Source organism: Xenopus laevis, chromosome 1S (assembly GCF_017654675.1).
Source record: "Xenopus laevis strain J_2021 chromosome 1S, Xenopus_laevis_v10.1, whole genome shotgun sequence".
NCBI lineage: Eukaryota > Metazoa > Chordata > Amphibia > Anura > Pipidae > Xenopus > Xenopus laevis.
In genome coordinates, this window is record NC_054372.1 from 101993411 (window position 1) to 102065499 (window position 72089).

Sequence of the window (72089 nt, forward strand, 5' to 3'; positions counted from 1 at the left end):
GGGACATGGACCCCACAGCACTACTTAAGATGTTGGACCTGCCACCAGCCCAACTCAGTTATTTATATTCTCCAGAAAGGTGAAAACTAATGACAGCATAGCTTGGTCCTGTTGGTAAGAAGGTGTACACTCTACAGAAGAGTGCAAAGGTAGAGGGACCATTACACAATCCTGCACAAGGATCTGATATATTTTTGAATAAAAGAGATCAATATAATTATAGGTTATTGGGGAAGGGGGGTTCAGACATGAAGGGGCAATCATTTTGCCCTGGGACATCTAATTAGACTACTGTAATGAAGTCCATTAACCTTTGGCTTGACTTATTTTTGCACCAAATTGGATTTCTGGGCTTCTGTAGAATACACTTTCACTGGGTGTTTGTGTGAGGCTGCATTTATTTCCCAGTGACTATTGTTTACAACATACAGTACATGCTTGGTGTGGTGAAGTTCATCAGTAAATAAAGATACACAAGCCATATTCTCTTGAACAGTATTTATTTTATTTTCCTAGATCTGTGGCATTCAGACATTTTCTAGAAAACCGATTATAGGTTCTACGTGTCAGTTTATTTATTTATTTTTTAGTTTGTTTAAAATAAAAATCTAGAAATGAGATATTACTAATGAGGGCCAAACACCAAACGGTGCCAGCCGTCTCTAAGAGGCAGGGCTGCCTTACCCCCTCCCATGCAACAGGGCCCCAAGCACACTGCACAGCACAGAAGGGGTAGATGTTTTGCAATTTGAGTCCCAGCATTGGAGTGAAACTGGAAGCTGACTAGATTCTGGAAGGGATCTCATGCCCCCAATGAGATACTTTCTAAACATGAAATACCAACTCACTCTTTAAATAGCAGGGCTACCCTTTTAGTAACATGCTTGCTTAATACTATTGCCTTTGTGTAGCTATTAAAACCAGCCCCAATCTGGTACCTTTTGGTTACAGTCACTGGCAGTAGCAAATCTGTTCTCTCTTTTCTAGTATTATCTTTTGTTATTCCACTAAGAACTCCAGCCTTACTGGTAAAGTTGAAACCCATGTTTTCCTTCCTTGTCCTTGTAAGGAATAGGTATTATAGCACTTTTTATTGTCCCAAGATTTGATTGAATTTACAAGCTTGATAACTTCTGAAGGTACGTTATCGATCACAACATAAATGTCTCCTTGTAAAAATAACTTTTGGCTCTTCAAGGTTGTACCGGTAAATTAAATTAAATGTGAACTGTTTTTACATTCTTTTTATGTCCATTAACATCTGTTATAATACTCGTACATCATGAGAGTAAAAAATGTTGCATGGCAATTATTACCACAATGCAGGACACAGCAGATTCCCTACTAGTGATAACATATACATTGATCCAATAAAAGGCGTTATATTTACCTATTTGATAAAATGAACATATTACATTGAAAAAGTCATCAAATTACAATCCATTGTGTTTACCTTGTAAGCATAGTCTTCTACTTTATATTAGCTGTGTCCCATAATAGAATGTCAACATCTCTTGTACAATGACACTTTCCTCTGCCACCAAGGTGCCCCTACATATTCAGTATTTTTAAAAACACTCTCCTTATTTGGCAGTGAGGGTATTTTCCATGCATCACCAGCACCCTGACTCCATTCATGCTAATTTAAAAAAAAGAAACTACCATCCCCAACACTTCCTCCAGTAACATTAGAAGTTCATTGCATGATAAAACGTCTCTCATGGGAGTATAGCTGCTAGTAACATCTGCCTGGTTCTTATGCCAAAAGTTTTCTCCCCCTGTCAATTATTTGCCACTGGAATGTATTGTACCAATTAGGCAGACATTGTATTATAACTATTTAAACCTTATAACAGTGACATTTAGCATTCTTCTTTTGCACTTCATTCTTCCTTTAAATAGTATATTTCAACAGTTTAAAGTGCTGTCCCAGTATAGGACTAGACCATTATTTTAGCCAAACATGTCCTTTGGAAGACCTTAGCTTTCCAAAGGGGGCATCACAGAGCCCTACACTGCCCTATGGGTGCAATAGGGAATCCATGGGCAGGGTGGGTGCTAGATTAAGAACCAGTCTCTAGAAGAAAATGTCAGCCAAATAAAAATGCCACCTGTAGCCTTTTTTCAAACTCATGCTAATTGCAATAGTATTTCTGAGTAACATCTGCCTGGCTGCCAAGTGTGCACACTGCAATTAGTTAGGTGCAATTTTGAGTATTTTGTCACCCACCAAAATGTGCACTGTGTGCCATTTTAAGGCCCACAGTAAAACATTTTACATAGGCTCACAAAGTCATTTTGGGATGGAACACTTTAAAATACAAGCTGGCTTTGAAATGTAAGTATGGCGGACTTCTTCAAATTAGAGTTATTAGTATTTAATAGAGTAGGTAGTAGACTATTAGGTCTATTGTTATTGGTAAAAAGGTTCTGTTGCATACATTTCGAAACCTACCCTTTTCTGAAATATGACCAAAAATTATTGTTAAGCTCACAGTATAGTTCTTATTTATTAACAGTACTGAATATTGTATACTCAGCAAGCCCAGTTTTTTATATTGATCAATCAAGGCTAGAGTTTGATATTCTTCAGTAGAGGGACCACATGTGCACTGGCAATCATTTACATGTATGTAAGCAGCCTGAAACCCAACATACCACATTGTTCAGCATAAACAAGGGACCTTAAATGTTCCTGATGCATAGATCCTTTGAGGGAAAGTGGGATTTTGAAGGTGGATTTAGGTTAACTTAAAAGAAAAGCACATGGTGGATTTGGAAGATTAATTTGTGCTCATCTATTAAATAGATAAGCTTTAACCAACCCCTCCCACTTCCATTTTGGCTGAATAAAATTGATAACATTGCGGTCCATGTTTTATAACAATTGGCAAGAAATTTTCTATGGCCAGAAATATGATGAAGACATGGACACACACACACATTACATTCAGAAACCCACTCTTCCTTTGGGGAGCCCATGACATTCAGGAAAGAATTAAATATTGTTTTGTAGAGCTCCTGCAATGCTGAGGTACCCTACACATATGCCAGCTATACTTACCTGATGGCTTCCCTAGCACAGGTTTATGCTTGATGTTTTGGGCCTGAACTTTCAGAAGCACCAGGAAATTACCCAATGTCCTTTTGAAGAAGATGTGTATACGTGCCAGTTTTTTTAAGCCTCCCATATTAAATTGGCAGGTTTTTTTTTAAATAAATTAGAAACAGATTCTAATAACAAAAGCCACCCACCCTTGCCTCTCTACATAAATACATGCCATCCAGTGGGGCAGTACACTTGTATATGTCATATTACACCACTCCAGGCCGTTAGATTAAAAAAATACAGTTCTGATCTTTTTTAATAGCTAAATTATCTATATATAAATATATGCATGTATATTTATATATACATATTTATGTATGTAAACACACACACGTACAGTCCAAAACCTTACTTAAGGACCATATTCACCATAACCCCTTACTACCAGGTGGGCATTCCAGGCTTTTCTGGTAGCAATGGGGCTAAAAAGGACCCTGCCTTCTAGGCGTTTATTAAAATATATGTGAAAACATTCTTTCTTCTTTATAATGGGAGTTATGAAAAATATGGCCAATAACTTACCAATGGAAGGCTCCTGAAAAGGAAATAGGCATTGAAGACATCCTTAAAAATCAGACTTTAAGAAAATAAACAATTTTTTTTTCCTTTAAAGATTTGGGGAGATTAATAAATCTCAAATTACTGTTCATGGTAAGCCCTGAAGCAAGGAGGAGGTTAATCGCGCCACTGCGCGTACACACGTGTGCGTGTTTACACAAACATTTTGTTGTTGTTGTTTTTAATAGAACTTTCACTCCAGCATTTTCAAAGAACCCGCAGGGGTTAACAAATATCCAAGGCTTTTAAGAAAAAAAGCTGACATAATCAAACCACACAGTGGCTATGAATAATTAGTAATAATAAGTGAACTCATTAAGTCTTCACTCCACTACTCCCACTCACACTGTTTTCTCTTCCCTGGCACTCATTCAGCCGCTGTCTGAAGAGGTGTGGGGAGCGGTGGAAGGAGAAGTACGTCGACGTGGTGGACTCCATGAATTGTCTGAGCTGTTTGAAGGGGGAAATGGGCGATGGGAGCGTAGAAGGAAGAGCTCTCCCTGCTCTCGGAGCAGGGTGTGAGCAATCAGCCCAGGCAGAGACTGAAGGGAGCTGTTTAAGGAGTCTACCTTTGTCTCCAAGGTTATAATCCTCTTCTCAAGGTCTTCATTGCGTTCTTGTAGCTCAGACATGAGGTCATACATTACATTTTGGGTCTGAACAGGAATACATAAACAACTGTTAACATTCATGACACTATGGGAACAGATTGATCACATTTTTTTTTTCACTTTTTTGTCAACAGTGAAAAGTCAGATTTTCTCAAATGTATAGTTATTATGCTCAGAATGAAAAGATATGGAAAAAAAAATATAGATTGAATTGCTTAAGTCACCTATAGACATGTAACAAAAACATTCTTCGCCTTGTCCATAACATTTTGCAGGCTTCCACACTTTTGTCCCATAGGATAAAATAATGTTTACATGCTGTAAATAAAGTTGGGGAGGTAACTTTATAGAAAAGTCGTGAAAAGCTTTCACAAATTAAAAAAAATTGGACCTGTGGGAAAAAAATTTTGGTCTGTTCCCCATTTGTTTCAGAATGAACTCTATTGATATCTAATAATTTAAGAGAGAAGTCAATGTCAAACAGTTACTGTGATAGCTAATTATTAATTACTATCTTTATGTTGTGTTAGAGTTTCACAGATCTTTTGAAGTCTGAGTTCCTGGGTTGACTGGAGGAGAGTCAAACTACATTCAAAGGGATGCTTAAAGGATCCTAAAAATGGATATGGCTAGAAATGCTAGATTTTATTGAACCAGCCTAAGGGTTCAGCATCTCTATAGTAGGAATGATCCAGGCTTTCAACGTCATCACGTGACAAACACATACTCAGTGTGCTTTGAGCAGCTGAACAACTTGAGCTTTGAGGTCGTCACAAATCTCAGAAAATGAGATTGGCATGTCATATAAGCGGATGCTACAGGTTGATGATTCAATTCTGATGCTAAGTGTGCTGGTCTCTGTGCTGCCATGTAGTAATTATCTGTATTAATTACTAATCAGCCTTATAATGTGATATTTATATTATAGATGTGCAGTATATTGTGAGTTAATTCCTAAGCTCAGTAACTGACAGCAGCACAAAGCATGTGCAGTAAACAGCAGATAAGAAGATGTGGGCCACAGATTTTCCCTGCTAAAGGACTGTGGTTGACTCGGGCTGGTACAGAAGCCCAAAACACAGTGCCCTACTTTAGTCAAGCTTTAGTTCTCCTTTAAAATGAAAGTTCTTAAATCTGCAGTATGTTTATTGCTGCAGCCCAAGCAATATGTTTCAGTCTAACATTTGGAAAATTGTGGTGACCCCAAAACATGATCTGCATTCACTTTGTCATTACCCTTCAGTAATAACTTTATTGACTCTATTTTTCTAGTTACATCCCTAATGAGCTGCAGTCCTCTTAACAAGAACACTGTATTTGAGCTGTAAAGTTGGTCAAGTAGTACGGGGCAATTCATTCCAGAGCAGGTTAAAGAATTCACTCAAGTTATTTTCTGATTTTGGATCTCCCAAACCAGAAAGGTAATAAAGGTACCCCTAAGAGTTATTTAACGTCCGGATGCACTGATTCCTGTGTTTTAAATTTGAAGTTGAATTTACAAATTACGAGTTTAGATTTGGAAAAATTTTTGTGAAAAAGTCTGTATTATTCTGAATCCAAAATAACGAATGACCAAAATATTGGGCAGTGACATGGGGGGGAGGCGGGTGACAACTAATGACATGGCAATCAGCGATTGTCTAATCGCCATGTCATTCACATCAATGTCCTGTCTGGATTTCCAAATTAGGACCCTGCCAACCCTACTGCAGCTTACTTTCCAGTCTGGCCATTGCAAAGATATTTGCTTATCCATTTAGATGGTTACATTGGATGGTTGTGTACAATCAGTTTGGTTGGGAATTACAATTTGGAGATGCAGAATCCAGAACAGGGGATTTAAAAAGTATATCCTTTTTGGGCACATTTTGTTAGGTGTGTACCTTGTGTAACAGCACCCAAATACTTGGTAACAGCAAAGATCAGGGCTGGTCCCAGTCAACTGGGCAGCTTGGCAATTCAGCTGGCCACCATGCTACCCCCGTGCAGACATGCACCTGCGCTGTAGCAGATGGGAGGGGAGAGAGAGCAGCTGAGGTTAGGGTTGCCTCCTGTTCGGTTTTGACCCAAACAGTTCGGTTTTTGTAAGGTCTGTTCGGGTCTGAACTTTCTGTTTGGTTTTCAGCCGTATGAAACCCGAACAATAATCTGGCCAATGCATAAAAAGCATTTAAATACCAAGATACTCACCTCAACATGGCTTAGTTACCATCAAGTACAGTTCATTTCTTCTTAATACAGATACAAAAAAAAAAGCAAATCAATCAAAAATAAGAATGTTTTTTTCTAAATTAGCATTGCTGTATTTCAAAGCTTTCTGGATAACTGATTTCTGTATAATAGATCTCATACTTGTAATTAAAGGATTGGGCTTAATCATCAAGCAGAATATATCTAGAGATAGGGTTGCCTCGTGAGTGGTTTTGAACTGGGCATCAACACTTAAATATTGAGAATACTGGATAGAAATCCAGCCAGTTGCATCTAAGTGATGCAATAACTTTGCCCTGGTGTCATAACTCCACCAACATCATTGTGCCCACCTCTGATGTCATCATGCCTTTTCCTACATCACTGCCCCACCCCCAATGTTATCTGCCTTGCCCCCCATGTTCGTGTTTAGCCATAAACAAAGGTGGCAACTCTAGCTAAGGTAAAGGGCAGGTAGGGGCGAGCATGACAACTAGGACTAGGGGTAGGCAGAAGACCCTTTAACAGGTATCTGTCCAGTGTCCCCCCCCCCCACACTGCATCATTTCACCCAAGACAAGTGCCTCTTCTGTCTATCCATAGTTCCGGTCCTAGCGAAGATGTAGCTAATATTTGGGTTACAGAAAACCTCATCAGTGAAGATAATTAACAATCAGCTTGTGATAAAGATAGCTAAAGGGCTAAAACTACCACCATGGTGACACCAATGTTATAGTATCCTTTTTTAAAGAGATACTGACACTAAAAAACTACTTTTTAAAATATGGATGTACATTAAACGTTACCTATAGGCCATGCTGATTGTTGTTTGCTGAGAGGTTTGTTTTTGTAAGTAATTGTTAGTTGAAGTTCCTAAACCTGACTGTCCCATCTCAGCCTCTCAGTTATGCTAATGGACTCCTGCTGCACAAATATGGCAGCCCCCTCATAGGCGCTCACATGGAGTCAGATAGGTACTGTAAAATCATTGGGCAAATACTTTATCTCAAAATTATAAGAAGCATGCAAGGTAAATTTTATGGGACATGTAAAAAAAGGTTACATTTCTGGTGTCAGTATCTCTTTAAACCAAAGCTATTTACATGTTCCTTGCTAAGGTCAATGACACATAAACAGCATTGCATCACAAACTAAACAGCAGATGCCTTCTCATTCACAGATATAGAAAATATATTTTGCACATCCAACACTGGGCCAAGATAATATTTGTGATCATGTACAGTATATACAATCCACAATTTTTTACTGCTCTGATGAATTTCCCCAGTAGAGAAATGCCTGAGACCACCCATGCCACTCCCGATTGACCTTAATGGAAAAGGTGCTTATTGACCTGAAAATGCTCTAATGCATGTCTTTGGATGAGAACAGTTTGTACCTTCCGCATCAGAAGGTTTCCAATAGAGTCAATGAGAAGTGGCACAAGCAGTTTAAGAGAAAGCCTGAATAAACCTACATTTCTCTTGAAAATATACTTGGAGGTAAGAGAGGGGAGGTAGGGGGGTATAAAGTGGAAGCACTGTACTACTGCATCAAATGCAGAAGGGTACTGGTCCAACAATGGACACATGATGGATTGGTAGGTGTGACCAATATTTGGTGATATTTGGAGCTCTTTAAAACCTTTGGTTGAACTTTTCTCTTCTCCAATAACTGCTGGCTACATAGATACATTATTCAATAAAATATACATTGGTGAGTATATAGATTACCCACCCTGGGTATAGGCAGAATCAAGTGTTCAACTGTAACAGCCTGTGGTCCAGATCCTAAGAAGCACCATATATGGTATTTGCAAGAACTAAATCAATGCCCACTGGTGCATGAAAATGCATTTTAGGGCCCCCCAAAGCTTTTTAGCCCAGCCCAGGTAATTTCCATTTCATGGCACAGACTTGTTTTACCTATACAATATGCTCTGTGCTATTCACAATTTGAATTATGCACTGATGCCATAACATCTCATATTGTACAGCTGGAGAGATATTGTCAGAAGTAAAAGATAAGGCAACAGTATGAGGGGTTTGACGGCTTAGCAGACTAAAAATCCTAAAATGTGGACGAAGAATGAATGGGGCCATGGATTATGCATTGATTAGTGCTTGTTTTGTAGTTGCACTGAGGGATTGAGTTATGAAAGAGAATAAGCAAGGCAAAAAGAATATTACTGCCTCTTTGATTAGCTATTTGTTTAGTTCTACAGAACCCCCAGAAATGTATTTATTAATGAATCCATTTATAAAATAGAGGAGAAAATGCAGTTGTCCAATCTGCAGTCCTTTAGCTTTATTATAGCTAGCAACCTCCCCCAACAGGTAATGGCTATAAGATGTGCAGTTCAGCAAAGCAAAAGGGCCACAGTTGGACATCATTAGACTAAAAGGTTTCCTTGAAAAAATGTTCATATAAATAGCCCAAACCCCTGCTCCTCCCATCTGTGGGTCTAGTAGCAACATCCTCTGCAAAGGGCACAGCCACCCATGTCTCTCATATTAGCAGGGCTGTCAGCTGGCTGACTCTCGCCAATAAGCGAATCACAGAGGGGGGGTCCAAGCATCACAAGTGCCTTGTTACTATGGAGCAGCTGCTGTACATTCATGAAAACTGTCAGCTGTGTTTGAGTTGAGTGAGCTGGATGTGGGATCTGCAGTGCGTGCTGCTATAAATACACAGAAAAAGCAGAGACCTTGCTGTGCATTTCTCCTACCATTATATTTTCCCTTCCAGCTAAATATTAGATTCAGCTAACAAAATTATATTTAATAACAGAAGATTGTAGCATGTGGTAAGGCCCCAGGACATTCTGGGGCCCTGGATTGGTTAAGCAAGGAGGTGATGCATTGAGCCAAGTCTTGTCAAACCTCGTTTAGCTTTAACTGAATCGACAGTGCCACAATTGAACTGCTGCCTTCCCCTTCAAGATGGGATTGTGCTAGCATTTTCTGCAGGTAACATAGTGAAGTCAAATAAAGGGCCACTTTAAGAAACACTGCAAGGACACATTTTTCATTGTCTTTACCTCTGTTGAACAGTAACACCTATATATCCACACCAAACACCAAAAAACAAAATGTTGCCCACTCTATTTGGGACCCAGCACCAAGACCAAACCCAATCACATATCGAGTTGGCAACCAGAAATTTTAAAACACTTGCTCAGTGGCAGTGGTCAATTCCTGGAAGTGGGAGCTAGTTTCTTACCTCACTGAACGGGGCATTTAGCCTCTCCTCTAATTGATCTCACTTCCATCGGTGGCCAAGGAGTCACCTAGACGAGCTCCCAGTTGGAGGGCTTCTATCCACACTGCAGGAATTGTATAGGTGTTCCAGATATTTCACTCTTGCTGCTCCAACACAACCCACTTTAATTTGGAGTAAATGGCAGGTGGTCTGCCCCACTTACACTATTACAATTTATAGGATGCTTAAGTGGCTCAAAGGTCACCTGTTTCTTTCCCCCCAAAACTACTGCACTCCAGTCTTCCCACCATGCACCTGCTTTTCAAGAGCAGTTGATCAACAGGAGCTGCTACCTTTACAAATTTAATTGCAGTGAAGGGCTCGGGCCACTGTTAAACTGCTTTCACCTTGCAAGAATCATGAGCTAACCTTTGCTCATTGAACACATGGACCATGTAGGTCTGTTATTTCACAGCAGGCATCACTTTCCCTGTTTTATCTTAGGCCCAGACTGCCCCAACTTGTGAAACAGTGTGTCCATGTAATGAAGATATTTCTCATATGTCAAACTACTCCTTGATGGCAACTGCCATAAAGAAGGCGTGCCCCAAAGCAGCCAATGATTCTTCCATCCAAAGGAGTGGGCATTTCAATGCATGCAAGCATTTGCTTATCCAACACCTTCCTTGTTTATGGATATCATAGTAATTAATCAAAAATTGCTTATAATTAAAGGGGTGAGTCACCTTTTCCATTAGAACGCACAAGTTTATTTGCCATCGCTTTATAAAAAATTTTTTATTTGCATCTACCTTTCTCTTCCTTTTGCCTTCCAGTGTTGCATCATATAAAAAAGAACTTGCTACTCCACGAATTATTTGATGCCTCCCTGACTTAAGACCTACCTGACTACATTTCTTATGGAGCTTTCAGAGCTGTGCTGTGCTCCAAGCAATTTCTTGGATCGAAAAGCCATTTGTACTGAAGCTGATACTTCTGAGATGAGACAAATGCTTAAATTTATCAAATGTTTAAATATACAGCATATGTCAAAAGTAATCATGCAAGCCTGGCACTTAAACAAGTAGCTTCAAATAAGGCACTATTTGGTTTAAAGCATAATAATATCAGAGATGGCAACCTTCCAGAGGTGGTTGCCAGAAAGTTTTGGATTACGCCTCTGGAATGCTGACCATGCCCAGCCACAACTCTGGCTCCAATCCCATACAAAGACAAAGTGTCAATTCAGATCTGCTATCAGTTGGCCCTTGTAAATATCTGGCAGCACTCCCCCCCCTACTGAATGCTAATGTTAAATAGTGATGTATATAAAAAGTCCTGGGGGCAGATTTACTAAAGGGGCGAAGTGACTAACGCTGGCGATGATTCCCAGCGTTACTGCTTTCAGGCACCAAATTTAATAATGGGTACAGGGATAACTTCGCTAGTGAAAGAGACAGATGCTAGTGGTCATTCGCACTCTATCGCCAGGCGAATTTTCACTCTGGCAAATGGACTTTACTCTGCAAATTCACTAATATGCGTATTTTACTGAACGTTACCTCTTTCGCCAGACTTGCCTTTGCCAGTTCAGACCAGTGGAAGTGCATTGGAGTGCATAGATCTTCCTCAATCTTCTGTTACTTACATCATATTTGTAGTGGAAAAAGTCCCAAAAACCACTGATAGGCTGCAAAAGTCCTTAAAACTGTTTTTGGGTAACCGGGTTCCTCCATACATTTTCTAACATATGGAACATAAACTAAACACTGGGCTCATGTGTAGGGTATTATAACCACTTTATTTTAATTATTAAGGCTCCCTGGACTTAGATGTAATGTATTTTCTGCAACATATAAGTCCATTCAACTTATAATATAATTAATGAAGTTGTGCTAGGCATAATCATTGCTTTGATTGCCGAAATAATGCTAGTGAATATTCGCCAGTGTTTCGGCGCCCTGGTCGCAACTTCACATTTTAGTAAATAAGAGTCGTCTGAGCAAATTTTTGCCTGGCGAAGTGCTGCAATGGCTGTGAAGCCATCGCTGGCGAATTTTCACCGCTTAGTAAATTTACCCCCTGGTGTCTTAAGAAATTACCTGACTCAATTCCTTTTGCATATGCAATTTAATAAGGATTTGCCAATTACATTGCTGCCTAATTATTCAATATGTACTTTAGTGAGATAAAGCAACTAACAGACCCTTTTAACTTGTGCCCAGTGCTGGAAAACAAGCAAGCAGAAACTCACACTCTTACATGTGACTCCACAAGTAAACTGCTTAGCTAAAAATGGTAAATGCTATTAAGCTATTTTTTTTTTTTTTTATAAGAAACATCCCTTAGGAATATTAGTTCCAATAAAAGTTTGAGTGTGGTGACAGTAACATGCAGGTCATGCAGCTCTGTGGCTCTTACAGCCACTGGCAGTTTGTACAACTATAGGTCCCAAAGCTTTTTTCTCAGCTCAGTAGTAAAAAATTGGATGTTTGCTTTGTTTATTATGACTGCACTATACCAATATATGAGACTGATTTATTGGATAAGTGCAAACTTTGCCATCCAGCCCATCCTTAATACACAACATGGATTGTTTATAAAAATCCCCTGCCATAAGCTCTCACTTAGATCTCATTAACAGAGGTAAGGGATTTCAGCTCAGCCTGCACCACATGCTGAATGCAGCTTAAGGTGCAAGACACAGCACTACAGGAAAAAGAAGCCATGTACTTATCACCTGCAATAGAGAGCTTTATAGCACTTGGCAAATGTTTACACTTCCTATCTACCTGTGTTGAAATAAGGCTTAGATAAATATGGTGCTGCCAAACTGTCAACCCTCTCTGCATATTATTTAAAATTACCATACTGATTCCCCCAGTGTGGGTGTAGTAAAGGGCATGGCCAGGATATAGAGGATAGGCTGAAACTAAAACCATAGATTTATTTCTTGAGAGGCTGACATTTCTAAGACATTCAGTCCTGGATTCCTACTCTCAGGCTAGGAGGATTTCATATCTCAGTCAAAAACCTGACTCCTCTAGCAGGGAATCTTTGACTGGAAATCTAGCTGTTCCCAAGTCCTGCTTGTCTCTTGGGAAAAATAGGTTGAAGGCACTGGGCATGGGGAAGGAAGCAAGGCATAGCAACATCATAGCAAGCCCTTGGGCAGTTGTTTTTGAATACTCAAAAATGTTTAAGGGATCAGTAAAATCAAAAAATGAAAATGTTATAAGTATTAATGGTAAATCAGGTGTGTTTGCATCAGATACATTACTATAGTTGCTGTGTGACTATAGGGGCAGAAGTCACACATTCATCTGTAACCCCCTTACATTGATTGACATCAGTAGAATTTTTTCGTACCCATAAGTATAGACAGGTCAGACCATCTGCCTATAGTATCAGCTGGATGTGATTGGTCGGATTATCAAGAGCAAACACATCCAGTGGTTTCTCAGAAGTTATATACACATCCCCAATGTGTGAAACAGCAGAATCCAATATGACTGGTTCTACCAAAGCTCAGACATAAAGTCTGGTGTTTCCCACTAAAGCAGATCCCACTGCAGGATCACACAAATGGGACTCACATCTGAAATCTGTACAGCTATGGAATCCGTTATAGAGAAACCTGTTATACAGAAATCTCAGTTTTAATGAAATAATTCACATTTTTTCCCCTTTTTATCTCTAATAAATTCTAATAAGTTCCCTTAATATCTATAATAATAAAGTACCTTGTACCTGATCTCAATTCAGATACAAGTAATCCTTATGCAGAGTTAAGGTATGGTGATCCAAATTACAGAGAGATCCCTTATCTTGAAAATCCCAGATCCTCAGCATTTTGGATAACAGACCTCATAACTGTAGCATGAAGAAGGCAGTACAGAAAAACATCTGCTTTAGCGTGTGGCGAAGTACCACAAAGTTACCAGCAGGGGGAAACCTTTACATGTTGATATGTGTGTGTGAAGCTACTGAGGATGTAATTAGAGATGTAATTAGGATTACACACTGAGGGGAATCCTAGTGATATCATTGCCAGCGAGAGATGCCTTTTAAATTATTGAAACCATGAAAAATGCAAAAGGCAACTTTAAACACAGACAGACAGAGTTTCTCCTGAATATTATACAATGTAAACAGAGACCGTGGCTTTATCATCCGCCACATTGACGTTTCTCCTGCCACACGGATAATGACAGAGCATTGGAGCTGTAATTTGCTCACCTTTGCTAGATCCACCAAGGTGTTAGCCTGATCATTGAGCTTCCTCTGCTCCATTTTCATGCTGCGTAGCCTGGGGGGGGACAGGACAATGAGAATGACTTGGCAGAGCCACATCCCGGTTGGCCAATCACATGACACATGCAAAGCCACTGCCAACTTCCCTTCACTCACAAAAAATATCTTATACATATTAACCCCTCCAGAATTCATGAGATTATTCCTGTAGACATCACCGGCACTGGCAGGGTTAATAATCCGCTCGATGTATTGTATGCATTTGGTCATGCGATATTAATTGTTAAAAATAAGCGAGCAACTGTCTGCATAGCACTGATATGGAGAAGGGCCACATTCTTGCAAGAGAGGCCTGCCGAGCATTGCAACCCTAGTGTAAGGACAGAAACTGCAAATACATTAAACATCTTTGCATGCGTCGTTATGCATTGTTTTGTTCATGAGCACTGCTACTGGCATTGTGCAGTGGAAATTAAATGTCTGTAAGAAGCCCAAGCAGCCACTGCAACCCTTCCTAATAATGAGCATGCTGCTTTATGCAATGATGCATTCATCTCATGCACTGACATGGGATTGCCAAGGGAGAGCTCTGGGAGTTAGTGCTTTGAGGCCTACAGGCTTGAAATCAGTTCCTGTGTCTATCCTATGTAGTTAGAATGGGCAAATTCATCTAGTATATATATATATATATATATATATATATATATATATATATATATATATATATATATATATATATATATATATATATATATATATATATATATAGATACATACAGGAGAGCACACCTATACAAATCAAATGCCCCGCACTCAGGTCCACAAACATATGCGGTTTTATTGAAAATCCATTTTGGTCACCTTCCTCTGGGACAAAAAAGATTACATTATGTGACCAACAGTTGACTTTTCAATAAAAAACACTTTTGTTTTGTTGTTAAGACAAAACAAACAACTCTTAAAACATGTTTTATAAAACACAAGAGCCCTGAAAGTCCTGTAAATTATATTCTCATAAATGGTGTTTAGTGATGTCATCAGTAATAATCCGTGCTAAGTGATGTCATTTCTATCACATGACTTGCTGAAACTATTGTATTATAATAAATAAAGTACCCCTTGTTGAAAAAAAATATATGAGGGAATTCAAAAAGTTATCTCTCAGTTCCAAGACCTGCGTCTTGTATAGTTTACAATAGGGGATACTTTTTTCACTAGTAAATACATGTTAATAATAATATATAAAGGTAATTTGTAATAAAATCAATTCTAATCAGTGCTTAGTGATGTCACTTTGTCTCGTTTTATTTAAACTTGTGTAATATAAAGTCTACCCCCTGTTATAAAATATGAAGATATTAGATTAGTTAATTTATGGTTCACCAACCTATGTTTAAAAGAAAATAAATATATATATAAGCTTGCAACCATGTGCCTTTATAAGATCATAAAACTCCTCAGAAGGGCTTATTTATGTCTGCAAGCACAGTGAGTACAGTGCAATTTCAAGCACCATGTTTTTCCCTATAATGCAGTGTTTTTTCCCAGAATTCCAGCATTGTTGTGGTCGCTTGAGCTGCGCGGAAAATTTTTGAAGTTCGGTTGTCATTATTTCTGGTGTACAGTGTGCAAGTGATACATGCACCTATTTTTTAGACTCAAGTGAGCTGCAGGGAATCCTTAAGCTGAAGGTGGAGGTAACTCCAGGTTTTCTCTGTGTCAATAGGTACAGCAGTGCTCAATTCAGAACAAAAAGTGTGCAGCTGTGAGCACAACTATACCGAGCTACAATGAGAGTATTTTGACATAAGTACCTTGGTGTGAATGTGAACTGTGTTTGCAATCATAAATTCGCCCTAGTGACATAATATCCTTTTAATTTACAATAGGGGGTTATTATTTAATAAGTTAAATAATAAGAAAAGGCTATATTCTGTGCAACACACAACACTGTACTATAAAGGTGCACGATATAGTCCAGCACTAGAGTCCTCCACTGCAATTCTGGCTACTTTCTTGCTGCACAAATACAAAGATAAAGTAAGTTACTCATATTATTACAGTGACAACTGTTAAAGTCACCTGTGTCATGTGTGAACTGCTACACGAGGAATAATGAAAGCTAAGTTTGGCAACCAAAATACAGGCATTTTACTATTTTACAAGTTATGACACTTTTCAAAGTGTTGTAACTTTGTCTAGACACGATCACATAGTTTTGTGTATCTGCCTGATATGAGCTGTTATGTAGTTTCATGTGAAGCTATTTAGTGAAGGCCAGAACTAGCTTTAGAACTATTGTAGGGTGATGTTGGTTTTAGCCTTATGATGTACAGTGAATAATTTTGTTCATCAGTCCTCCTTGGCAGTCTGGACTCTAAAACCAGTCAGCATTACTATATAAAGCAGCATACTCTTCATAAAGAAAGCAGGAACACCATAAAGAAAGATAACAGGATTTCTCATTCATCGTTGAATGAAAAACCACAGAATGATCTTAGAGATGAAAACCAGAATTATACAGTTAGTTGAAGTCCCATGCAGGCAAGCACTGATACATACACCTGAGGAGGGTATTTGTAGAGGATGAGAGGGTGTTAGAGGGAGAGAGGAACTTACTTCTGAGCCCTGGTGGGGAGGATTTAGCAAAACAAAGACAAAACACAATAGAATTCTATTTTTGTTGCTGTTAACAAACAGGACAAAAAACACACAATATAACACAGCTATTAAAGGACTTGGGGTTACACAATTCATTCCAAGGATTTACAGCAATAGTTGTCAAGCCTCCCTTGCTAGTCCAGTTTTTGGAAATGGACCCCCTGCAGATCCAACCTTTGGTCATGGCCTCACAGATATGATAAAATGATAGTGTCAGTCATTTGGCCATAATTACAAGAATAGCTAGGACAGTAAATACAGTCACCTCAAATCTCAACCTAAATCTCCTTCATACTAAGCTTTCAGGTGTATCTACATGAGCAAATGGCCATGCTTGCCAGTTTTAACTGGCCTTCAGTCTAAATCTAACCTAGCTCCAAGCTTCCTAGGAAGGCCAACTCCACAGTTTGGGAACCACTGCTTTAGAGAAGTCGGGTATTCTCAACCAAATACTATAAATTCTTTAAAAAATTTGAAATAGTCATTTCACCCTTGTAAGTGCTCAAAATAGCTACTGTTCTGATCTTTATCTGATTAGTTGTGGTTCAGATATTGGGGGTATTGAGAGCATCCTTAGGAAATCATTGTATTGGGTCCTTTGGAGCAGTTTGTCAGTTCTCATTCATTTTTAGATTGGGCAGGTCCCTCTGTTGCATTAGTGATTGGGGTCTGATGGTCTATATACAATCTGGTGTGGGTCTAATGGCTGATGTGTAGTCTGGAGAGGGCAAGTCTTATGACTTATGTGCAATCTGTAGTGGGTAGGTCTAATGTGTGATGAGTGATGGAGGAAGAATTACAACTAATGGTTTAGGGTTGACAGAAAAGGGCTGTCAGTTGTCTATTGCCTTTCTATTTATTATGATGATCCCCTCATCCAATTATAATAATACTTTGTGAGTAATAACAGATGTTTTCAATATCTTCTTTTTCTCATACAGGTATGGGATCCATTAACCGTTTATTCAGAAAGCTCTAGGGAAAGCTATGGGATGGCCGTCTCCCATAGACTTCATTTTATCCAAATAATCCAAATTTTTAAAAATGATTTCCATTTTCTCTGTAATAATAAAACAGTATCTTGTATTTCATCCAAACTAAGATCTAACTAACCCTTACTGGAAGCAAAACCAGCCTCATGGGTTTATTTAATGTTAATATTTGATTGAAAGATCAATTATCTGGAATGACCCAAGTCCCGGGCATTCTGGATAACAGATCCCATACCTGTATTTTGCTTTCCTCTCCCCCATTGCCCCCATTTAAAGCAAAACTTTCTGTGTTTGCCTCTGTCTCTCTTTTTTTCTTCCTCAACTCGTCATTCGTTTGGTTATTATGATTTTTGCCTGCATTGCTGCTGTATTTTAGTGCTGTCATGGCAACCATTTAAAGCGTTAGCTAAGTAATAAAGATCAGGGACATAGTACTAGAAGTTTTAAGGTAGACAGCAAAAATCTGCAGAAGTATGTAAGCCTTAAACATTTTGCATATGTGTATTAAACAGATGGATGTTTAAGTCTCACCTTATCATATAAGGTTGTCTTACCAAAGGCCATGGTCCCAAGGCCATTTCAGCCATAGTTTGCACACCAATATGGTGAATGTGGATTGTCAAGTGGGTTTATTCCAATACAAACTAGACAGGCTGTTTTTTATTATCTTTGGTGTTTGTAGGTAAAAGTCTGATCCTATTGATCTAGTAGGCACTGGCCATGTGTGCATGGATATCAATCGTCAGATTACTATTCAGCCCCTATTGTATCTGTGAGACTGTGTGGTTTCTATGGACAGAGGAGCACCTAAGTTGCTGGATGTTTCCACAGTGCTCAGATGTGTCTCATCTGTCCATAGAAACCACACAGTCTCACAGATACAATAAGGGCTGAATAGTAATCTCCCAAACTGGCAAGGCAGGGGTTAAGGGTGACTCACAGTTCAGAAGCAACTCTGCTCCTCCTCTCACTGTCCTTCTTCCTTATCAAAATGGCTGGAAGGCTGCAACCCATGATCACACAGGCAACAACTCAACTCCCAGCAAACTGCAGCGTCTCCCTCTGCAGATTAGTAGCAGTCTCTCTCTCACTGGCTGGTCACTAAACTGGTTGCAACTCAGCACTTCCAACACAACCAACTCTGCTGGCTGGGCCCCCCCTTCCTCTTTCCTTCTGGTTCTCTTGGCCTGGACTGCTATTGGCCTTCACAGTCCGCAAACATGGTAGGGTTCTACACACACACACACATTAGTAATGCCCTAATATGCTGCCCTTATAATCCATTAAAGCGCAGGTGCAGGACAGGGAAGAAAAAATGGTTTGAACCAACCAGCACCTTTATTCTATCCTTAAATCATCAAAGTTCAGACACCCCTAACTGCATTCATCCTTTGGTTAAATTTAGGACCTAGGGGCCCATTCACTAAGTTCGAGTGAAGGAATAGAAGTAAAAATACTCGAATTTCGAGTAGTTTTTTGTGCTCCTCGACTATCGAATTGGCGTAAATTCGCCTGAGTAGAATCATTCGAATAGATCGAGCGCAAAAACGCTGCGACTATTCGCCCATTCGATAGTCGAAGTACTGTCTCTTTTAAAAATACTTCGACTGCCTACTTCGCCACCTAAAACCTACCGAATTGCTTTAAAAGCCTATTCGAAAGCCCCATGAGCTTGTTTTCTAAGTTTTTGATCGAATAAAATGGCATTCGATCGAATATTTGATCGTGCGACTATTCGCGACTATTCGACTATTCCCCAGTCGAATTTCGAGGGATTTAACCCCTCGAAATTCAACCCTTGATACATCTGCCCCTTAGTGTGCAATAGAAAGAATGGAGCTGCATTTTAATGATAATCATAGATGAGAGAATTAGTTATGCTGTAATGCAGGAAGATATGTGACTAAATAAAAACCAAGCAACATATTGGTATGCTGTCCACTAGGGTGAGCAGCAATGTCACTTTTCCTTGTGAAAGAAGGCAGGGCTTAAGTATCTGCAGTATACAGGGTCAGTAAATAATGAAGATAAATCAGTAATTAATGAAGATGAATTTACTGCATGCAGGCCCAGATTAAATAAAATACTGATTACACGGTTCCATAGTACAGACCTGGAATTGTGTATTTTTTTAGCAGATGCTTATTATAGGCCCACTTTCATTTTCCCCTGCATACTTGTTAGGTTATAAACACAACTCTTTTTCAGTTCATTAGTACTGTTTAAATTAAATTATTACAGCTGGAATGTATATGACATGAACTAGCTACTAGACTGTTGGCTTTTCCTTTTTGCTAAGACAGATATGACTGCAACACACCTGCCACCTTGGTGTTTCAGTGATATTTTATGGATTCTCATAGAAACCCTAATTATTTATCCAATTATATCTAGCTCTATGTCTAAAGTAGCTAATTAGATTTCTTAACAAGACAACAGCTTATTAAAATAAAAACAATAAGACAAAAACATTTACAGTCCTATAGAGCAGGCTGTTTGGCTTCTTGAATTTCCTAACATAGGTACCAGTACAACAGCAGATAGTCAAAGCAATCAGTCACACCTTTATAGAATTTTGTAGCTTGTGGTCAGTCTCATTGCTGGTTGCTATAGGGAACTGCAGTTGTGCTGTTGCATTGCTGTTGCATTGTGTTTGTACATGAGACATATGGTGTTAATAGATTTGAAAAGAGGGTATGAAGTTTGTTCATGTTCATAGCAACATACTGTATGTACATCAATTCACACAGCTATATAATATTAAATTACTGATAATCCTACCAAGCAGTGTCACATTACTTTAAACCCTGCTTACCTTTTACTTATCTTAATCTTACCAATACATTAGAAATTATACCCCATAACAGATAAAGGGAAAAACAAAGTGAAATGAAGAATTGATGGATGGATGAAATGTGACTTATCTTTGTATAATGGTGCAAAGTTTGCTACTAGACTAGTAACCACTAGCAACCAAATCAGCAGATAACATATACTGGTCTCCTGTTTGATAACAAACATCTGATTACGTTATTCGATCTGACACTCTGTGAACCTTTTATTACATTACTATAATGAAAGGGTACTGGGGAGAGAGGGAAGAGAGAGAGACATGGAACATATGTAGAAAGGAACGTAGATTTGAAACTTGCCAAGGAACTTGAGTTAAATTGGAGGAGAATTAATAAGTTTGAGGATAAACAGCCAGGGCAAAGAAGGAGATAGTTATGTATGAGGTTATAGGTCGTACACAACAACAAACACATACTGTAAGTGCAATCAAAGCATGCTGGTTAAGGGTAGATACTCAAAGGACACAGACAGCAGTTACCAGGCACTCGCCAAAGTGTACTATCCATTGTAGTAATTAAGGCTAAGAAGAACCAAAAGGTAAATAAACATGGCTAGAACCACTGCTGGTTGAAGGGATCCTGTCATCGGAAAACATGTTTTTCTCAAAATGCATCAGTTAATAGCGCTACTCCAGCAGAATTCTGCACTGAAATCCATTTCTCAAAAGAGCAAACAGATTTTTTCATATTCAATTTTGAAATCTGACATGGGGCTAGACATTTTGTCAATTTCCCAGCTGCCCCCAGTCATGTGACTTGTGCCTGCACTTTAGGAGAGAAATGCTTTCTGGCAGGCTGCTGTTTTTCCTTCTCAATGTAACTGAATGTGTCTCAGTGAGACATGGGTTTTTACTATTGAGTGTTGTTCTTAGATCTACCAGGCAGTTGTTATCTTGTGTTAGGGAGCTGCTATCTGGTTACCTTCCCATTGTTCTTTTGTAGGGATGTAGCGAACCGCCGCCGATGTGTTCGCGAACGCCGTTCGCGAACACCGGCATAATTTGCGAACTGTTCGCGAACTGTTCGCGAACTTCGATCATCCGAAAATCGTTCGATTCGAACGATCGAAGGATTTTAATCGTGCGATCGAACGATTTTCGTTCGAATCGAACGAAAATCGTTCGATTTTAGCGATCGAATGGTCGAATGGGCGACCGATTTTGACGCGAACGCCTATTGGCGAACGTCGCGCGACGTTCGCGAACTTGCGGCGGACGCGAACAGTCGAAGTTCGCGCGAACTAGTTCGCCGGCGAACAGTTCGCTACATCCCTATTCTTTTGTTGGGCTGCTGCTGGGGGGGGGGAAAGGGAGGGGGTGATATCACTCCAACTTGCAGTACAGCAGTAAAGAGTGATTGAAGTTTATCAGAGCACAAGTCACATGACTTGGGGCAGCTGGGAAATTGACAATATGTCTAGCCCCATGTCAGATTTTAAAATTGAATATAAAAAAATCTGTTTTCTCTTTTGAGAAATGGATTTCAGTGCAGAATTCTGCTGGAACAGCACTATTAACTGATTCATTTTGAAAAAAAAATGTTTTTCCCCATGACAGTATCCCTTTAAATAGGTGAACATGACCTGGGATCTGGATACATGTAGGGAACCACCATGTCCTAGAAGTGGAAGCATTCATTGATTTATGCATGAATGTTCTTTTAAATCCCTGAACCAGGGTCTAAAAATGATCACTGTACAACAGAAAATCATTGCCTGTTGCACTCTTGGACTGGGTTCCCAATAAATAAATAAACAGCATATGTTGAAGTAGTATTGGCAAGGCATAACTCCTCTCTCTTTTCCAAAAACCCACCAAGTTCAAAGATCAGCAATGCAGTATAAAGTGTCGACCCTGTCAAGGGACATTTACAAAATTTATCTTGAAGAAGCCCATAGAGGCAATATAAAAAGTTAAAGGAATAGTTCAGTGTGAAAATAAAAACTGTGTAAACAGATAGAATAAAAAATGTTTCTAATATAGTTAGTTAGCCAAAAATGTAATGTATAAAGGCTGGAGTGAACAGATGTCTAATAAAACAGCCAGAATCCAACTTCCTGCTTTTCAGCTCTATAACTCTGAGCTAGTCAGCGACTTGAAGGGGGGCCACATGGTACATTTCTGTTCAGTGAGTTTGTAATTGATCCTCAGCATTCAGCTCAGATTCAAAAGCAACAGATATGACCCATGTGCCCCCCCCTCAAGTCTCTGATTGGTTACTGCCTGGTAACCAGGGTAACCAGTCAGTGTAAACCAAGAGAGCTGAAAAGCAGAAGTGAGTAGTGTCTGACTGACATGTTATACATCAAATCACTCCAGCCTTTATACATTACATTTTTGGCTAATTAACTATATTAGAAACATTCTTTATTTCGCGCAGCCTATCTATTTACCCAGTTTTTATTTTTACACTGAACAATTCCTTTAAAGGCCTGGAACCAGCTGTGCTCACAGTCAATTGTTTGGCACATTCACCATTATCCATATAGTTACAGTTTCGATGTTTGATGGAGAAATCGAGATGGAGAAATTACAAAGTATCCATTTTAAGTGTAGAAATGTTTAGTTAAGTTTGAGTCATCATTAGACATGACATTTACAGTTAAATTGCTTTTTTAAGTGTAGAATTTCATCTCTCAGTCTTGTAGGAGCAGTTGCTATTTAAATGTTTATCCCTGGATTGGAACTGTAAAGGAACCTGTAGCCTTAAGAAATAATTCCAGACCCTTTCCAATCATGTTAATTGCAGTGGAAAGCATGAAAGAGCCACCACACTGGAACACATGAAGAAACACTCATCTGTAAGAGTCCTTTGAATGGCCACACCGCATAGCCCCAGCACCCATACCTCACCATGGAATTCAATCACATGGGCTATCTGCTCAGTAGTCAGACTTATAAAACTTGTTCCTAACAAAAAAGGTGTCCTCCCTTTGGAAGCTGCTTTTAGCCAGCACTAGCTGCATGTTGCCTGTTGTATCTGTCCAGTATAACGTGGCTTGAAGCCTTTGTGCTTACAAGTCTCACAGCCACGACTATGGAATTAATCATTCAATTAGGAAGCAGACAATCCTAGTAAGATTGTCAGGGAGAATATAACCTTGGCTGGGAAAAATGGAAAAACAGAACAATGTGAAAAAGAAGGATGAACAAATGCAAGGGGCAAACAGGATGGATAAAGAATTTGATAGAAAGGATAAAGGAGATGTGGAACATAAGCCATGACAACCAAGATCCATTATGATAACTAAAGAGAAATAACAAATTCAACATAAAAATGAACAGTATTATATTAAACAAGCATGGCAAGCTTCTGCGCTCACTTGCATGTTCCTGGTGAATATGCAACCTAAATAACCCAGTATTCTGAGAAACAAAATGTGGCAAGCACCAGCTTTTTCTATATGGATACATGCTTTTGCCTTGCTGATATGTTATTTGACATAGCTAAGGTAAACAATAATAAAACTCACACCGACCCTTATTCAACAGTTAAGAACACAGGTGGTCTCTACTCAGTACTTGTTTCATTCTTTTTCAGTAAGCAACATTTATAGTTTTTAGCCACTGCCTCCTGCAGCTACTACCCTTCACTGTCACAGCTATTAACACAAACAACACAAAGAAGGTAAATTTTCACTCCTATTCTGTTAAGAAAAGCAAGTGGTATACAGTATAAACTGCTAAATCTTACTCTTTTGGCAGCTACTGACCTCCAGGCAAAAACATATCCTTGAAAGAGGAAAGACACAGGTATACACAGGTTAACTTGAGCAAAATTTCCCTTTATCTTTATGTACAGACTCATACACTGTACGGTATATTATTCTGTATCCATGCACACACACATTGGATGTCTCTCTGTATCTATGGACTCAAACAGCAGGTTTTCTGTATCCAAGCATGCACACCAACTACATAATTCTGTATCTATGCACAATTTCTATTAGCATTATACTTTATCAATGCAGGCTCAAACTTCCTCTATCACCATGCAGACACATAGGCTAGGCCTAATGTTATATCTGCAAACACAGATTTTATTTTCCTTTACTGTGCACACACATATTGCGTGGCTGTTTATGTCTACAAATGCATTAGCTCAACACTATTTCATATCTGTATTGCTTCACTCAAAGAAAACTTTAATCTTAATTCTATATTTATAGATACAAGCACATACATACCCACAGGCATCATTCTCTAAGTATAGCCACATGCGCACAGACTGAGCATTATTCCTTATTCCTAGAACAAAAGCCCAGTGGATGTAGACACAAACTCACTGACCATTATTTTATATGTGTTTTCCTGCAACTGCTATACATTTGTGACTTTTATCTGCAATAATGCTATTGTATGCCACATACTAGCTGTAATTATAATATGCCAAAATGCTGTCATGCTACCATGTTTCTTGTAGCCTGCACATTTTAACAGATCAGGGTATGGGATCCCTTACTTGGAAATCTGTTATCCAGAAATTCCAAATAGTAGAAAGCCATTCTTCTCTATTATATATACAACTTGTACTTGATGGTGGCAAAAGAATCCTCTTGGGTTTATATATTTTTTTATTAAATGGTAATCTAACAGATCCCCTAATCCAGAAAACGTCAGGTCCCAAGCATGCTTGGATACTAGATGTAATACCTGTACTTTAATTTATCGATTACACAGCGTTTATATGAGGCTGTTGGCCATCATTTAGTGATCGTCCCTAAGAGCTGGTATGTGCAGTCAAGTGACATCAATACTGCAGCTTGGAGGGTTGTGTTACCACTTGCGTTAATTGTAGTTATTGGATCATACTGTATCATTGTACCGTACATGGATTAATCATTACTGATGGGCTTTAAATGAAGCCTATTATCTCACAAAGTACAAGACTAAAATGTAGTCTCCTATCATGTCATGCCATTACCGCTATAACCTATTAATAATAGCCTTACAATTCCCTCAGGTACATTAGCCTTATGAACTGTACTCTACTACTCCTAATGGTTCCCCAGTGTCCTATAATTGGTGTTTTTTAAAACCTTAAACAAGTCTGCTGCTCATTGTATCTGCTTTTTTTTACTTTTCTAGTCTTTTCCTATAGCTCACCGCCATCTCTATTGTTATATTATAACCATCTTGGATTTCTAGGTTTGACTATATTTGAATTTCATATTATACCTCCCTCCTAGTTAATATTTTACTTAACAACACAATAAACAATATTTCTAAAACTTCTCACATCTCACACACTAATCTGTACCTGTAAATAATCTTTCCAGGTCTCAGCACAGTCACATCCCTTCCTTTTCAGAGCCTTCTGGCATGCACAAGCAGCACTCTTCACACACAGCTCAGTACAATAAGCATATCCAACTGCAAAACACAACTAGTTTCTCATTCTTTTTTTCTACAAATTGTACAGCCTAACTGCATCTCTCTGTTAATTAAACTACACTCCCAGTGTCCTCCACCCAACCATTATGCTGCTTCCTTTCTCTTCCCTTTTAATTTCACACAGTCATTGCTGCAAGATGTTTAACAAATCTTTCTTTTCCTCTTGGAGCTTACCCTTTTAGACGAAATTCCAAAACCTAACTACATCCAGTTAAAACTCTTTCCTCTTTTTTGCAATCTCAGTATTTTCTCAATAGTCACACTTGTTCCATCGTGTAAGCACAACTGTCCACTGTGCTATCCTTATCAGAGCTATAATATGGCAGGAACCAAACTCCCCCCACCAAACCAACCCTGGTTTATACTATTTTGCTAGGTCTCACACACTTACAGGTGAATGGCTTGCAGGAACTTGCGCTGATGTTTGCGTACTTTAGCATGGTCGATCTTTCTCACGAGCTTGGTGTGTTTGTAAATTAGCCAAGTTTCCCTGAGCACGTTGGCAGCTGCATTTTTCACCTGTAAAAACAACAAACAAAAGCAAAAGACACAAACAAATATAAAGAGTGAATAAGGAGCTGCTGTGCAGGTTCAATAAGCAGGAAGACATGGGGTAAAGATCAGGAAAATGTCAGTTGTGATGGGAGATGTTTGGGCATGTTTGAAAGCAACGGGGAGGAAGGCAATGATAAGAAAGGAGAAGCAAGAAGTAGAGAAATGAGAAAACAGCTGGTAGAGAGAGCATCTACAGAAGTCGAGGTAATCCTATGAGGGATATTGCCCCATGAGCTGAAAGGTCTGTAGCTACTCTTACTTTTCTTGCCTGGAGATGCCTCATCTACATTGGACTGCTAGCAAGCTAAATGGGATATTCTGCCCTGCCAGACCAACAGAAATGTAATGGTTTTAAAAGGTAATTTCCCCCATACGGCTAATTGAACCATACCAAAGTGTGGGGAAGCACAGGAAGGTGCATCCTGCCAGAATTCTTCCCAGTGTTTCAGATTAATGTGGGATAATACCAAATTGCTTAAGGAAGTAGGTAGTATTTTGGTTGAATGTGGGGGCATGCTTTGGTTTCAACCAAGGTGAATCGGGGGGGGGCGACCTAAAATATTTTAAAAATACTTAGATATTGTGAGATCACTGCCTGACTGCCTGACCGTAAAATGATAGACTGTATTGATTGATTTTGGTGCCTGAAAAATGTCAGGAGAACTTTTTGCAAAAGATGAAGTTGGTGTCTTTTAAAATTCAACTACAATGTAACTTTTCTATCATCATTTATTCTTTGCTAGGCAACTGCTGGTGAGGTTCCTTTAAGTTATAGTTTTCACCACCTGAAGGTCACTAGTCCAACAAAATATATGAGATGTCTTTATTATTTAACTGACTGGCTTTTGATATATTGTGTCTATACTATTTGCACAAGAGATAGTACAACTTCCCCCACATGTATGTTTGCCCAGGAGCAGTTAAATCATAGCAACCAATACGATGTTTGTTTTTACAGGTGACCTGTACATGCTACCTGCTATTTGGTTGCTATAGGCTACTGCTCCTGGGCAAATTTAGTGACTTTTATTACATGTGCATTCTTAGCAGCTTTTTTTTATTCCAGCCATTTTCTAGCTTCATCAACCCCCTACACACCATTAGTTCTTCAATTTGTCTCCTTTAATTTATCTCCTGTAAAACATTTATTGGTTGTTTCTGTGGAATGTCACTGTGATGTTAAAGTAAATAAAAGAAAAAGAAGGAAGAAGTCTGTATGGAAAAGATATAAGCTTGAATCGAAAGAGGAAATGCTAGAGTGGCTAATGGGTAAAGAAAGAGGAAATGTGCAATGCTTCAACATTCTCAGTGACACATACTCTCTGCCCCTTTGCCACTACTCTGACTCCCTTTCCCTCATCCCTTCCAGCAAATTTGTACCCGCTTTGATAGTTGTGTGTCCATCATAAAGTTGTGTACATGTTTCTCAGCTTTGGTAAGTTCCAGTTTTCTTGCAACAACAGCGACAACCAGAGCTGTGCAGCCTGCCCCCTGCAGAAGGAAGTCAAGCAGAGTAGAAAAACATGCTCTTATTAGCCAACAAAATACCAACCAACCTTGAAAGATATCATTTAAGTAGGAATAAATGGCAAATTATGACTAACAAATAAACACTTTGGTCTGCGGTCAGGGCTGAGGAGAAGAAGTCATTAAAAATTAAATAATGTAATAATTTTTCCCTGTTGCCACCTGTGAATTTTCTTCTAGTATGCATGTTTAGAATTTTTAGTATTTGGTGAATACACATTATTTTGTTGTTAGCATGAAATAGGTAAGCAAAGAAAACCAGCTGGTATAGTGTGCAAATAATGTGCCTTTAGCCATTCAGTTCTGTAGACCATACAGGGGAATAGGTACAAATGTTGCTCCAGGTTCAGTTACCCCATGCAGTCAATTTACCTTTACTACTGCCACTCCAGTAGAATAGGTTATCTTAGCTACTGATTGATGCAATAGGTTTATAACACTTTGTCTTTATTGTTACATTTCAGTCCTAACCATAGTATTGAAACATGATCCAGTCTAAAGGCAAACTGCATTTCTTTGACTCGTTAAGTAGTTCATATGTATAATAGATATATTAAAACAATAGAAAAGCTGGCAAATGTGAAAAACAGAGAGAGAGATTCCATTCCAATGCCATTCTTACCATAATGCCAGTTAGTAGACAGACTCCCTTGCCACAGTAAGTGTTGGGCACCATATCTCCATAACCAATGGAAAGGAATGTTATAGAAATAAGCCACATGGCACCCAGGAAGTTACTGGTGATCTCCTGCTTGTCATGGTACCTGCCAGAGAAAAAGTAATAGAAAGAAACCAGAAAAAGGTGAGCTTGGTAAAGGGGTGATTTCACTGTAGTAAATGCATGCCAACCTATGGTATTGAGAAAAACCCTGATTAATCCAGCTCCATGCCAAGTAATTCATTCCTCACAGTTTTTTTCTAGGACCTAAGTGCACTAAGGGTAAAAACTTGACTAAATGATAGTACTACAATAAAAATATACGAATAACAAAGAAAATTGCTTTGCCTCTGATCTGTAGTGTTAAATATTTATACAATCTATAAACCTAATTTATCTGATCATATGAGTTCTGTGTCCATTGGTCCACAATTTGAGTATTTAATTTGAAATTTAAATCATCTATGATATTGTTTACAGGGTTCTATAAAAAGAACAGAGGCGCCAAAAGAATAAAAGGATATAAACGAGTTTAAAAACCAAAACTTGGTAATCAGAGGAGGCAGTAGTGGACTTACCTCCTCCAAGCAGACACAAAACGACTGTAATTAAGCAGTCAAAATTTATTAACGAACTCCAATCAGTGCAATGCGTTTCACGGGCTCAGACCCGCTTCTTCAGGCAATAAACTTAGGAGTTACAGCTGTGAATTTCAGAGACCAAAGTGACAAATAGTATGCTGTATGCTTATTCATCAAAACAAAAGCTTTTTTAGTATTACAAAAATATGTATGGTAGTCATTATTCTGGGATAAAGGTATGGTGCAGGGATTGGTTAGCTATTAAAAAAATGGTGGGGTTTTGGGATATACCAACGTAAAGGTTGATAGGTATTAGAGGATACAACAATTATACAGGTGAAGTGCAGTAAATAGGGTAAAAAGGAAGTGCAGTGAGCAAAAACATAGTGGGGCTGCAAAGTTAATATAAAGTCATAACTAACAAAACAGATAAGGCATAGAGTGGTGTGTGGTAATAAATAACAAGACTCACCATCTGGCAGTAGTATACACACTTAGCGCCTCTGTGCCGGCGAAGGACGCCTGAGTGTCGTTTATAGTGAGAGTTTGGAGGGGAACCAGCATCTTACAAACAGGAAGTGCATCATAGGGGGGCGGGGTTAAGGCAAAAGGTTCAATACTATAGTATAGGAAGTAAATAGTCACCATGTTGGGAGCGGCAGTGTGGGGGTTACTTAGTCGCCATGTTGGATGGGACAGAGTAGTGAAATAGGTACATAAAAGTGCGTGAGGGTACACATATAAGAAATAGGGGAGTGTTGATCATATTGATGTGGGCAAGCGGCTATAAAATCAGGGCAGGTTATTAAAATGGAGTGTCATAGTGCATGATGCCTGAATAATAACCATATGGAGCAAAAACAGGTTGCTTATACAGAATAATAAAAACATTATCTAAAACATATATTAAAAATTGTAATCAAAAACATCCATCCATAAAGTATCAGATACTGTGATCAAATATAATACATTGATATATAGAATATACGATATGCCACCTTATTTATTATTCCAATGTTCTAAAACATTGGAAGTTTGAATCAAAAATAAAATATATGTTGTTTATTCACAGTAAAAACATGAGACTGTAGGTCGTAAATACGTAAAAAATTTGTTAAAAAAATATATAAAAGAACCATAAAAGAGAGGACTGACTAAAAGTGTTAACGGAACAGAACGGATATGATTATGGGGGTTGATATTTAATAAATTTTCTCTAAGACCTCGTTGAGTCCTTCAGGAACGAGTGTCTTTAGGGTTTGGATCCAATACATCTCAAGTTTTTTAAGTTTTTCAAATGCCGCCGGTTCTGTCTCATTGATATTATCTATAAGGGTGATGGAGAAAGTGTCGGGATTGCTCTGGTGTGCTGAGTGAAAGTGACGTGAAACACTGTGCATGGGGAATTTGTTCAAAATATTCCTTTTATGTTGACCTATCCGGCTCCGGGCCTCTTGTGTGGTTCTGCCAACATATTGGAGATGACAGGCACAGGTGATGACGTAAATTACAAATTTAGACTGACAGGATATGTGTTTTTTTATGGAGTACTGGATATTGGTAACCGTGGACATGAAATTGGAGGTATTGGAAACAAAAGAACAGGCTAAGCAGCGGGGGCGGTGGCAGGACCAGGAGCCCAATGTCAGTGGTACTTGATCAGGTGTGTTGTTTTTGGTCTTGGGATTGCGGAGCCTGCTGGGAGCTAATAAATTCCTAAGGTTTGGTGCTCTCCTGTATGTGATTAATGGTTTGTCGGGTAGTAGGGGTCTTAAGTATGGGTCCTGAAGTAGAATTTCCCATCTTTTGTTAAGTATGGATCTGATTCCCTGGTGTTCTTTACTGTATTGAGTAATGAACCGGGGGGGGGTGGATTGAATTGGGTATTGATTATGGTAGGTATTGGGATCAAGGGGTTGTTGTTTTGCTTGATGACAGGCGTCTTTGATTAATTCTTAGCAAGAAAATACCCGAGAAAATTAATCAAAGACGCCTGTCGTCAAGCAAAACAACAACCCCTTGATCCCAATACCACTACCATAATCAATACCCAATTCAATCCACCCCCCCGGTTCATTAATCAATACAGTAAAGAACACCAGGGAATCAGATCCATACTTAACAAAAGATGGGAAATTCTACTTCAGGACCCATACTTAAGACCCCTACTACCCGACAAACCATTAATCACATACAGGAGAGCACCAAACCTTAGGAATTTATTAGCTCCCAGCAGGCTCCGCAATCCCAAGACAACAACAACACACACCTGATCAAGTACCACTGACATTGGGCTCCTGGTCCTGCCACCGCCCCCGCTGCTTAGCCTGTTCTTTTGTTTCCAATACCTCCAATTTCATGTCCATGGTTACCAATATCCAGTACTCCATAAAAAAACACATATCCTGTCAGTCTAAATTTGTAATTTACGTCATCACCTGTGCCTGTCATCTCCAATATGTTGGCAGAACCACACAAGAGGCCCGGAGCCGGATAGGTCAACATAAAAGGAATATTTTGAACAAATTCCCCATGCACAGTGTTTCACGTCACTTTCACTCAGCACACCAGAGCAATCCCGACACTTTCTCCATCACCCTTATAGATAATATCAATGAGACAGAACCGGCGGCATTTGAAAAACTTAAAAAACTTGAGATGTATTGGATCCAAACCCTAAAGACACTCGTTCCAGAAGGACTCAACGAGGTCTTAGAGAAAATTTATTAAATATCAACCCCCATAATCATATCCGTTCTGTTCCGTTAACACTTTTAGTCAGTCCTCTCTTTTATGGTTCTTTTATATATTTTTTTAACGAATTTTTTACGTATTTACGACCTACAGTCTCATGTTTTTACTGTGAATAAACAACATATATTTTATTTTTGATTCAAACTTCCAATGTTTTAGAACATTGGAATAATAAATAAGGTGGCATATCGTATATTCTATATATCAATGTATTATATTTGATCACAGTATCTGATACTTTATGGATGTATGTTTTTGATTACAATTTTTAATATATGTCTTAGATAATGTTTTTATTATTCTGTATAAGCAACCTGTTTTTGCTCCATATGGTTATTATTCAGGCATCATGCACTATGGCACTCCATTTTAATAACCTGCCCTGATTTTATAGCCGCTTGCCCACATCAATATGATCAACACTCCCCTATTTCTTATATGTGTACCCTCACGCACTTTTATGTACCTATTTCACTACTCTGTCCCATCCAACATGGCGGCTAAGTAACCCCCACACTGCCCCTCCCAACATGGTGACTATTTACTTCCTATACTATAGTATTGAACCTTTTGCCTTAACCCCGCCCCCCTATGATGCACTTCTTGTTTGTAAGATGCTGGTTCCCCTCCAAACTCTAACTATAAAAGACACTCAGGCGTCCTTCGCTGGCACAGAGGCGCTAAGTGTGTATACTACTGCCAGATGGTGAGTCTAGTTATTTATTACCACACACCACTCTATGCCTTATCTGTTTTGTTAGTTATGACTTTATATTAACTTTGCAGCCCCACTATGTTTTTGCTCACTGCACTTCCTTTTTACCCTATTTACTGCACTTCACCTGTATAATTGTTGTATCCTCTAATACCTATCAACCTTTACGTTGGTATATCCCAAAACCCCCCCATTTTTTTAATAGCTAACCAATCCCTGCACCATACCTTTATCCCAGAATAATGACTACCATACATATTTTTGTAATACTAAAAAAGCTTTTGTTTTGATGAATAAGCATACAGCATACTATTTGTCACTTTGGTCTCTGAAATTCACAGCTGTAACTCCTATGTTTATTGCCTGTAGAAGTGGGTCTGAGCCCGTGAAACGCGTTGCACTGATTGGAGTTCATTAATAAATTTTGACTGCTTAATTACAGTTGTTTTGTGTCTGCTTGGAGGAGGTAAGTCCACTACTGCCTCCTCTGATTACCAAGTTTTGGTTTTTAAACTCGTTTATATCCTTATAATACACAAAAGCCATGAATATCTTGTAAATTATATCCTTATAAACGGTGAGTAGTGATGTCATCAGTTATAAACGGTGAGTAGTGATGTAATTTCTGTCACATGACTCACTAAAATTTGTGTATTATAATTAATAAAGTACCCCCAGTTGTAAAATATGAGGATATTATAAGTTACCTCGGAGTTCCATGACCTGTATAAAAACACTCGGCCTTCGGCCTCGTGTTTTTATATGGTCATGAAACTCCTCGGTAACTTATAATATCCTTATATTTTACAACTGGGGGTACTTTATTAATTATAATACACAAATTTTAGTGAGTCATGTGACAGAAATTACATCACTACTCATCCTGAGTGGGGTCAGGACAATCTCCCCACCTGCCTTTACAGTGGTTGCCTATTGGTAACCTTGGTTTGTGAGTATATGTTATCTACTCTTATTTCATTATCCCTTACCAATACATATTACACTATTGGGGCTCTTGGTGTTCCTTTTGTTTATTTCATTGTTTACAGGGTGGTCATAATAACCAATCACTTTTCCAGCTGGAAAAATTTTTTCTAGCTCAGAGATGATTTGTCTACATCCTTAATCCCAATTTTCAAGCTCTGCCTCTGAACTCTATTGCCCCATAGTAAAAAAAAACATTCTGCCTAACTGTCAGAAGTCTCAGTTTGTTGAATACTTTCTTAGCAAATGTGCTCAAGTTCATGACACTGGGAATCCTTCAGGACTTTCTAAGTGTTATAAACTTGAGCACATTTGCTATACATTTTTCATGCTAAGAAAGTTAAGGAAGTTTGAGTAAATCTGCCCCGAAGTGTTTTAGGAAAACAATTGCCCAGTGCAACCAGCTCTTTGATCAGTGCAAGAAATGCTAAATATGTCCAATAGTAATGTCTGCAGAACCATTCCCAGACATCTGGAATGTGAATGGAAGTATCAGGGACCACTTAGTAATACAACAGAAGCAAATATCTAAGGGGCTAATAAGGTTTATTGCATTGGAGCAAGTCTGCACCATTGTTAGCAAATGAGCCATACAGTTACAAACTGAATTTTAAATGGGCTATATGTGGCTGATGTTGTTGACACAGTCATGGATCTTCTACATTGGAACCCTTAAACCTTATTGCCATTAGCATGTGTTGGTTCAATAAAAGACGTATCGTTCTAGACATTAAGACCTAAACATGCCCCAGTCAGTAATAATACACTTAAGTCCTAAACATGCCCCAGTCAGTAATATTGTTTGCAGCTTGTATAACTGACATCATGAACATATGCCTGTCATTAGATATTCTTTATTCATCTGTGTAATTGGGGGCCTAAATGAAAATCAGCACACAAATGTCTTTGTAGGTTTAGCCGGGATCTGTTTGTTTGAGGCAAAGAAGATCTGTACAGGTATGGGACCTATTCTCCAAAATGCTTGGGACCTGGGGTTTTCCATATAACAGCTCATCAGAGACACTATGTTATCTACTGATATGACGTATTAAGTAACCTGGTTTTAAAACCTCATTTTACATTTTGTATGTATTATTCAGACAGGTCTAGGACTAATAAAGCCACCATTATGATGGCAGAGAAGAGTTTACTTTATTTAGAGAGACATGGAGTTAGTGTAAAATTTAGAAGGGATTACCAGTTACACAGGCATTTGTCGGAAATCATTCAAAATGTAATAGAGTGAAAAGTGTATGAGGTGTGAGATTCTATTGTGGGTGCTCAGCGGGTCTCATGTGTCAAGTTTGCTCAATAAACATTTTCAATCAAGGGAGGTGGAGTGATGCTACAAAAGGGTCAATACAGTTTACAGTCAATGTGACAGTATGTAGAAACATACATGAAACATACCTGCAATGCATGAACACACCATTATTTCAGTATTAGACATTACAGAGAGTCATGTGACACAAATTACATCACTAAACACAAGGAGAAAGGCCCTAATGTGGGGCGAAACTTTGGATATGCATTAATAATAAACACGAATAACGGAGGGTCCTTCTGCTAAATTATTTATATATATATATATATATATATATATATATATATATATATATATATATATATATATATATATAGAGCAGAGCAAAGAACCGGCACTCACGAAATGGAGGTCAAGCGTGCCTGGGTGCAGTCCTAGATCGGTAACATCAATTAGAAGTAGTGAAGATCGCACTCGCAGGTATTAATGTAGAAAAGGAAATATATATATATATATAGTCCCACAGTACCCACACTCAAATCTTGGCGATTCCAGTGGTGCCAGATCAAATAACTTGTATAGTAGAAAGGAGGATCGCCACTCACTGTAATTGTAGTGAAGAAAGTTGCTATTATTTTTCAAACAAGTTTACATCTTAATCCGACGTTTCGGACCCGCACGGGGCCCTTTCCCAAGAATCGTGTGGGTCCGAAACGTCGGATTGAGATGTAAACTGTGAGTGTCGATCCTCCTCTCTACTATATATATATATAGAATGGACCAGCACACCGTTTTCTTCAATCAAACGTGTTTATTCAATACACACTGTGCATCCAACGTTTCGGGCCCGCATCCCGGGCCTTTATCATCCTTGATAAAGGCCCGGATGCGGGCCGAAACGTTGGATGCACAGTGTGTATTGAATAAACACGTTTGATTGAAGAAAACGGTGTGCTGGTCCATTCTATGCATATATAAAGACTTTGACCGAGCACCCGGACTGGAGAAAAAAGAGGACAGAGTGCAGGTGTTTGTATTATAATATATATATATATATATATATATATATATATATATATATATATATATCCAGAGATCAATGGTGCACACCGATTAACCATGTCTAAACCAGGGTGCCCCCAATAATGGTATATAGAATATGAAGAAAGTTGCGGCACTCACGGGAGCTTTGTGTAATCAGAAACAAAAATGATTTATCTAGCTTAACGTTTCGAACCCTCACAGGGTTCTTCGTCAGGAGAATACAACAAAAAAATATGAAGAACCCTGTGGGTTTGAAACGTTGAGTTAAATAAATAATTTTTGTTTCTGATTACACAAAGATCCCGTGAGTGCCGCACCTTTCTTCATAATATATATATATATATATATATATATATATATATATATATATATATATATATATATATTCCTGCCAGACTGGTGCACTCAAAACAATCCACAGCTGCCTGGGTGCTGGTCAAATCATTGATACATAATAATCAAACAAACCGCACTCCAAGGTCTTGTAAAGTGATCAAAAAAGACAGTGCTTTATTCTGAGAATAAATCTTGGAGTGCGGTTTGTTTGTTTATTTTATATTTTATATATATAATAATTTTTTTTTTTTTATTACAAAAAAATCCAATGTTTTGAGCACAAGCAGTGCTCTTCCTCAGGACAAACCAAAAGACTGAAAAGCAGCACAAACATTCAAACCCTAACCAAACAAATGTGGTAACCAGTGAAACCAATGTAAAACAGGTGCAGTGATCAGTTGGTGGAAGGAAAAGAGAATAGTGAAATGTACACAATTAGGTGACCATTAACATTATTTGACGCGCAAAATGTGAAATGTCAATGTAAATTATCAGTAACAAAACATAAACAGTGTTGTAATCTTATTAAGCGGGGGGAAAAAAGGCAACAGTGTTCACTGTACGTAAACTGATACTAAATAGGCAAAAGTGAGCAGAGCTCCGAATCATTGGGTGAACAAACCCAGAGGTGTCCCTGTATAAGACCACAGTCCCACATGGGCGCCCCAGCACCCGACCTTCAGTATGAATCATCAGTTGGAGTAAAAGCTACTATAACTCCCACCAGGATGATATGGCATAAGTTATAATGTATATGTTATGACATGCCGACCTGTTGAGACTTATAGTTATACTACTCCGACGTGTCTTCGGTGGCACATACTGGACGCTGCTTCCACTATAAATGCCTTTGCATGCCAGCTGATTGGCTTTATCGGCTGAAAAGGTGACAGTGATTATCACCTGTGCCCAGGTTCAGAGTACATCTGACCTTATACTGAGCTCACTTGCCAGCTCTCGTTTGATCATGCATTGATAATAAATGCTTTCTGTCTTCTGTCTTTGACTGTCCCTGTTTTTACTCATTTGAACTTAGCTGTGCCCCCTTTGCTTTTGAGGAACATTTGTCTATTCTACAACCTTTAGACTTTACGTTTTATGCCACTTATGCCATGTACCACGAACCACTTATGGTTTTTGTTTTTTTGTTATTTAGTATTTCATTTTGTCTTCTTTTGAGGAACATTTGTCTATTCTACAACCTTTAGACTTTACGTTTTATGCCACTTATGCCATGTACCACGAACCACTTATGGTTTTTGTTTTTTTGTTATTTAGTATTTCATTTTGTCTTCTTTTATTTTCCTTTGTCTTTTCTTTTCTTATGCACCAAACAGACTGGATACTGTTTGGGTTGATACGTGCTTTGAGTATGTTCACTCAAGTTGATTGTGTGTATTTGAACTTGTTTTCTCTCACATAATAAACATACAAGTTTCAAATTATGATTCATACTTAAGATTCTGCATTGGATGGGTGCTGGGGTGGCCATGTGGGACTGTGGTCTTATACAGGGACACCATGGGCTTCCACAAAATGGGGCAAGGGAGGGCACTTGCCCTGCCTTGGAGTCTCTGATCTGAACTCAGGGTTGTCAGGTAATTTTCAAAACCAGCCAAAGTCAGCTATAAAACCAGCCCAAAACTGAAAAAATCTAAAAAGATAAATGAATATATGTGAAAATTCGCCTTTTTCAAATTTTCACTGATTTGCCCGTCAGCAGGGGTGTAACTACAGAGGGGGGCCCAGGAGGTATAGGTGCCCCATAAGGCCCTAATACATATACACACCGCGGGTTGGGCAGGTTCGGGTCGACTTCGCACTGCTCCTCGCGGTTGGTGGGCAGGTTGAGCTCTTCTCCTGCTCTCCCTGCCACCTTCAAATGCCGGCATCCGACTTCCGGTTTTATAGGCTCGCGTCTGCTCGCCCCGCCCCTTTTTTGATGTCATTGTGACATCATCGGCGGGGCGGTGCGGGTCTATAAAAGTACCCCCGGAAGTGCGGGTGCGGGCAGGCATGGGTTGCAGCAGGGCGGGTTAGGGTCGGGTGCGGGTCAGGAAAACCCTGACCCGCACATCACTACTACTCGTGTAACTGGGCCTGTTACATCTCCCTATATATGTGTGTGGGTGTGTGTATGTATGAGTGTGTATATGTGGGTGTATATATGTTCCCAATGTTAATTGGGAAAAGTTTCCGTGCACAGAGCTGCAGTGTCCTACTGGCAGCACGCTGAGCTGAAATCAAGTAAGTGAGCATGGTCGGGCCCCCCCCCTTAGACAGAAAATCCTGCGGGCCCAGGACATCTGTCCCCTCCTGTGACCCCCTGATGCCGGCCCTGTATGTGTCCATCTCAGGCTAGTGCCACAGGTGATGTTTATTGGCTTAACACCACTTACTTATGTCTCTGCAATGAGAGGGCACTGTTTCAGCCTGGGTAAATATACACAGAATGAGTTTCTGCACAAATGCATGTTTTCAATCCAAAATCTGCTCAGTGTGTATGCACCCAGGAGACATTGACTGTGTTAATGAAGAGGCAAAAGTGAGTTCGTTTCAGCAGATTAGTTGTTTCTTACTAGTCTAAAAGTGGCCATACATGGGCAGATCTTGGCTTCCAATTCAGCACTTTCAGTCCAACATGCCTAACTGAACTCGCCGAATAATGTCTGTCTGTGTATGGCCAGCTTTATGTAAGTGCAAGTGTGTGAATCAATGCAAATGTGTAAGTAAGTAAAAAACTACGGTTACTGACCATTGCATCTTATGCACTGATTCACCTGCTAATATGTGTGTGCCCAAGGCATGATTTGCTTGCAAAGTAGATAAAGATGGCAACATTGGCTCAGAATTATGACTCATGTTTTATTATATCATTATAATGCATTTTTTTTCACCATCAGGCTATTTAAAAATTTAGCTGACTAATAGTTCTGTCTTAAGTGTAGTAACAATTCCATTCCTAGATATCTGTCTTTGCCATAAAAATATTTGTAGACATTTTGCTTGTGATGTTTTTACCTACTTGCCCCCACACCTTTGGGTTTGTTCACCTAATGATTCGGAGCGCTGCTTACTTAGCCTAGTTAGTATTAGTTTACTTATACTGAACGCTGTTTCCTTATTTTTTCCACCTAATAAGTTTACAACACTGTATAAGTTTTGCTACTGATGATTTACATTTCACGTTCTGCGTTGGGTTGTCCCTGAAAAGCACTGTTTGTGCTCAAAACGTTGGATTTTTTGTAATAAAACATTTTTCGTTATAAGTCCCAGTGTGTGCGCTCTCTCTCTCTCTCTCTCTCTCACTCTCACTCTCTCTCTCTCTCTCTCTCTCTCTCTCTCTCTCTCTCTCTCTCTCTCTCTCTCTCTCTCTCTCTCTCTCTCTCTCTCTCTCTCTCTCTCTCTCTCTCTCTCTCTCTCTCTCTCTCTCTCTATTAGTATGTATGTATTTTTATACATGTGAGTCAGTCCCTAAGCTCAGGTATGTGAGAGCAGCCCACAGCCTGTGCTATGAATCGGCAAAAACGAATGTGATGAAATTTATGGAGGAGCAGATCTTCATTTACAGTATAAAGGTCTGTGGTTGCCTTAGATGGGTACAGAAGCCCAAATTATAATGTGTGGTATTTCTAGCCTAATTCTTTGTGAGCTTTTGTGCTCCTTTATGAAAACAGTAAATCAAGAGACCATAGTATGGTATGAGACTATATTTGATTGATAAGTATTCCTTTAAGTCTGGGATTCAGGCCTGTGACCTATCCCTACATAACTCATTTTAATTACTTGACTATAAAAGCAGGAAATTAATGCATTAACCCTTTCTGGTTGATTGGGGGCTACACAATCTGGACAACAATTTTTATACCCATTGGATTAACCTGTAACAGAAGCTTTGTATTATATTGAGCCGTACATATATTTATGCTGTACATAGAATTGTTGCACAACAGAGGTCTATGTTCCTTGAACGTACAATTTTTTGAAGCTATGTGCTAGATGAAATTAAAACATTTTGCATCTTACAATTAAAATTTACAATTACAATTTTTTATTTCCCCTTAAAGAAGAAATAAAGTCTAAAAGAGAACATGGCTATAAGGTTTATTTCATATACTAATGTGTACCAGTTCAGAGTAACAGCAATGATCACTGCCTTTAACATTGTCTATAGCAGCTCTCCAACTTGAATCTTGTTCAGCCATCTTTTTCATGTCAGTGACACTGCACATGCTCAGTGTGCTCTTGCCTCTATGGAGAAGCTACACTTAAGGGTCCTTGGCAATCTTCAAATTGATATTTTATAAAATAAAATAAAACCAACATTTGTGGACACATGCATTTTGCATTTACAGTAAATAGATATCCCGGTGAATGTCAAAATATGAACTTTCATATAAGGAATACTACGTTTTCTCTTTACTTTATAGAGTATCAACAATACATAGACATACATAAGTATCATTCTTTTTCCTTTTGGTTATAATTAAAGTATATACAACACACGAACCAGGAATAGAGGCATCAGAATCTACATGCTTACATGCAAATAAGCCTAAGATATTTTCGATTATACATACATCCTAAACTGTGTTTTATAAACTTTGGTCTGAAAGAGAAAGGGCCACAGTAATAATGAGCATGCCAGTTACGGCAGAATGAGTTTTTATGGCTGAGTGAGTTCCCATCTTACTGCTCAGTGAGTAGGGCTGAGCCTTTAAATGAGACCATGCTGCTTGCATGCTTTTTATTAAGCCTCTCTGCATGAGGAGATTAATGGCTGTCTAGTCCAGAGCAGGGCAGGCAATGGGAGCCTGGCTTCTCCCTGACATGCATGTCTCAATGCTGGTATCTAAGGGACATGCTGTAGCAAAAAAATGACAAGATGTGACTCATGCTGTATCCATCCAACTAAAGTTCACCTTTGCAAAAATTCCCTCATCCCCCTTAAGAAATGATTAATACCAAGATATAGCATTGTCTGTGCGATAGCCATGAGCTTCTGCACTCATTAACTCCAAAGTGCAAATTGTTTTGACCAGCAATTATATATTATATATACTGGCTTCAAGTTGTCACTATCTGTTTATCAAGGCAAGTATTCACCAGCATCACTGCACCCAGAATTTACTTGCGAGTCAAGAATTTACTGCGAGTCCCTCGTGCCGGGACAGCAGAAATCCAAGAAGCCTTTTCAAGCCTTTGCTTGTTCTATCACGATTTGCCAAGAGGTTAAGGGCTACCTCACTTTGACAGAAACTTTCATGCTAAAAACCCTGTTTTAAAGATGGTGTTCAAGAGCTTATAATGTGGACCAGTCTCACAACTATTGTGTGGATATAAAAAAAATCACGTGTTTGGGATTGGGCAGGATAAGACTGGGCCTGATAATATTGTGTTTCAATTTTACCTATCTCTACTCCCCAATAAAGAAAATTGCAGTTAAATTTGCTGCCTTGGATTTGTCCCACAACAACATACCTCTATTTAATGACTCAATTTGGGATATCAATCACAAGATAACCCGTGGGACAAGCCAATAAGAATATTTTCATTTTCAATTTTACCTAACTAAAATATGTATAACGCTCTCCCCAAGAAATAATCATTAAAAAACATTTATATAAATCAGCTTCCCTCAGCAGTATAACTTTTGCCATTATGTTGTACTGAACGACCCGTACAGAAAAATAAAATTGTAGTTAAACCTATATATATATATATATATATATATATATATATATATATATATATATATATATATACTGTATATTTCAAAAGGACCCGCACTCCAAGATTAGTGAACCATCAACCATTTATTTTCAAATAAATGTGCATTCAACATCTAGTCCCTAATTTAAATTAATTTGTATTTTGTCCTTGATAAAGACCCTAATGTGGGCCAAAACGTTGGTTGCACAAGTTTGAAAATTAGCATTGATGGTTCACTAATCTTGGAGTGCAGGTCCATTTGAACTCAATGTTTTGACCCTGCACCCTCATCAACAGAAGGTTGGCTCAGAATACAAACGTTTGATCCTGTTTATACATTGAAAAATTACCCTAAAAGTGTTTTAATGGGTAAATACAATATATATATATATATATATATATATATATATATATATATATATATATATATATATATATATATATATATATATATATATTGTACAGTATACATATATATATATATATATATATACTGTACCAAAAAAACGCACTCACAGGTCTCTCCTTCAAAAAAGCTGCAAAGATTATGATTTATTTCTTCGACGTTTCGGCTACAAAATTCTAGCCGTCCTCAGGAAGATAAGAGAAGTGTCATCTTAATTTAATCAAATCTTATAGTGAACTTGTTGTCAACATCTGTGACAAAACCCATATGTCCAGTTTCTTGTTTCAGTTCCAGCGGATAGTGACAACCCTGTGACAAAACTATTGAAAAATATGCATAACCAAACCCGATGTCATGTAGTGAGAGTCATCGCGCTAGTTATATACTTACCCCCAGCTAGCGGTCGCAGCCCCATCGCGCCCTTCAGTACCAATGTGTCCCTCTTAGGGGAAGTTAAGCTGACACTTCTCTTATCGCATGACTCTATGTTGTGGTGGGCACTTGATGATGATGTCACAGGCAGATTTGGTGCCAACACTGCATGTTAAATATGACCACACTTGAGTAATGTTGTTCTTCCTGAGGACGACTAGAGTTTTGTAGCCGAAACGTTGAAGAAATATATCACATCCTTTGCGGCTTTTTTGAAGGAGAGACCTGTGAGTGCGGTTTTTTTTTTGGTACAGTATATCATACAAGCATTACCAGCACCCAGGCATTTACGATCTGGGAAGGTGTGCACCATTTTGGACTCATTATATATATATATATATATATATATATATATATATATATATATATATATATATATATATATATATATATATATATATATATATATATATATATATATATATATATATATATATATATATATATATATATATAAAATATATATATATATAAAATATATATATATATATATATATATAGTCAACTACAAAAGGTCCTCTGCACTCAACCCATTATCAATATATTTAAGACAGAGACATTTTGTGCATACTGCTACTAAAAAATGCCTTACCCTTTAAACAACACAGGGATTGTTTGTCCATATATTGCAATATATTTAAGCTGGCCAACTACGTCAAAGACGTTGTAGCTCCCACCCCTCCCAGCTATAGTCAGGTGATCCCACTGGTGTCTAATAAAAGGGCAGCCAAGTTTGGGAGTTTTACTTTGAAAGCAGCTAGTAAGTTGCAGGTAAAACTTAGTCCCTTTGTAAAATGTATAATTAAGCAATTGAATTCTTAATGAATCAGATGAAAATTAAGCGTAGGACTGGCCAGATATGGGATTTCTTTGACGTAGTTGGCCAGCTTAAATATATTGCAATATATGGACAAACAATCCCTGTGTTGTTTAAAGGGTAAGGCATTTTTTAGTAGCAGTATGCACAAAATGTCTCTGTCTTAAATATATTGATAATGGGTTGAGAACAGAGGACTTCTTGTAGTTGACTATATGTATTTTGTGGTCACACCCTCATTGCACCCCCGCCTAATGGTTTTAAAAAATAGTGGTGAGCACAACTTTCCCTTGTTTGTTATAGTTATACAGGAGCAGTGACCAGCTCCATGTTGTAGCTCCCACCCCTCCCAGCTATAGTCAGGTGATCCCACTGGTGTCTAATAAAAGGGCAGCCAAGTTTGGGAGTTTTACTTTGAAAGCAGCTAGTAAGTTGCAGGTAAAACGTAGTCCCTTTGTAAAATGTATAATTAAGCAATTGAATTCTTAATGAATCAGATGAAAATTAAGCGTAGGACTGGCCAGATATGGGATGACTTTGACGTAGTTGGCCAGCTTAAATATATTGCAATATATGGACAAACAATCCCTGTGTTGTTTAAAGGGTAAGGCATTTTTTAGTAGCAGTATGCACAAAATGTCTCTGTCTTAAATATATTGATAATGGGTTGAGTGCAGAGGACTTCTTGTAGTTGACTATATGTATTTTGTGGTCACACCCTCATTGCACCCCCGCCTAATGGTTTTAAAAAATAGTGGTGAGCACAACTTTCCCTTGTTTGTTATAGTTATACAGGAGCAGTGACCAGCTCCATGTTGTAGCTCCCTCCCAGCTATAGTCAGGTGATCCCACTGGTGTCTAATAAAAGGGCAGCCAAGTTTGGGAGTTTTACTTTGAAAGCAGCTAGTAAGTTGCAGGTAAAACGTAGTCCCTTTGTAAAATGTATAATTAAGCAATTGAATTCTTAATGAATCAAATGAAAATTAAGCGTAGGACTGGCCAGATATGGGATGACTTTGACGTAGTTGGCCAGCTTAAATATATTGCAATATATGGACAAACAATCCCTGTTTTGTTTAAAGGGTAAGGCATTTTTTAGTAGCAGTATGCACAAAATGTCTCTGTCTTAAATATATTGATAATGGGTTGAGTGCAGAGGACTTCTTGTAGTTGACTATATATATATATATATATATATATATAATAGGGATGCACCGAATCCAGGATTCGGCCAAATCCTTCTGCCCGGTCGAACCGAATCCAAATCCTAATTTGCATATGCAAAAAAACATGTTTTCCTCTTCCCACCCCTAATTAGCATATGCAAATTAGGATTCGGTTCGGTATTCGGCCGAATCTTTCACAAAGGATTCGGGGGTTCGGCCGAATCCAAAATAGTGGATTCGGTGCACCCCTTATATATATATATTGTTTTTACCCATTAAAACACTTTGATGACCATTTTAAATTGCCTTTAAATTTCAAGTGCTGGTGATTTCCCCGGCTAATTCACAAGATGCAATTTCACCTTGCTAATAAATGTGTCTCTGACCAGAATTCCACTCACAGATGGATCTGTACAGAGCTCTGTATCAAGCCTCAGTATGACATATCATAAAATACTTGTTGACAGCTGCAAAATTTGATTTTTGTTCCTCACAGTCACTAATTTATTGGCGACTATTGCTATATTCCCTTGAGCTGCAGGCTACAAGATGCTTCTCCTTCTGATTCGGGGATATCTAGACACAGTACACTGGGAGGAATACACCACCTCCAACTGGACACAGCAGCAAATATGATTCCCTCAAAGTCCTTAGTTCAGTACAAGGCTATGTGGAGCCTTGCATCAAGGAAAAATGTTGCATTGTGGGTAAGAAATGAGCAATTTGTGTCCAAAGTTGGACTTGGCACACTGGTTTGCTTGACCCCATATCTGTAATTTAGCAGACTCTTTTCCTTTGTATGTCTTTTTTGTAAATAAAGGCAGCCTTATAACTGCTATTGAGCTACAGTATATATTTCATGTGTCTCCCACTAGAGTGGTGAAATAAAGCACTGCTGAATGGATATAAAGTGACATTGAGGGTGCCTTTATCTCCACCTCCAAATACCCACACGTGGAAAAAAGGGAAGACTGGACCATCGTCTTACATTGTAATAACAAGAAAGTCTGATTAACAGGCTGATACACTAACAGAAAATATTGCCTTGATTCACAGACACTAACAGCTGAGCAAAATATTTTGTGAAAACACTGTTGAGGAATAAGTACACAGAAATCACATCAGACAGCATTACAATAATATTTTCTTAATATGAGTATCCTTACTGACAAAGGTTCAACATTTTAGTACTTTGATAGCTAAATAGTGAATTTCATCAAAAACTATATTGCCTAAGAAATGCATGCTGGGTAATTGGGAATGAAGGAACCCCCAACCTTTCTTTTACATAAAGATGTATAAAAATGGATCACAGTCCCATTGTCTGCCATGAAAACCAAGCAGTGATAAAGAAGGGAGAGATATGGAGACAGCAGGGGCAATCAGAAGGGAGTTAGAGGTTGCTGCAGTCGTATTCCTAACCAATATTATATCTGTCATAACTTTTTAATTTTTCTAAACGTTGCCACTAATTAAAGAAAAGCTTACTACATTGAAAATCAGAACATTTCGGATAGTAGCTGTGATTTCTTTTGCAAGTATTGCCTAGTTATCTGCATGTGTCCTTTGTCGGGTTTTGGATATATCATTGTATGCAGAGATTAGTTATGCTGCATGCATATCATTAACCGTGGAAGCAACAACTTGGCAGCAATGAGAGACTGCTGCAGATATATATACAGTATACAGTGGCATAATAACTAGATGTCACTGGGCCCCACAGCAAATACATTTTAGGGCCCCCAACATATCCAGAGGTTATCTTTTTTTTTTTTTTACCAATGTTGAAATTGCTCATTAATTAGGGCCCGTATACTCCCTAGGCCCCCATGCAGCCACAGGGTCTGCTTCCTCTAGGTTACGCCCCTGTATGTGTGTGTGTATATATATATATGTATATATGTATATATATATATATATATATATATATATATATATATATATATATATATATATACAGGGTCGCCATTAGAAATCACAGGGCCCCATACAACAACATTTTCGGGGCCCACCCCAGCCCCCAAGCCACACCCCAAATCCTGCCCACTCCACACAACAGTTAAAAGACCACACAGACATCAGTGCTAAAAAAGGTAACCCCCCACACACATGCACTTCCCCCTTTTATAGGCGCATTGGCGCTGGCGTGATGACGTCAGCGTGCAATGGCGCCAAATTCAAAAATATTTAAAGGGACTTCAGTACTGAGTTCTTTGCTCGTTGTTAGGTTCATCTTGTGAGAGTTCCTGGGTGCTATCCTGAGTAATCCTGTGTTCTGATTCCTGTTTTTGATCCTGCCTTTCTGACTTTGAAGATTTCTGTGATCCTGAGCTCTGCCTGGTATTCTGATATCTGTATTCCAACCTGCCTGTCTTGACCATTCTGATTGTACTCCTGGCTTTGACACTTGCCTGTCCGACTTCGCTTGAATTCTGCCCGTACTGACCCAGCCTGTTTGACTACGCTTTACGTCTATTCCTTGAATTGTGACCTTCTGCCCAAAGACTTTTTAACGATCGTGCCCCTCTGCTAGTCCAGAACCCTTAGCTTGACTCCTCTCTTATTAAGACCCGGCGGCATCCAATTAGCCGAGGGCTCCTCCCAAAGTGAAAGGCGGCTATTAAAGGTGGAAGCAAGAGCCGAGACGGTGCCGATCATGACAGATTAATTCTTGAGTGATCACATCCTACTAACCACCTGGTTATGTATGGTATCATGGGGGGAAGTTGTAACAGATAGTTTTCTGGTGCAGATGTGAGATTGGCACATCTGAAAGTCAGAGGAGCCACACCTCATTTTTGCTGATACAAATGGATGGTCAAATTGCACAGTATTTAGAAGTCTAATTTTACTGGCCAGTCAGATAACAGAGAAATTGTTGCAGCCCTTGCATTAATTACCTTGACTCAGAAATAGATCCTGATCTATAATGGAGGGAATTCCATACCCTTTTTTTACCCATGAGCACATTCAAATGTAAATAATTGGCTATTTGGTAGCCCCTATGCAGTACACCTGTTTTTATGCAATTAAATCTAGTCTCCAAGCCTAGAATTAAAAAATAAGTGCCTGCACTGAGAGCAAAATCCAATGGGTGGGTGAGAAACATGTTGCTTAAGAAACACTGGTTGGGGATCACTGGTATACAAAAAGCAGACAACATATCACTGCCACTTCATTGTGGTGAAAAGGCATAACAAAAATCTTCTGCTATGATATTTAGTCATGATAATACATAGCAGTAAAAATCAAGTTGTCCTTGTCTTAAAGAGATACTGTCATGGGAAATTTTTTTTTTTTCAAATGAATCCATTAATAGTGCTGCTTCAGCAGAATTCTGCATTGAAATCCATTTCTCAAAAGAGCAAACAGATTTTTTTATATTCAATTTTGAAATCTGACATGGGGCTAGACATTTTGTCAATTTCCCAGCTGCCCCAAGTCATGTGACTTGTGCTCTGATAAACTTCAATCACTCTTTACTGCTGTACTGCAAGTTGGAGTGATATCACCCCCCTCCCTTTTTCCCCCAGCAGCCAAACAAAAGAACAATGGGAAGGTAACCAGATAACAGCTCCCTAACACAAGATAACAGCTGCCTGGTAGATCTAAGAACAACACTCAATAGTGAAAACCCATGTCCCACTGAGACACATTCAGTTACATTGAGAAGGAAAAACAGCAGCCTGCCAGAAAGCATTTCTCTCCTACAGTGCAGGCACAAGTCACATGACATGTCTAGCCCCATGTGAGATTACAAAATTGAATATAAAAAAATCTGTTTGCTCTTTTGAGAAATGGATTTCAGTGCAGAATTCTGCTGGAGCAGCACTATTAACTGATTCATTTTGAAATTTTTTTTTTTCCCATGACAGTATCCCTTTAACCAAAAATTATTCATAATGCTACCCTAAAGTGGAACCAGCACTGAGCCTGCACTTAACAAGAACTCACTGAACCATAATCTACCATCAGAGCATTTCCCTACATTATATAGGAACACAACATTATCTAAACAAGTCACAATAATCTACAATGAAGATAATTATTCATAATGCTACCCTAAAGAGGGGCCAGCATTGAGCATGTTTATGATCTTCTGTACTGAGGCGATCATAGGAGAACTGACTGAACCATAATATGCAGTCTACATTAGGAACACACCATTGTCTAAAGAAATCACAATAATCTGTAATGAAGATGTCATCATAATAATCTTCATTGTGCACCAGATGGAATAAACACTACAACATGTTACCGGATATCACAGATAAGACGTCACACTACATTAAACAGAAAAATCACCCTGTCCCCTTTGTTCCCTTTGTGCCAAACAGCATTGTCTGAACTGCATATAGACATCTGCGACAAAATGTGCACGCCAGACGTTAGCTGTCTGCAACTACTATATAAAGCATTGCAACAGACATTTTGTTGTCAAAAGGTCAGTTTTAAAGAAATAAACAAGAAATGTCTTTGATTCCAGGCAATGTGCATTTTAAAGATCAATCTATACCTGCACTGGTAAAGTGAAGGCCGCACTGGCTGTGCTAGCCCAGTCCAGACAATGGGCAGTCGATGTACAGCTAGATTGACACACTATAAGAGATACAATTCCAGTACTGTCTATTCGTGTACAACAATCTACAATAATGAGTTTAAGGAACATTAGAGGGGAAAACCAGAACTGCTTCAAACTTAAAAAATACCTGACCTTTGATTATCCAGAAATATAGAACAGTCTAAACCAAAATCTGCAGTCATTAGGTCACCCTGTACTATACCCAGATCTGCCAGTCATTTGTTCAGTTTTACTTGAATAAAGCAAGTTATTTCTGAGAGTGTCGTAACTAGACTCTAGATGTAACTAGAGGTAAGATATTTATAAATGTCTATCTCCTTATCCTGTTAACTGCCTGTTAGATAATCACCCTGCAACAGATCAAAAATCAGCAGGTCTGTGTGAAGGTTAACTTGCATAAGAAAAATAAAACCATAATATTGGGCAGACATTACTACGTGAAGGTTCAGAAGACCTGTCGTTTGTAAGCTGCATAAAAGTTCCCTCTTTAAATAAAGTTCCAGAACAGCTGCAGCAAGCCCTAAATCCCTATAATTTGTCAGAGCAGGCGTGCATTTGGAAAATGCCTGGCGTTCAGTTGCTTTTACACTCACAGTTTCTCCCTAGGAGCAGCATTAGACATTAGAAAGAGGGGATACAACGGCAGGTTAGGGGGCATGTAACAAACTGGAATGAACGGATAAGGGAACAGCAGAAAAAGAGATTGGGGAAGCAGGAAGAAAAAATATACAGAGCAGAGAAAGGTATATGTGGCACAGTTTAAGGAGGTAGAGGGGCTGAGAGGTTGGGGGTTACAGGACATCAGACAGGGAGAGGCATTAAAATGTAACAAAGAACAACTCTCACTGAAAGAGGGTCCCCATTCAGGTGTATTCATGGAGTCAATGTAACTCATCTTCTGCCACTGGGGACCCCGACAAAAATTGGGTGCCAGAGGAACCAGTAATATTTTCTCTTTAGAAAGCAGCGGAAAGCAGCGGTTTGGGTGGAGATGCTATTAAAAGGGTTAACACTCCATGAAAAAGTAACAGCAGTTGGAGGTCAAATATAAAAGATGAGCACCAGGTATAAAGCAATATTACCAAATATATATATATGGTAATGGTGATGTGGAGCATAAGTTCAGATCTTTGCAGCCCTGCTTAAGTTAATGAAGAGTGCAGACGACGACATAACAAAGCAGAAGCAAATGACTGGCAGGATGGTGCATATGGAATGACGTTTATGTTAACATGAAGCATTGTATAGCTCCCTTCTGTTTGTGGCACTGCAGTGGCTGATATTCACTCATTGCCCGTTAGCTCTTTTAATGCCACAGTATCAATCTGGCAAGATAAGTAGATTCCAGTCTCATAGCTCCTTCAGTCTGTGTCATTGCGATACATTATGAAGGATTGATTCCTTATCATAGATCTCCCTCTATGTGGCTAGTGGGTTCTTAACGGAGACGCCCCATATGCATAATGGGCCCTTTTATCAGCTGGCGAATGTTTAGGCATGTGAAATGCTGTTAGTTGGTGCACTGCCTGGTGAAGCCTTTGGGAAAAAACATCTGCTTAGTAGTTAATGAACATTAAAGAGGCAATATACATCTACTCTATGTTCTACAAAAAAAACCTCCAAAATATTAATAAATTAAATAGTTTTCTGCTTATTCTTCACAAAAAACCTTTGGGCCTATGGCCTTCAAAGAGCAATGCCCCATTTTGTACTTTGGAAAGAACTGTGATTTTTGGAACAGCATCTCCCACTATGAGTTTTTCAACACCTTTTGTTCCAAAAGCAAAGTGATAAAACTTCTTTATAGGTAATGTTCTCACACAATGTAAATCTTTGTATACTGTAGAGCAGGGGTCCCCAACCTTTGTTTATCCATGAGCCGCATGAGCAGCCTACAGGAGACTTTATTTGGCAGTGCACCTGGTTTTTATGCAACCAAAACTTGTCCACAAGCCAGGAATTCTAAAATAAGCTCCTGCTTTGAGGCCACTGGGAGCAACATTCAAGGGGTTGGTGAGCAACATGTTTCTCACAAGCTACTGGTTGGGGATCACTGCTATAGAGAATGGTAGTCCAAGAAACTGATGACTGGTTGAATCATACTAAAAGTAATTGTTAATATCAACATTCCTTTTAAATAGAACTCAAAAGAAAATGTAAAATGAAATCACTGTTTGCGGTAAAACTGTACCTTATAACTTATTTTAATTGGAACAGTAGGCAGAACACACTATAGGGATTGTTTACTGGTTTCATGTAAAACATAAGTATATTGCCACTTGAAGCCCTGCTTTCCATGTGTATGGGCAGCTAATGACATCAAGCCAGAGAAAGAAAGAAGACATTTTAAAAAAGCCTTGCAAACAATAACACTGACTGAAATGGCTTGGTGGACATGAAGTCTCTCATCTGTTGTTTTTAAAGACTGGTATGCTATATGGCAAAATAGTTATTGACCTTGGGTATCTATGATGAAAGATTTGGGAGCTATCATTGCAAACACATTTACTCCTTCAGTGAAACCATGTACAATGAGGCGTGAAGAGAAAAACTCACTTTAATGCCTATGATTAAAGATTGCATCCCCTCTGGTTAATTCCTATACACCTCATTATGCTCTTGCAAATGGGTATGTTTGTTGTTTTTCTTCACATATTCTTGTATTTCTTGTGTTTAAAGACTTAATTTGAAAAAGAAGAAAGAAATGCTAGTGAGTGGTAGTCTTTAGTATATGTTAACACCAAAGGTAAAGTCTTAGCTGCCCGCGCAGAGCTAAAATATAAATTTCTACTATATGCTTTATCCGCATAATAATTCTACAACAAATCTCTGCTATGGAGTCTGCAAATCACAGTCATCTAATCTAAACCCCTTGGATTTCATTCAACTTGTCTATTTAACATGAAAGCCAGATAGATGTTTTTATGTGAGGTGTAACTGAATTAGTAGGAGAGGGGCATGCATCTACATACTCATGCAGACACAGCAAGTTTCCTATTAACAGGAAATTGAAAATTGAGAAACAGCAGACAGAATTAAAAACCCTACCTCTCACAAACTCGAACTGTCCAAGCTGCAATGATCCAGGATGAGATACTGAAGACCAGTAAAATAGTGCCAGGACAGATGGTCATCAATGTCTTCATTACAAAACGAGTGTTGAAGTTGATTTTGTTGAGTGCACCAATGCTTCTGGAGGAGGCATCTGTAAAAAGCTTGCTGTGTAGGAGCATGACCCTTCCAATCAGGTAAAGTCTCAGGAACATGGGGATGGAAAGTATGATATCTATGTCAGCGTTGGCCACAGAGGTGGTATAAATGAAGGCCAAGCGAGCTGTCCATGTGAAAGAGTACTGCCCAGGGATTGGGTGGATGGCACACACAGTTAGTTCCAAAGTGATGAAAAATATCCGTTCATAGGTCATGGCTATTCTCCAGTCATCGGCTCCGTTGTCCACCATGAAAAGCTGGGAACAAAAGGTAATACTGTGAGATACAAAATGAGGAAACCTCCGAATTCACTACGAGCTTCACTAGAGCACACACACCAGGATACAGAACATAGACAGTTTTATAAGCTATTGCTAGATCGATAGATTAATAGACAGACATATAGATAGATAGATGATAGACAGATCATCTCTTTCCAAAACCAAGTTGGCCTCTACTATTCTAGAGAGGCTTGATGTTAAATCATTAGGCCTGGCTTGCAGACACCATCTCACAGCTTTTCAAACCCCAGATCATTTTGCTCTTACACCAAACATTATGCAATATAAGCAGAATTATCCTGTTATTCACAAAAGTCAGGCTTGTCCATCAGACAACCAGATAGGACACAGGCTTCCAGAAATCACACTCCAAAGTCCATTGGTTGGATATTTAAACCCCTCCAGCCACCGCATGGATTTGTTCATAGTGATGTTAGGCTTGCAGCTTCTTATCCAAAAAGTTCATGAGGAATTATTCTTGTTTGAAGAGACTTTTTGGAAAATGTCAGTGAAGATTCCAACAGAGAGCAAGCTATTTTAGAAAAGGTGATTTTCCCATACACTATGTTCATATTTTTGGCAATATACTGTACATTCCTGTCTTATTCAGACCATTTAGTGTAATCACTGTAACTGCATATTAAACAAAACACAGAGTTATTGCAAACTTGTATGTTTATTGCAAACTCAAATGATCATCTGACTACCAAGTAACTGCTCACAACCGGGGGTCCGAAAATGACAATATGATGAAAAAAGAACCCCTTATCACTTTTTATTTATAGCCACAATACTTATATGACTCATACAACATCATGTCCAAAGTATAGTAGATGTATCAGTGTAATCGGTTCACTCAGGCAGACAGCATGAATCTACTACCACGTATGAAGTTTAGTTCAGTAGTAATAGCAGAGTGGTTAATTTCAAGCTCAGAGCACTTGATTTGCTCATTCAAGTCTGGATGTAGGTCATTGTACTGCCATTACTTGATAAAGATTGAAAGGTTATTCTGCTGGAATAAAAGATTTTAAACTTTGATGCTGAGAACTGGCACAAGCTATAGGCAGCATGAAGGACATTATTTACTGCTTGGTTTTTAAGCAGGAACAAAGGTTGGTGCAATGCAATCATTTATTCATATTGTGAAATAAACAAGTTATCCTATATCTAAAATATATTATCTTAGGGGAAATTATTCACAGTTGAAGAGAAACCTGGTTGAAGGCCAGGGAATAGGGATGGGCCTTTTCGTTTCGCCAAAAATTCGGCGCCAGTGAAATGTCGCCGACGCCCATTAAAGTCTATGGGCGTCATTTCTGCGGCGACACAAGGCGGAAAAATTCGCCCATCCCTACCAGGGAACAGAATGTTATTGAAAACCTTTCAAATTGCATACATGCTGCAAGTAAGGTACTTCAAGTACTGACTACAACATCCTGAAACTATTTTTTAATTCAAAACAGTAGCCGAGGTGGTCTATGAAATATATTATATACTGGTCTAGAAATTGTAGAGAACATTAGACTTCGACTTTTCGCAATGACTTGCCCTCTAAATGTCCTGCACACATCATAGAATAAAGGTGTAATAATAAGTAAGCAATGATGAAATGCTAGGCAATAACAAATTTCATTTTGAGAAAAACGCTGGTGAGCAGTGATATCTCTGCAAATGTAAATACACTTTATTTAAATTATGTAATTGTACATTCAGAGAGCTTAAAGAGAAAATGACAGAATTCCAATGGAATTGAAAATTTAGATATGTTTGACAAGAATGTTGTGTAATAATCGAATTTCAGACATTTTTGGTTCAAGACCTGGCATCTCCAGCACATTACATTTATTCAGATATGGACAAGTTTAAGACCGGAGTCAAATGCAATGGAATAAATAAAACTTTGGCAAAAGGACAGAGTGATGTGGTTCATGGGATAAGTAACAAGAAAACAAAACCATAACTAAATATTTAATGGACAGACTACATAGACTGGCTATTTTCCACCGTAATCTCTGTTTGGGCAAAAGGCATATTGCCTTAGTTCGGAGGAAAGCACATATCCCATGAATACACCATCCACAATTGCCTTTCAATCTGAAGTCGAGAAAAGCAAATGATAATTTAGCCTAAATCCCACCCTAACTGCCTGGGCTAAATCCGCTACTTGGGATCTGCCTGTTGGGGTTTATTCCCATATGTTTGTACAGGTATGGGACCTTTTATCCAGAATGCTTGGGACCTGAGGTTTTCCAGATAATGGATGTTTCAGTAATTTGGATATTCACACCTTAAGTCTACTAGAAAATCCATGTAAACATTAAATAAACCCAGCAGGCTGGTTTTGCCTCCAATAAGAATTAATTATATTTTAGTTGGTATCCAGTACAAGCTATTGTTTTATTATTACAGAGAAAATGGAAAGGATTCTTTAAAATTTGGATTATTTAATAATAATGGAGTCTATGGGAGACGGCCTTTCCATAATTCGGAGCTTTCTGGATAACTGGTGTCCAGATAACGGATCCCACACCTGTACTAGTCACCACAACAAAAGTATCCAGATTTTATTTTGATGATATCTGATGAAAGTAGTCGCCAGACTTGTGACTCTGAACAATTGCTGCTGTAGTTTTCATCCATTCTTTCATCCTGCCACTGTTTTTGCAGAACATTACAATCTGCTGTATTTCCACATATAATTATTGACTTGGTCATCTTCAAAAGCAAATCTCGCGATTCACTTCTGGAGCTCTCTCCCCCTTCACAAAAGACCCTACTTTATAATATTAAGCTTCCACACTCATACTGAATTTCTTGAATGACTTGCTATAAGTCAGGGGGGTCCCATTTTGGCCATTTCATCTATTTTTGAGTTTCTAGCACTGTATCCAGTAGTGACACTTGGACCCAAATCTCTTGCACTAGTGCAATAAATCAAACACAAGTCCTGCACCAATATATCAAGTATAAAGTGCTTAATTCAGCAGCCTCTGCTTTTTAGAGCATAGGTCACACGCAGAAGTAACTTGAAATACTGAACATTGCATGCCTATGTGTAAATGAGGTACTTAGGTGGCAAAGTGATGTCATTAGCAGGTATATGTTTGTGTTTACTATGTTGACAAGAGCCTGACAGCTGTGGAGATGAGCAGAATAGGAAGCCTAGGAGATAGAATGACAAGTTCACCTAAGGTCAAGCAGAAGGTTCCTGTGTTTCTTTGGCCGTGTGTGCAAAACGTATGTCACCTGAAACGCAAATCCTTTACAAGAGGGAGGCACCTTGTGATCAGGCCCGGATTTGTGGAAAGGCCACCTAGGCCCAGGCCTAGGGCAGCAGGATTTTAGGGGGGCGGCATGCTGCCCAACCACACCCACATTGGTTCAAAAACACTGGGGATGCAATCATTTTTGTACATTTCCTGTCTGCCAATCCCCATTGCACGACGAACGGTAGTGGGCCTATGTAAATCCGGCCCTGCTTCTGATTTCTTCCTGATAACTATTTTTCCAATAAAACTCTTCTAATAAAACTTGTGTAGAGTCAATTATACCTTGTAATGTTTAATGTTGCAGTGTATTTAGTTTTGAAAAATACTTGATTTGTGTTAAAATGAGATTATTAAGACTATTGTTTGTTTATCAGTACGCAGGACCTTACACATTACCTGGATCTCTCTGGCGTGGTACATGACGATGAGTCCAAGCAGGATAGCAGTTGAGAGGCTGATAAGGCATTTCAGTGCAAATGAATAAGCGGATTCCTGCAAAAGATTTAGAGTGGTAAAAGCAAGCCCTGCCTTAAAACAACAACAATGGCACTTAAACCTGACACCAGTATAAATGTCTTATTTCACATACTAATTCCACCTAACCCACTTCATCCACCCAGCTTATATTTGCATAATATTCAGTATATAAACCTTGCAATATTAGCTCCTACTTTTCTCTGTTTTATAATACCCTAACGGTAATTTGTCAAATACTGTAATTCCATTTAACCTACACACATTATTCTGCTTCATTTAACTCCTCCCTATTATTCTCTCAGTAATACACCCCATTACTTCACCTCATTTTCCTCCATCAGAGATCTGTTGAAGTCTCCTGTATATGATATATCTAAAGAAAATCAATAATGGGAAACCTCCACAGAGCCACAGCTTTGTCAGTCGCATACATTGGGTTCAAGAGACGTTTGGTCTTGGCAGTTATCCCTGCTACCTATTACAGATTTAGAGATATAGCTGTTGTCCTATTAACTTATATAGTAATATGAATCCCATAGCTCAAAATGGTCCAATCTGAGTTGTTGAGGTGCTAACTGAATGCCCAAACAGATGTTGGCAAACTGAAATACAGAACAAAAAATGGACAGTGCACTCCCCTTTAGGTTAATTCCAATTAAAAAAAAGGAGGTTTCCCAATATTTCAGTCCTCACAGGAACCTTCTTCAGGGGTCACTCTGAGGCAGGCAAAAAGCTGAATATTCTACAAAGGCTCAGTCAAAGCCCTGATCTCAGTCCAAATACCAATCTATGTCCAAATGTTACCGCATATACATCATCCAACTGACCTGAGCAAAACCTAGAGCAAACCTCACTCTATCATTGCAGCTTAATACTTCTACAGAAGACCTAGTACTGAGGACAAATTGAAGAACTGGGAGGTCAATCTTTATCTACTAGGAAATTCTGGGAATCATATTTTAATATCCCAAGACTAATAACGGAGCAACTTATTATCACACACCTCCAGGTTGGGAAAAATGAAAACACAATGGCAGGAAGAGGTCATGAACACATATATGAAATAACTGCTTCTGCTCCTTTAATACATCCATTTACCAAATCTCTACTATTCTTTGCTTTTGCATTTGAGGACTGCCCTCAGTACTGCCTTTTCTAGTTACCTTGGTGTAGACACCCCAAGACAGCTCAGTTTCCGTGACCATAACTACGATACCGAACATCCCAAATATGAGAGCGTAGTCACTGAGCCGTTTCCTCTTTTCAAACAGTGCTCGGCGGTGACCCAGCTTGTATCCTACGTTCTGATTCTTCTTCTGCCCCCTTGGAGCCTCTTGGCTACCCTCTTCAACCCCTCTTAGGCTACGGTGTGATGCCTTAGTTGGATCGTTTTTGGATACCACCACTTCAACTCCCGGGCTGTGCAGGGTTTGCAGGGGTTGGGTTTCAGGATCCTGCTCGTGAAGGTTTCTCCGGGAGGAACTCAGGCTGCTGAGGGGTCGTGGGATACCCCCGTTGTACCTGCAGCTGTTCATGGCTATGTCCAAAAAATTGTTGGACTCTCTGAAGGATGCACCTGGACCACCATGACTGACAGACTGTAGTTCAACGTTCCCCTAAAAGAAACATTGAAAGAAGATATTTTACAGCGTGGTACTGTGTTAACTCAATTTGGTTGCTTCACAAAATGTTTAGCTCATAGGTTGAGCAAAAAGTTTAAGAGAGGTGCTAAACTTTGAGGAAACTCACTATTTTCCAAATACCAAAAATGTAAAGGGATTTTTGTTTTTTCACTGTTTGGTATCAGCTCTTGGACTGGTAATTTGTGCAAAAGCACACTGATGAGATATATGTGTTTTACATGTAAACGGTGAGCCTTGGGGTATGAAGATTTAACTGGCTCTGTATACGAATAATATTGATGGAGCTGTAGGCATATGTAGACATAATTGCACTAATGTGATTTAGACCCTTAACATTTTCTGTACTTACAGTTACATAGACATAGTCTGTAAAAAATAAATGTAATTTAGTTGTTAACACTGCTCCCTGCAGTCACTTTCTACCCCCCATCACCAAGGGAAAAAAATACCTACAATGCTGCATGTATTATTATATGCTGGACTTTTAAGGCAAAATCATAGGTTATATCATTAAACACAGGTTCATGGGACAATGGATCCTAAACATTATATTTCATGTCCCGGGAAGGACTCCAGACTCGTTATTTTTAGTGATGGGCGAATTTATTCGCCAGGCGCGAATTCGCAGCGAATTTTGCCATGGTCAGTAAATTGCACACAAAGAGGAGCCAGGCTCTGTAGCTTCCTTGTGGATGATTATAGGTACAGGTGCACTATATAAATAGATAAAACAAAGTCCTGTATAGCACAATTTACAAGATATTTCCTTTAATAAAAAAAACAATGTAATACTATATCTACCAAAACTACCTGCAGGTTTTTTTTATGGTTTTCTTTCAGCAAATTAAATTTTTCTTTACTTTTACTTTAAATGGGTGGTTCTCTTTTAAGTTAACTTCTAATATGTTATAGAATGGCTAATTCTAAGCAATGTTTCAGCTGATTCATTATTTATTTTGTATATTTTTATTTTTATATAATTATTTGCCTTCTTCATCTGATTATTTCTTTCCAGCTTTCAAATGACGGTCACTGACCCCATCTAAAACAAATGTTCTTTAAGGCTACAAATTTATATTTATTGCTACTTTTTAATACTCATCTTTCTATTCAGGCTTCTCCTATTCATATTCTCTTATTCAAATCAGTGCATGGTTGCTAGGGTAATTTGGACCCCCAGCTTACTGAAATTGCAAACTGGAGAATAAAAAGCTAAATAACTCAAAAACCACAAATAATAAAAAATGAAAACCAACTGCAATTTGTCTCAGAATATCATTCTCTATGTCATACTAAAAGGTAATTTGAAGGTGAATCAACCTTGAACCAACATCTTTTGCCCAGACTTATGGTCTTATTTTTCAAAGATTTAATTTTTTTTTTATACTTCAAATAAACCCTCATTTAAAAAAAAACATAACTGTTTGTTTTTTATTAATAAAATCAGAATAGAAAAAACTTAATTGAATACAATAATGGAAAAAAACCTTGAATATCTCAAATTTGTGAGTTTACAAGCTCAATAAACAAACTCTAGAATTAAAAAAATTTAAGCTTGAATTTTGCTTAGGACAACTCCAATTAACTTTTACATAGACTCACACATTTTTAGATGCCAAGTTTTTACTTTCAAATTTGTTTCATTTTTTGTGACGAGTAAATACGGTACCAAACATTCGAGTTTTGGAAAATATAGTCAAATTTTTTTGTGCAAAATATTTGAATCATGGCAAAATTAATTTGAAGGTTGATAAAGCACCCCCTTCTTTCTCCTATATATATATATATATATATATATATATATATATATATATATATATATATATATATATATATATATATATATATGTTTGATTTTTTAATGTGCTTTTTTAATACCTACCCCTTTGCATGTACATCTTAAAGGACCAAGAGTAAGAAGCTGTAGGAAGCACAACAAAAATACTCTAAAAGAGATCTTGCATAATTAAAGTAAATGTAATTCTTAGCAACTTTCCAAAATAAATTAATTATAATGGTATTTGTAAACTGCAGTTCAAAGCGGCATTTCTGTTATTGGTTTCAAACACTGTTGGTCTCCTCCAGGTCTGGTAAATCGCTGATTTATGCCAAATTATTGAGGAGTGAGAACTTTAAACCATTTTAATTCACGTACATGGGAAAACTGCCTAGACTTACATTTGCTTCCAATATGTAAAGAACAGGGTTTCTGGTGGCAAAGCCCTTTAAATCTGTGATGACAACAGTGTTACAACAGTTATACTTTACTATGGAGGGGAGGATGATCAGAAAGCAATATATTGATACAATGTATAACTAATGACTATTTTTATTGTAAACTCTCTTATTAACATTGTCTCCATACACACTATAGAGTCATCCTGCTGAACAAGAGTGCATTTGTATTTCAATCTCCTTGAATATAATTTTAATGAGAAAACATAGCTTATGTTGTACTGATAAAATTTGACTCCGTATCTGGAGTGTTGCATACTACCGAGAGCTGCCACATTGCTTACCTCAACAAAAGCATTCATTACAAACATTACAAAAACATATCCTGCTTCTCTCTACTTATTACCACTAGAAGCAATCTATGGAGAATACCTATACCTAGACAATCAACTTACCAACTACCACTTTTACCTGCTGCATCAGCTCCCCACTGATGCTAGTGAAACTTGTGTGACCGATACACAATAAGCAGACAACTGCTAAATGAAGCAAGGCACAGAAGTAAAAATGACTCTCTTGTGATTTCGCTATTCCAAAATCATTCCTTGGGAATGAAGTACTACCACTGGTGCTCCCTTGCACAAGTGCAGTTACACTTAGCAGCCAATCATCAGTTCTCTCCACAATTATCTGTACATCAGGTACTGTAAAACACAACTGGCCACACACACATATAGAGCAAACCTGTATTGTATTTATTAATTAACACTCCAATATAGTGCAACTGTGGCACCATAAATATGGGAGCTGTCCAGTTTGAGACCTACAGTATAGGGCTGATGTGACCCTTTAAGAGATTTTTATGGCTGCCAGACTGCCATGGGCTGCATAGCTTTTCTCATGTGATACAATCATTTTATTGTAAACAAGCTCAGTCGTTTGTGGTAAAGCAGATAACTGACCCTGTACATGGAAATATTTGGATAGCACTGGTGCATGGAGAGCATGGTGCAAAGAGTATTGTACTTTAATACAAGAAGGAAAAACATGCAGTGCATACTAACAGTGGATCACACTAAAATAGATGTTTCAATGACTAAAGTATAAAGACAACAGGGGAACATGCAAATGCGTACACCGTAGAATGCTAAGATTAGGTAATACAGACAGTGTCGTATTGTATGGTATAGTACGATAAAATGTATACAGATGAGAGCAGCTATGATTCAGATTTTTTCAGACACTGAATGACTGCAGCATTAAACCTCATCACACGGTAGCAGAAAGACTGCAAATCATCTTGTATATTATGTGGGCTCCAGCCCTCTGCACTCTCTCTCTCTTTGGCTGGGAAAGCAGCTCCATGGTAAAATAAATAAGGTCCTCTATGCCCATCATGTTCTATCTACCCGTGAACATATTCCATAACCCCCCATTTTACAATCTGCAGCCACATCTATTAACCATTGTACTATGGCTACCTTCACTTCTTCTTTCTCCCCTTTGTTGGTTTTATTTTTCTATGCTTCCTCTGTATTTGTCTCTTTCTCCCTCTTTTCTACACACTCTTTTTACTGCCTCCTCCTCTGCATGTGCTGTGCAGCAGTATGAATGACATAGTTGCAGGCAGCAAGTGTTCCTCGCAGAGACTGACAGTTCTTGGTGCAGGGGTTCAGGCCAAGAAAAGAAACATAGCCATTACTGTAACCACTACACTTCAGATTTTTTTTTTTTTTATAGAAGACTGAGGTATACACTGCAGGCTAAGATTTCTTTCATAGATCAGGAGAAATCAAAAGTAGAATAAGGGATTATAGTGCAGAAAACACATGGTAATTAAGGCTCCATATTGATTTTAAAGTGTAGGGATTGATAGGACTAAGACAGAGAATGTTGTGAATCGTAAGACATTCTTTAATTCATGAAACAAAGCAACACAGAATGGCAACAGTGTACTAAAATGGAGCATTACTTTTAAATAAAATAAGTAAACAAGCCATAGCTGGCTACTGTATATATATTACATTTATTTAGATATATATTCCTAGGCTACATAAGGTTAAGGATTCTATATCAAGGCTTGCTAGGACTGACAGCATTAGCTGTTAGTTGTTTAATGTTCCAAAAAAAAAAAAAAATCGAGATAGGCCCCTGAGGTTGAAGTGATACACCAATCAATGTTGTGTCCAAACAGGGGTTAGTGTAAGGCTGTGCATATGTGTTTAATGGCACATAATCCGAATAACAGATTTGAGATTTTCATAGATTTTCTCAAACCAAACTAATTCAGTCTCTGATTTGTGTATATATAATGCAACCACCATAAAGTAGTGGAAAAATAAGCTTTTCTTCACAAAGGGAACCTGGTCTTCAAATGTTATTTATTCTATACTGCAGTCAGGTCCAGAAAAACATTTTAAAGACAAAGTGCAGGGTTTTGCGTCCTCAGGTAGCAAAAACTGAAGAAATGCAGCAATACTGTGGCTCTATGTACCCACAAAGGAAGAAATATTTGATTATCAGTATTAAACTAAACATTTGGCAATTCACACATGTTATCACTCTTGCACTGATATACACACAGCTATCAGACACATTCTGGATCATAAACCAGACCCACACAGATTCAGTGACTGTCAGAAACTCATACACCAAATCACCTGCTGATGAACGTCAACCAACAAACTGACACACCAACACAAATTCACACATTGATAGCCTGTGCTGATGTTTACAATAATGCACATACACTTTAAATTGCAACATGCAAAAAATTCCTCTGTAGTTCGCTAGCACACAATATTCAGTACTAGGAAATGCAAACCTAATAATTTGAATATTGTTGCACAACATTCAATCTTTTTCACCCTGTCTCCCCACTTACAATCTTTCCTCCTTACTATTCCCTATGTCAGTAAGACTAGCTTTCCTTTCTTATAATCTATACATTATTGATACAGGATGTATGCTTAGACTTCTATGTTTCAAGTTTCCATTCAGATTATATGGAACCCTAAATACTGAAGACCCAACCACCTGGTTGTTAATATTTTTGTAGGGCCATAGAAAGGGTCTGCATGGAGAGCTGTCACCAAGCAGTTATTTTCACGGAGGCCTTTTTACTGCAATTTTTTAACCCCTCCGTTTCTAGAATTCCAGAATTTTGACATATAGAAACCTAAATTATACAATGCATTTATATATATATATATATATATATATATATATATATATATATATATATATATATATATATATATCTTTATATTTAAATATGAAATACTTTCTGGTTGATAACATACAGGGTTTTTGCTCAATCAAGCCTTCATTAACTTTTCTCAATTTTATGAAACAAACATCTTAATACATGTTATATATATATATATATATATATATATATATATATATATATATATATATATATATATATATATATATATATATATATCTCACAACAGTGCCATTCTGTCATAGTTACATAGTAAATAGCAGCACCCCTTTATCTAGGAAGATGGCTAAAGAATGCTTAAGAAATATTGGGAAACCTACACTATAATACACCAATTTCATTTTTAAAGAGCCAATTTACTCCAAAAAAACCTTATAATTTTGGTGGCCAGAAGCACTTTCCCAGCATATGTGTGTGCCTCAGACCAGCTAAGCCAGGTGCTTTCCCATGAGAGGCACAGTCTAGGAGTACATTTGTTTGGTAGTGATGATCGGGTATGGGGGGGGGAGACCATAGGAGAAGTTTCAGAGGCATTAGCCGCACTGCTGCAGCCAGAGGAGCCCACCCTGGTCTAGAAGCCTGGTCAGTGCTCCAGTGATCAAATTCCCTCCCTAGTCATATTCAGCAGGTAACATTGCTTACTTGACATTCAGCCATGCTGCAGGACAAGCAGAGGTTTAGTAACCGATCATGCAGCTGAGAAGAAGGAAAAAGGCAACCAGAGTGGGTCGCAGACAAGCAGTGCTGGCATGTGGCAGCAAAGGAGAGCTTTAAGATATAGATGCCTATGATCTGCCACTTAGGTATAAAGTACTGATTAGCACCATTCCACCTGCATGCATTGGTGACAGCTTGTGCTGTGTTAGTATGTTGTGAGAGCTGAAGGACAGTCTTGTCATTAAGGGAGACAGGCAGTACTCCTAACCTGTTATATGAGCAACTGATAGCCAGCTCCTGTTCACACACTAAAACATGGGGAGAAAACAGAATAGTGGGGCTCTTGCTGTGGTGCTGAAGGACAGCTCCCCTCTCTCTGCAGAGCTCGGGATGGAAGCAACCATGCAGCTATACCAACAGAAAATGTGTGGTGCTGAAGGACAGCTCCCGTCTCCCTGCAGCAATGGGGACAAGAACCATCTGGAAAGCCCTTTACCTGTCAGCTGGTCCTGATGAAGGGCTGGTGCCAGCTCCGTGTGCTCCGCAGCTGCTCTGCAGTGGGACAGCCCTGCGCTGCTGCAGCATCCCCTCTCTGCTCTGTTGCTGCTGGTGCTGCTTCTCCTGGAGGTCTGTTGGATTCCGAAGGACCCCCTCTGATTGGCTGCCTGCACCACAACTATCCTCATGATGTCTTCAGTGTACTATTACCCCCTCCCTTGTTTAAAGGGGAAGCACTGCAATGTACCATGAACGATTGCTTGTGTTTCTCCAGCACACTACAGCAGTACAATAACTTGCAGACCTGCAGAGCTTGAAATCCTTTTGACAAGGAAGGGTTAAACCTTTTAGGATCTGAAAATCATTCGGCCATTCAAAATTTTGTATGTAAACAGCCTTATAAGAAGGGTAGCACCAGCTGCTGTGTGAATGTGGCATGTGTGCTGGTCAGAGAGGTGTGTGTTTCTAAGATACGACGTGTGTAATTAGGCATATATGTTTAGCTTGCACTACCGGATGTGATGTTACACTGCTGGATGTGGTGTTTGTGTGTGTGAGAAATTGTTTCTAGCCAAGGAGAAGATAATTGTGCTCATGAATGGGCATTACATGTACTGTGGGGTTGGAATGTGTGAAGGGGTGTTTATATACATTCTATGGAGGTATTCCTTGGAAGGAAGAATTGACACTATCCACTGCATACTCCTTCTGCTGAACCTGAGAGCTGTTCATGCAGTATCAGTGCACACTTGTGGCAATGCACATTCTGTCTGCTAGCACTCTCTTCTGGTCTCACACATCATTTTGCATGGCCTTGCTCAAGGGAAAAAATCACCTGGTGCATTTTTATGCATTCCACCCCCTGGCAACCAGCTTTTAAATAATTTGATTCTGTGTATGGGTCTGTTGCCATGGAAGTGGACAGCAATATAGAACAATGAAATAAGTTCATATCAAAATTATGAACATTGCCAGCCCCATGGCTACAGAGTAGTGATTTGCAGGCTGACCGGAAACCACAGGTCAGATGGGTTCAGGCCAAAATTTGGGTGATCATGGTGGGTTGGGGTTTGGTAAGGGTCAAACTCAGGAATTTTTCTCATTGAACTGCTCCTCTGCTTCAAAGATTCCCTTTCTTGAAATCAGAAGTGCATGCAGAAGTAGCACACAAAACTGAAAGATAGCTATGGGTTCAATGGAGGTCAAATGGCAACGTTTTTTTTTTGCAGGTTAAGGTTTTGTATGTTAGGGTCTGTTTTCCTGACCTTCACATCACTACTAAAGAGCCTTAAACCAGGTGCTTGGGCTATGGCTTTCCAGTTTATCTCTTTCGTACCTTGCATGTACGTTATTCACCTTTGAGATACGTTTTAGTATGATGCAGAGCAGTGATCACCAACCAGTAGCTTGTGAGCAACATGTTGCTCTCCAACCCCTTCGATGTTGCGATGTGGCCTCAAAGCAGGTGCTTATTTTTGAATTCCAGACTTGGAGGCAAGTTTTGGTTGTATAAAAGCTAGGTGCACTGCCAAACAGAGCCTTAATGTAGATGGACAATAGCCAATCACAGCACTAATTTGACACCCCAAGAACATTTTTCATGCTAGCGTTGCTCCCCAACTATTTTACTTCTGAATGTTGCTCATGGGTTCAAAAGGTTGGGGATCCCTGATGTAGAGAGTGATATTCTGAGACAATTTGCAATTGGTTTTAATTTTTTATTATTGAAGGTTTTTGAGTTATTTAACTTTTTATTCAGCAGCTCTTCAATTTGCATCTTAAGCAATCTGGTAACTAGGGTCCAAATTACCCTAGCAACCATGCATTAATTTGAATAAGAGACTGGAATATGAATAGGAGAGGGCCTGGATAGAAGGATCAGTAATAAAAAGTAACAATAACAATACATTTGTAGCCTTACAGAGCATTTGTTTTTTTTGTTTTTTTTGTAGAAGGGGTTCAACAGCGCCCATTTGAAAGCTGCAAAGAGTCAGAAGATAAAGGCAAATAACTAAAAAATTATAAAAAAAATAAATAACGAAAACCAATTAAAACGTTGGTTAGAATTGGCCGTTCTATAGGATAATAAAAGTGAACCACCCCTTTAAACCTTGTCTGATGTTCCAAATTTGATATTCCAAATCAAACTACAGCTAGACAGCAATGCTTTAGACTAATGTCATCTAAGTAGTTGTTTTATTGATATATATTGATCAATGTCTTACTTCCAAGTAAAAGTTTAGGTGAATAAAAAAAAATGGAAAGGCCTGTATACTGTTCCCAGTTCCCTTTCACTAAATCCCTCTTATAATTGTCTCACAGGGCAAGGATTCAGTTATAAAGCAGAAACAGATACTTCACAGGATTCATGTTGACTATGGCACATACCTATGCCAGAATGTATGAGCATTCCCAAGTGATGCACACCTACATGTATACACATTACCACTTAAGTGGATGAGAAGTCATGTCTACAGGAAAGGGCTTTGCTGTAGCCCTTTTGTAAAATATAAGGATATTGTAAGTCACTAAGGCGTTCCATAATCCTCATATTTGGCAACAGGGGCTACTTTAATAATTATAGTACATATGGTTAAGTGAGTCATGTGACAGAAATTACATTACTAAGCTCCACATAGTGATAACAACACCATTTATATAGTGAATAAAGAACCCCTTATTGTAAAATATAAGGCTATAATAAGTCACCGAGGACTTTTATACAGGTCATGGAACTCTGAGGTTATTTATAATATATTTTCCACTCACAGCCATGGATCAATCGCAGTATAGTATGGGCTTGATCCATGGCTGTGAGTGGAAAATAAAACAAGGAAGCACTTATGTCAAGTGGGAATGGCTGGGAACCCGCAAGTATAACGGGAGTTAAAGGTGAGGAACTCCTCGCAATACCTCAATACCGGAGAAATAGTAACTTATAATATCCTTATATTTATCAACAAGGGGTACTTTATTTATTATAATACACAAGTTTTTGTGAGTCATGTGACAAAAATGACATCAATGCTCACCGTTTATAACTGATTACATCACTAGTCACAGTTTATAAGGATGTAATTTACAAGATATTCATGGCTTTGTGTATTATATAGTGATAAATGTAGCCCATATTGTAAAATATAAGGATATTATAAGTCACAGAGGAGTTCCATGACATATAAAAGCCCAAAGCTGAAGGCAGAGTGACTTCTAATATTCATATATTTTACAATAGGGAGTTTCAGTGAGTCATGTGACAGAAATTACATCACCAAACAACAACTGTAACTGGTGACATCAGCACCATCACCAAGCACCATCTATAGGAATATAATTTGCAACAAAAGGGACTTGAATATTTAAACATTTTCTATCATTTTACTGGTTACAAGTTGTGAAGAGTAAAGAACATGAAGCAGCTTGAAAAGCATGAATTCAGAACTGCAAAAGACATAGGTGTATTGCTGAAGCACACCAGAAACCCTTTAAAGGAGAAGGAACGTCATCTTGCACTTGGGGGTGCCAAGGAATTTACTTCGCTGAAACCCCGGGCTGGTGCTCCTATCAGCAAAAAACTGCACCCGCCCGGGGTTATTCCAGCAAGCACCACATAGCCATCCTCTTCCAGCATCTTCTTTCTTCAAATTTTCAGACGCATGCGTAGTTGAACGAAATAGCCGACTTTTTAGTTAAAGTCCGGCTTTTCCTTCTACTGCGCATGCACAGCCATGCAAAGAAAGAGGAAGCAGGAAGAGGATCGCTCCGTGGTGCTCGCTGGAAGAACCCCAGGCAGGTACAGTTTTCTGCTGATAGGAGCACCGGCCCGTTGTTTCAGGTAAGTTAATACAATCACTTGGGGGTGCCTAACATTTGACACCCCCAAGTCTCCTTTAACTAGAAATTACCAACATCTAAAGACCCAATTTTAATCAAATAAATGACATTTTTAAAAATAAATTCCTTTTTCTCAGTAATAATAAAACAGTACCTTGTATTTGATCCCAGCTAAAATATATTTAATCCCGATTGGAGGCAAAACAGTCCTATTGGGTTTATTTAATGTTAAATAAACCCAATATATGTATGGAGATCCAAATTACGGTAATATCCCTTATAACATCCCCAGATACCAAGCATTCTGGATAACGGGGCCCATACCAGTATTCAGTTGGTATTGCAACATTTGTTTTCCCTCTAATTTATCAATCAATTTTTCCAAAAAAATGTTTTGTGTGGGAAAAAAACTCGATAAAATTGTGAAAAAATCCGAAATCATCCAATTTTTTTGGATTTGTCACCAAACACTCCAACTATTTTGGATATGACGCCCAAAACTTCAGACTTTTTCGGATTTGACCCCAAAACCACAAAATCTTTGGATTATTGAACAAAACCCAGCCCAGATCAGGATATCAGCAGGACTTCTACATGAACTCGGCAGGTCTGAGTTGGAGTACTTTTTTTAACACCATCGGAGTCTAATAGATTTTTTTTTACCGAAAAAATTGTGGTTTTCCCTTTAAAGGACCGATCAGAAAAAAAATCAGACTTTAATAAATAACCCCCTTTGTCTGGATGTTTTTTTGTGCCCAGCAATTTGGCTAGGGTTATAGAGACACTGTAAAGGAGATATTTATTTAATGCCAAGTCATACAGACTGACTTTGATGCCGATTAACAGTACCCCTGGAAACTACTTCCTAAAGGCACCAAATGACACCATTTAACAACAACTATTAAAAAAAACATCTAAAAAAACGAATTCTCTGTATGGCTACACATTTAGAGGCATATTTATTAAGGGTTGAATTTCGAATTTATGTTTTTTTTTAACTCAAATTAATTAGATTTTACTCGAAATTTGATTATTTGATTTAATTTAAAAAAATCGAATATGTAAAATTTTACTGACTCAATACTTGAATCGAATTCGGCCAAAATCGATTCGAGCTTTTTCTCTGAAAAAAACTGGAATGTCAAGAAGGCTACAAACAACTCCAAATTGCTCTCTCATTGACTTATACAGTAATTCGGCAGGTTTTTGGTGCCAAATAATTAAATTTGAATTATTAAAGGGCCCGAGTTTTATAAATCTTGAAAATCTAATTCGAATTTTTTAAAAAAACTCAAATCGAGTTTGAATAATTTCCTAGTCGAATTTGACAGTTTTGACCATAAAAATGTTTTAAAAATTCGACCCTTGAATGTGCCCATTAATAAATCTGTCCCTTATTGTTATTGCTACCTTTTATTATCTTTCTATTTATCAAGTTGTCGCCCGAACAAAAAAACAATGCAAACAGCCTGAAACTATAGAGAAACATGAAGGTAAAAAATGATGTTCTAGTTGTTAAAGGGACCATCTGCCATTGACTTCTACGTGATTTTGACAGGTTTTAGCCAGAGTATTTTCGGATTACGATTTTTAGCATCTTTGGAGCATAATAAATCTCTAAAAATGTTTTTTTAGATTTTAGGATTTTTTTCCCCTTTAAAACTCGACCACAAAAATTTGAGGCTTCAGAAATAGGCCCCTTGGTGTTTGGGTTGAGGTTATAAATAAGGCTTTCTGCTAATGACTCTTGATGACTGTTCCATGCAGATCATGTTCGCAACAAACAACATTGCTTTGTGAAATTCTGCTACACTACTCCAGTGTCAGCCAAACCTTCCAGCTGATCCTTTGCAATCATATGATGGTTTCCCTTTGCCTCTCTGGTCAGTATACAAGCAGTTGTCTCTGTAAATTTATCAACTTCATTGTCAGATTCTCATTCAGTTGCTTAGGGGGAACCAATGGTTGTTAAGTGACAACCTAAAGTTTGGCGTATCAGAGATTTTATTAATTCTGCATTTGCCAACAAGTGACCACTACTAATGGCTATTAAAGCCCATTGAATTAACAACCAGGGCCTTGCAAAAACAATTGCAAACTTTTGCACATCTCATTTACTATTTTCTTTGTTCCTGTGTTTTATCGTGCATGAAATAAAATATAATTGTTTATTAACATTTTTTTTATCTATCAAATATTTATTATTGGTTTCAGCCTAAACAAGCAGAAGATCAAATTATAATGCCGACAGTCACAAGCAGCAGATATGGAATCGGACAAGTAGAAAAATATACAAATGACAAATAAATCACAGTCTCAAGTGAATATAAAAATGTAGAAACAACAAATATATAACCAGTTTCTCTTTGTTCAGTAAAGCAATAAATAAAAATTAAACATCAAATAAATGGTCTGAAAATAAAATATGAGTATTATATCCTACCTGGACACAATAGTATTAATACAGATTATTATATAAACATACAGTATATGTTTTTTAACAAGTTTTTTTTACTACTTAAATTACAAAATTAACTAAATATGTAATTTTGCAAGGGGTACCAAGACTTTTGCATTCATCTCTATGTGCGGAAAGTTATTTGAAGGGGTTGAGCTTGATGGACCTAACCTTTGGAGCACAAGAACAGTATCAGTCTCAGTCCAAAACTTTATGCACTGTTGCCCCCCTTCTATTTGTGCCTGTAAGTAAATCTACTTAGACTATGAATTCTATAGGGCAGCTTCTTCCCACATGGTTTTACATATCTCTCTCTCTCTCTCTCTCTCTCTCTCTCTCTCTCTCTCTCTCTCTGCTCTCTCTTTATTTATATATATATATATATATATATATATATATATATATATATATATATATATATATATATATATATATATATATATATATATATATAGACAATTACAAGAGTCCTCAGCACTCAACCCATTATCAATATATTTAAGACAGAGACATTTTGTGCATACTGCTACTAAAAAATGCCTTACCCTTTAAACAAAACAGGGATTGTTTGTCCATATATTGCAATATATTTAAGCTGGCCAACTACGTCAAAGTCATCCCATATCCGGCCAGTCCTATGCTCAATTATCATCTGATTCATTTAAGAATTCTATAGTTTCATTATACATTTTATAAAAGCGACGAATACGTTTTACCTGCAACTTACTAGCTGCTTTCAAAGTAAAACTCCCAAACTTGGCTGCCCTTTTATTAGACACCAGTGGGATCACCTGACTATAGTTGGAGAGGGTGGGAGCTACAACACAACAACAATATATATATATATATATATATATATATAATACACAAAAGCCATGAATATCTTGTAAATTATATCCTTATAAACGGTGAGTACTGATGCCACCAGTTATAAACGTTGAGTAATGATGTAATTTCTGTCACAAGACTCACTAAAACTTGTGTATTATAATAAATAAAGT

The 72089-nt window shown here is 38.3% G+C and overlaps 1 protein-coding gene across 3 annotated transcripts; it reads right to left on the bottom strand.

The window, feature by feature from the left end:
- Nucleotides 1–3293: 3293 nt before the first annotated feature.
- kcnn1.S (potassium channel, calcium activated intermediate/small conductance subfamily N alpha, member 1 S homeolog) lies at nt 3294–58129 on the bottom strand. Of its 3 annotated transcripts, XM_041580025.1 has the most exons (9): nt 57758–58129; nt 56514–56609; nt 52403–52821; nt 28526–28667; nt 27757–27867; nt 26213–26340; nt 16543–16551; nt 13909–13978; nt 3294–4323 (listed from the first exon to the last, which is right to left on the bottom strand). In XM_041580025.1, the coding sequence occupies exons 1-9, from the start codon at nt 58127–58129 to the stop codon at nt 4039–4041; spliced, it is 1632 nt and encodes a 543-aa protein (XP_041435959.1). In that variant the 3' UTR covers nt 3294–4038. The 3 variants fall into 3 exon arrangements, with proteins under 3 accessions (XP_041435959.1, XP_018095376.1, XP_041435960.1); XM_018239887.2 differs by lacking the exon at nt 16543–16551; XM_041580026.1 differs by lacking the exons at nt 13909–13978; nt 16543–16551 and having other exon boundaries at nt 4186–4323.
- Nucleotides 58130–72089: the final 13960 nt, after the last annotated feature.

Bases quoted from the DNA above. Each gene is read 5' to 3' on its own strand.
- kcnn1.S (XM_041580025.1), bottom strand. From the start codon at position 58,129: ATGAACAGCTGCAGGTACAACGGGGGTATCCCACGACCCCTCAGCAGC. The intron at 27,868-28,525 runs GTAAGAATGGCA...TTCCTTCTGCAG, and splicing joins GTCTACTAACTGGCATTATG to GGGGCAGGCTGCACAGCTCT. The intron at 26,341-27,756 runs GTACAAATTTGC...TTGTTTTTACAG, and splicing joins ACACACAACTATCAAAGCGG to GTGAAAAATGCAGCTGCCAA.